A 72089-nucleotide genomic window follows, 5' to 3' on the forward strand; every position below is an offset into this window, starting at 1 on the left:
AAGAAGCAAAAGGTTGCGGCGCAAGATCCATGCTTTGAGTGTGGAGAGATAGGTCATTGGAAAAGGAATTGTCCGACCTATCTCAATGCGTTAAAAGATAAGAGGGATGCGGGGCATACCTCAGGTATTATCTTTACTATACATATTGAACTAAATGTTATTTCTTCAAATACATGGGTACTTGATACCGGATGTGGAACTCACATTTGCAATTTGTTGCAGGGGTTCAAAAGAAGTAAACAACTCAACAAAGGGGACATTAGTCTCTTTATGGGCAATGGAGCAAGAGTTGAAGTCCAAGCCCAAGGAGACTACTTGTTAAAGCTTCCAAGTGGTTTGGAAGTAATTTTGAAGAATGTTTTGTATGCTCCTAAGTTAAGGAGAAACATTATTTCCGTGTCCCTTTTAAAACAATGTGGCTTTGATCTTAAATTTATAAATTGTGATATTCATGTTTTGATGAATGGCATGTTTTATTTTAAAGCTATACCCATGAATGGTATATATGAAATAGATCAAAGTGGTATGTCACATAGTAGTTCAATGTACAATGTCAACACCAAGAAACTCAAGAAGGACTTGGGTGATTCCTATCTTTGGCATTGTCGCCTTGGACATATAAGTAAGAATCGCATGCAAACTCTTCGCAAGAGTGGTATTCTAGAAACAAATGAGTATGATTCATTTGATGTATGTGAATCTTGTTTACAAGGCAAAATGACAAAGCAACCCTTTAATAAAACTTTTGAAAGGTCAAAAGAATTATTGGGTATCATACATTCGGATGTATGTGGTCCTTTTAGACCAATGACTAGGAATGGTGAAAGATACTTCATTACCTTTATTGACGATTATAGTCGATATGGTTATGTGTACTTAATGAAACACAAAGATGAAGCTTTTGAAATGTTCAAAGACTTCAAAACTGAAGTAGAAAGACAACTCAAGACCACAATCAAAGTACTTCGTAGTGATAGAGGAGGTGAATACCTAAGTGGTGTTTTTCAAGATCATCTTAAGAGTTGTGGAATTATTTCACAACTTACTCCACCTGGAACACCACAACATAATGGTGTGTCTGAAAGGAGAAATCGTACCCTATTAGATATGGTTCGATCGATGATGGCTAGAAGCACTTTACCTCTATCATTTTGGGGCTATGCTTTACTTTCCGCTGTTCGCATATTGAATATGGCTCCAACCAAGAAAGTGGAGAAGACACCTTTTGAAGTATGGCATGGAAAGGCTCCATCGCTATCATTCTTAAGAGTTTGGGGTTGTGAAGCTTATGTAAAGCAATACACCCCAAACAAATTAGAAGTCCAATCCACTAAGTGTATCTTTATAGGTTATCCTAAAGATGATTTAGGATATTACTTTTACGATCCTAGTGAGCAAAATGTTATTATTGCTCGAAAGGGTAAGTTCTTGGAAACTAAGTTCCTTGAGGAAGGAACTAATAGTAGAACAGTGAAATTTGATGAGGATCAAGAATCACAAGATGATACACAATTGGTTGATACTAGCACTCAACAAGAGGTTGTTGAAAGTGATCAAGTGGTTGATCAAAACACACAAAACGTTCGCAGATCTGGTAGAATTAGCAATCCACCTGAAAAATATGGATTTTTTGTAGAAGGTTGCTACGTGGTAGATTCGGATGAACCGACCACATACCGTGATGCAATGTCCAAGAATGATTGTGACAAATGGCTTGAAGCCATGAACGTTGAGATGCAATCCATGTATGACAACCAAGTTTGGGAATTGGTTGAACCACCACTCAACTCCAAAGCTGTTGGAAGTAAGTGGGTTTTCAAAAGGAAAACTGATATGCATGGAAACTTGGATACTTATAAAGCAAGACTTGTAGCTAAGGGTTTCACTCAAACTCAAGGGGTTGATTATGATGAAACTTTTTCGCCTGTGGCAATGCTTAAGTCTATTAGGATATTATTTGCCATAGCTGCACATTATGATTATGAAATTTGGCAAATGGATGTCAAGACCGCTTTCCTAAATGGATATCTTGAGGAAGATGTCTATATGGTTCAGCCTGAAGGTTTTGTCGATCCAAAACATCCTAATAAAGTATGCAAGTTAAAGAAATCAATCTATGGATTGAAACAAGCATCTAGAACTTGGAATCATCGTTTTGATGAAGAAATCAAAAGTTTTGGATTCATCAAGAACGCTGATGAGGCTTGTGTGTATAAGAAAGCTAGTGGGAGTATAATTACCTTCTTAGTATTGTATGTCGATGACATTCTACTATTTGGAAATGACATTCCAACCATGGAAAGCGTTAAGGCTTGGCTTGGAAGTAGATTTTCCATCAAGGATCTTGGTGAAGCTGCCTATATTTTGGGAATAAAGATCTATAGGGATAGGTCAAGGCGCTTGATAGGTTTGAACCAAAGTACATACATTGATAAGATCTTGAAAAGGTTCAAGATGGAAAACTCCAAGAAAGGTTTTGTACCTATTCAAAGAGGGACCATATTGAGTTCAGCTCAATGTCCAAGCTCAAAGGGTGAGCAAGAGACGATGAAACAAATCCCATATGCTTCTGCTATAGGATCCATCATGTATGCGATGATATGTACTAGACCGGATGTGTCATGCGCTTTGAGCATGACAAGCAGATACCAACAGAATCCAGGAAACAGTCATTGGATGGCTGTTAAGAACATATTGAAATACCTTAGGAGAACTAAGGATATGTTTCTGATATATGGATCTGGTGAGGAGGAACTCGCTATAAAAGGTTACACGGATGCGAGCTTCCAAACTGATCGAGATGATTCTCGATCACAGTCTGGGTATGTGTTCACACTTAATGGAGGAGCTGTCTCTTGGAAGAGCTCAAAACAGGAAGTGGTAGCATTGTCCACTACAGAATCAGAATACATCGCCGCTTCATTGGCAGCTCAGGAAGCTGCATGGTTGAAGAAATTCATTACTGATCTAGGGGTGGTCTCTTCCATTCAAGACCCTCTAGAAATCTTTTGTGACAACGAGGGTGCGATTGCTCAAATCAAGGAACCTCGTTCGCACCAAAAGACAAGGCACATAGAGCGGAGATTCAACTACATAAGGGATGAAGTTGAAAAAGGAAAGATATGTATTCGCAAAGTTGGAACTGATCAAAATCTTGCGGATCCATTCACGAAGCTCCTAGAAAGACCGAAACATGAGCGTCATGCGAGTGGCTTAGGACTTCGATATTCTAGTAATTGGATTTGATCTATTTTGTATTAAAGTTTAAAAGGCTTTTGTAATGGAATCTTGAGTTAAATTCTAATTTTGCATGTTTAATCCATGAATAAGTTATCTTATTCTAAAAGTCCGTAGTCGATCACATTTGTGGGAACAAATATGAAGCAAGACTATTATGAACTAGGATTGGTGGATATTCATAAGGAATGAATATGGAGCATAGGTTTGCTGCCAAAGTTCATAGATATTTGTGGGATACAAATATTGGACTGACCCGCTCTCAATATTACTACATGGAGTCGATTGACTTGATCATTAGTAATCTTGAGTAAAGGAGAATTTCATATTATCCTTAGACCTGAGATGTATATTGGGTCTTGATTTTCACCGAGTATTACACTTTGACTCTCCCCTTCGCTATTCGTAAAAGATGGTACATAAGGATGAGCTCGGGTGGAGTATAAAGTGATAGTGAGAGGCGTATACAGTCAAGACGGAATTTGTTCCTCTTATGTGTTGAGAGTTTAGATGTCTAAGGCCTGATAAAGTTGAATTGTAAAGAGAATGATCACCTATGTCTCTTAGATCCAACATGACATCTAGTAACAAAGGGATATAATGATAGATTCACCTAAATCATATCAAGTAAGAGACTTGAAGGGATGATGTTATTGAATGGCACTTCGTCAAACACATTAGGGGTGGTGAACTGTTGTTAGGCGGTATTCACCACTTGCATTAATTTTCTATGTATCTCGTGCAAGTGGGAGATTGTTGGAATTACGTATGCCCGAGACACATACTTATACTAATGTGGCTAACTGTGTTTGATCCAAGTCGGGTCATACCCAATAACAAGCTAGACGACACCAAATGTATTCTTTTAGTGATTTGATCATTTAAACGAATACCGAACACTATGTGTTTAGAAAATTGGTTTTCTAAACAAACACACTTGAGGATTTAAATAAATTATCTGGATAATTTGTTTATATATATTAATTATTTAATTGGTTAAATAATTACATAAATGTATGTGCATTTTATAAAATGAGTTTTATAAAATGATTGGAGATATTTTTTTTAAATGGTTAAAATAAAACAAAAAAAAAAAAAAAAAAAAAAGGAGAAACCGGCCACCCCATGTGGGTGGTGGTTTTGGTTCAACTTTTGTTTGTCCTTTTGTGTTGACATCTTCCATAAAGCTCTCCAATCACAAGACATGCAAATGACACTCCTCTCTCTCCAATTTTGAATTTCAAGTGTTGAAAGGAAAAATAAAAATCCTCTCTCATTCTCTCTCAAGTTCACGGCCAACCTTGGCATTTTGGGAGAACTTGGTGAGCTTGTTTAAGTGTTCATAATTCCTATCAATCAAGTTGGTGTTGTTGCAAAAGCTTGGGGTATCACACTCTTGAGGTCTTCTTCCTTGGAGGCTTGCCATTCATCCACCATCATCTTCAACATCTTGCTTGTTCTTCTAAAGGTAGAAGAAGGTACACTTACCTTTTGTGAGCATTATGTTCTTGTAATTTTGATCCTTGTTAATTGGGTTTTAGTTTTAACATAATGGTATGTTCATAACAAGATTTATAATCTAAGCTTCCGTTGCGTTTTCTAGTTAAATATGGTTAACTTGACTTTGATAAACTTGTATAAAACCCAACAACTTCCTCATTAACAACGGTTTCATGATTAGACTTGGCAATTGCATCGACAGACCTAGCGTGGAATTGAGTAAGCATTGCTGTAGTGAAATCATCCCATGTTAGGAAGCCTAAACTCCGAAGCCAACCATTGAACCACTATAATGGTTCATCATCGAGTAATTCAATGGCATAGGGAAACCACTCATTGTCATAGATAGCATAAAAGAGAAAATATCATTCGGCTTGAGAGATCCATATGACGGGATTAGATCCAGTAAAAAGAGATAATCGTGGATGCTCCCACAACCGTGAATCTCCCAAGAGCACAAGAGGAGAAGAGAAAACAGACCCAAAATAATAATTCTTTCTTATTCTTTTTCTTAAACGAGATTACAACATATGGGAAAATAAAAACATAAAAATAGAAAAAATTACAAATTTTGTTCTTTTGAATTAGCAAAATTATGGAATGAGTCCTTTCTGAAAATGAATTTCACTCTTTATCATTTATATGCATTTTCGTCTCGCTTTTAGTCCTTTACACTAACGGTCATCCATCTTCTCCGTTAAATCTCCCCGTGTGTCATGCACAAGAGGGCATTTTGGTCAATTTATCTATATATTTACAAAAATATTAAACAAAAATAAAATTTTTAAATCTCTACCCACACACACTAGATCTCGCTGTACTTTCTACTCTCCCTCTTTTTCCTCAAACCCTAGCAGCCAATAAACTAAACCACCAAAATCTCATCTTCTCCCATACCTTATTAAACCATATAATAAGAACCTTAAGGGTATTCAAACCCATGAATTTAGTGTTCAAATTCCTAGTGATCATAGTCTCCCTTCAAGATCAATTACTTCAACCCCCAAATTTCATCAGGGATTTAACATTATTGTTCACACAGTTTCTCTTAATTCCGAATTTATACAACTAGAATTGATCTAATATAGTACAAGTAAAAGAACCCAAATTACCTCCACTTGTACTATTGAGACCCACGACCCACATGAAAACTCCGACCCACAAATAGGTATCTGAAGTGCTTTTGTTCCAGCTTGATAACACTCCGGACGAGCCAAAACCGAATGTTTTGAACTCCAGGAGCGCCGATTTGTCTAAATCATTGCTGGAAAATCACCAAACCATCGTCGCCCATCTCGATTACTTTCCTGATAAACACATCTGAACGAGATAAAAGAGGAGGATGACTTGCAAATTAACCTATTTCTAGGCAGATGATGCAGAATGTTGTGGTATCCTTGTTGTCGCCTCGTGGCGGTGGTGGCTCCATCTGGTATGAGTTATAGAAGCCTCTGCTGTGTTTTATATTAGATTTTTGTAAACAAAATTAATAATATATATTAGTTATAATATTTATTTATTTTTAATAATAAACACGTGAGGATGACCAAAATGCCCTCATGTGCATGGCACATATGAAGATTTAACGGAGAAGGTGGATGGCCGTTAGCGTAAAGGACTAAAAGCGAGACAAAAATGCATATAAAGGATAAAGAGTGAAACTCATTTTCAGAGAGAACCCATTCCATAATTTTGCTAATTCAAAAGGACAAAATTTGTAATTTTTTCTGTATTTTAAAAGATAAACAATAGGAAAACATAATTTGACTATAATAGGAAACTAAATTAAATATAAACTTAGATAATAATAATAATAATAATAAACTTATTAATATAATAGTATCGTATCATTATTTCGAGTCTTAGGATACACGAAGAAATCTTGAAAGTATTTGGTAATTGATTTTCGACGTGAAAACTAATCTGGACAAACGAATGGATTCGTGACACGATCTTTCGATAAGAACGCTGAGTTATATTATAGTATGATGTTAACTTATTTATATCTGGACATAATTATTCATTCGACATGCATATGTAAGTTAAATAAACCTAAAGGGATTCGGGTACCACTTTTGGGTACTTGTTCATTAGTTAGAGAAGCATATTCGTCTACTTAGGGTATCCAAATCGGGTTGTGTATCCGTCTACTTAAGGTATCCAAACGTACGTTTCTCTCTTATGTTTAATTAAATAATACTTATTTATTTTTTATCATTACGGTTTCTCTCTCAAGTCTCTGTTAACAAATTACAAACCGTTTCTCTTCATTTTTACTCGTGAATATGAAAGCCGATTAAAAATAGGGATTAAAATTCTGAATTTGAATAGTTAGATTTTTCGTTTTCACGTCTCAAGCCTTTGGTTTTACCCCAAACCGGGAACCATAAGGTAACACACTTTGGCGATTTTAATACATCGGTTTGATGCCGATTCCTGGATTCTAACAGTTTCAAACCGTTTCTTACTAATAAAGATGCTTGAAACTTAATATTGTCATGCACTATCTACTTTTATAGTTTTAGCACATGTGACTACTTTTGTACGTTTGTATTTTTCTATAACTAAGCACCTAATCACATTGCCAAATGAAGGTAGTTTATATTCATATCTCATTCCATGCAATCATTTACGAGTACGTATCATGTCCTCATTAATTCACATACCAAAGTACCCATTTTTGTATATATATATATATATTAATAAAATTTGACTAAGTTGTTGGGGTAGCGAAAATAATGAGAATATGCCGCTTAATTTTAGTTTCAATACTCTTTTCATAACTATATATACACATTCCCTTTAACATCATTTCATCACATCATCAAGAACAAACAAAGGTTAGTAAACACAACTTTTATTCATTTTATTCATATTATTATTATAACATGCATGCATGATCTAATTTCATATTGATTTGTTACATAGGAAAGATCTTGATGCCGATGGAAGCGTCGTCGGGGAATTTACAAGTGTTAAACGCCCTAGACAGAGCGAAAACACAATGGTACCACTTCACGGCGATTGTGATCGCAGGAATGGGGTTTTTTACGGACGCGTATGATTTGTTTTGTATATCGCTTGTCACGAAATTACTAGGGCGGATTTATTATTACTCGGAAGGGTCTCCGAAGCCAGGAAGTTTGCCTCCGCAAGTTTCTGCCGCGGTAAATGGGGTTGCGCTCGTTGGGACGCTAGCCGGGCAGTTGTTTTTCGGATGGCTTGGTGATAAATTAGGGCGGAAGAAAGTGTATGGGATTACCCTTATGTTGATGTGTCTTTGTTCGATTGCTTCGGGTTTGTCGTTCGGTAGCCAACCCAAGGGGGTGATGACTACTCTTTGCTTTTTTCGGTTTTGGTTAGGGTTCGGTAGTGGTGGTGATTACCCGCTCTCCGCCACCATCATGTCCGAATATTCGAATAAGAGAACACGTGGCGCATTTATAGCGGCTGTTTTTGCCATGCAAGGTATTACATAGAATATATTACTTACCGTTTCCACCAACCAAGCAGCTCGTGAGCTATTTAAGATCAGCTAACCTAGTCGAGTTTAAAGAAACTCAAGCTTAAAAAATAAATATTTAATAAATGAGTCAAGCTCGAGCCTGCTCGTGAGCTTAACGAGCCTATAATTTACGTAACTTTTGTTCAATATATATTTATATAATTCTCTTATTACATATGAAACTTTGTAAAAATAACTAAATAATATATATTAGCATATAAAAAGTTACAACTAAAAATATAATTAAAAAATCCAAGATTGAGCTTGGTAAATATAAAACTATATATTAATTAATAGCTAAAACAAGCTGTGCTTGAATACTGCTACTCAAAATTCAAGCTCAAGCTTTAAAAAAAAAGTTCAAACCGAGACGAGCTCGAGCTCAAGCCTAGTCGAGCTTGTGCTTAACTCATTTACATCCCTAAACGTTACCATAATCAGAAAATATAATTTGATAAGATACTTTTCTCGAGCCTAATCAAGCTTGTGCTCGAGCTCCAACAAGATATGACATGATTATATTTCATTTCTAATTATTTACTATTCTTATATAGTTGATTAATAATGCATATAACCTGATATATATTCTATCCAGGATTCGGGATCTTGGGAGGCGGAGTGTTCGCGATTATGATGGCAGCAATTTTCGACAACCATTTTAAAGCTCCACCATATGAGGTTGATCCAGTGGGGTCAACGGTGCCCGAAGCCGACTATGTATGGTGAATAGTCCTCATGGTCGGAGCTCTTCCGGCACTACTGACTTACTACTGGCGGATGAAAATGCCAGAAACCGCTCGGTTCACAGCCTTAGTCGCCAAAAACGCCAAGAAAGCCGCGTCGGACATGTCCAAAGTCCTCCAAATCGACATAGAAGCCGAACAAGAAAAACTAGATGAAGCCATGACCGATAATAAGTTTAGTTACGGCCTATTAAGCAAAGAATTCTCTAAACGCCACGGCTTGCATTTACTCGGAACAACGAGCACTTGGTTCTTACTCGACATCGCGTTTTATAGCCAAAACTTGTTCCAAAAAGACATTCACCGCAATCGGATGGATCCCACCCGCGAAAACCATGACCGCGATACAAGAAGTTTATAAAATTGCGCGAGCACAAACACTCATTGCGCTTTGTAGCACGGTGCCCGGGTATTGGTTCACCGTGTTCCTAATCGATAAAATCGGACGGTTCACAATCCAACTAATCGGATTCGCCATGATGACAATATTCATGTTTGTGTTAGCATTCCCTTATGATTATTGGACACAACCAAAACACAACTTAGGGTTTGTAGTAGTCTATTCATTAACTTTCTTCTTTGCAAATTTCGGTCCAAATGCGACAACTTTTGTGGTCCCCGCGGAGATTTTCCCCGCGAGGCTAAGAGCAACTTGTCATGGGATATCCGCGGCATCCGGGAAACTCGGAGCAATAGTCGGGGCTTTCGGGTTTTTATACTTGGCTCAAAGTAAAAACCCTGCGAAGACGGACCATGGGTACCCGCCGGGGATTGGTGTTAAGAACTCGTTGATCGTGCTCGGTGTGGTTAATTTGTTGGGTACATTGTGTACTTTTCTTGTGCCCGAATCGAAGGGGAAGTCGCTCGAGGAAATGTCCGGTGAGAATGAAGAAGAAACCGGTGAGACGCAGGCGTAAATGTCACCGGAGTGAAGCAAATTCATTGTCTCTTAAGCTTCTTAGTTAACTTATGTTTTAGTTGATAATATTGCAACATTTGTGTTCCGTTTTTGTAGAAGCCATGTTTTAGGTTTGAAATGAGAATTTTCTTATGATAAAGAGTTAAAAATATTAAATACCATTAATGTTAGCCGTCACTTTCACTCGAAATCCAACCTGAAAATACTCGTACCTGAACCCGAGAAAAGACTAACCCGAATCCGAATTGAAGTAATTCGGGTTTGTTCTCGGGTCAACCCGAATAAACTTTTAGTTTCGAAATTAAAAATATTTTTAGGTATAATAGGCTAAGTCTTAGCCACTAAAGTTACCAGAATCTGACCCTAATCGACTGTTATAATAGGCTAAGTCTTAGCCACTAAAGTTACCAGAATCTGACCCTAATCGACTGTTGTCATTACAACTATTATGGATCAATTGCTTATGTTAATTTATGTTTTCTGTTTATTACTAATAGCAACCGTAATCGAACAACCAAATCATGCCCGATTAAAGACGATTATGGTTCGAGCGAGTTTTACTCTTCTTTTGAGTTATGCTAGTTTATTATTTGTTTTTTTGCGTTACGAGCAAAGAAAAATATATTATTTTAATTTTAGCATTGTAGTTTTCTTTTTCTATGATACTTGAAACTTGATTAATCCAGCCCGAAAAAACCCGAGCCCGATTTACTCAAACCTGAAAAACTCGTGAGAGATTTGTGTTGGGTTTCGGTTCAAGGTTTAAAACTTTGAAACTTGAAAAACCCTGACTTGAAAAACCCAAAGTACACCCCTACGTGAGATGCATAGTTTCTTGAAGGTTTATTTTGTTATTATTGAAAATTAATTTACGATGAAAAATTTATGTATTTTTAGTTTATTACAAAGCAATTGATAATTGACAAACGATTATTTGAGAGTAAAAAACTCTCCTTTATGTTTGGAATCATGGTATTTTACATGTCAATGCCACCAAGAAACATATTCCAAAATACCATAAAACAAATTCATGAATCTTGACGTAGAAAACAATCCCAATACCTTAAAATCCAGACAAAAATCTTAACTGTCATCACTTGACAACCTCAAAAACATATTATTTTCAACCATTTCCCATGTTTTGTATATCATACAACTGTTAATTTCCATGTCAAAGGTATATGCTAGTACATATTGTTTCCAACGTCCATCTACATCATATATATACATATTGTTTATATACATATATAAGCACACACCATAAACCGTTACCGCACGAACCACATTTTTTCGGCTATGGCGGGTGATCAACTACAAGTGCTACACGCACTCGATCTTGCGAAAACACAATGGTACCACTTCACCGCGATAGTAATAGCCGGAATGGGCTTCTTTACCGACGCATACGATCTATTTTGCATCTCTCTAGTCACTAAATTACTCGGACGAATATACTACTTCAAAGATCACGAAAAACCTGGGACGTTACCTGCTAACGTGGCTGCCGCGGTCAATAGTGTGGCGTTTGTCGGGACCCTCTCGGGTCAACTCTTTTTCGGGTGGCTAGGGGACAAAATGGGAAGAAAGAGAGTGTATGGTATGACACTTATGGTCATGGTTATTTGTTCTATAGCCTCCGGGCTTTCGTTTAGTAATGACCCGAAGGCGGTTATGGTTACGCTTTGTTTTTTTCGGTTTTGGTTAGGGTTCGGGATTGGGGGCGATTACCCGCTTTCCGCGACAATAATGTCGGAATACGCGAATAAAAAGACGCGTGGAGCGTTTATCGCGGCGGTTTTCGCGATGCAAGGTTTCGGGATTTTAGTTGGGGGGGTTTTTGCAATTATGGTGTCGGTCGCGTTTAAAGCGAAGTATAATGTTCCTCCTTATTATATAAATCGGCTTGGTTCGACCCCGCATCAAGCCGATTACATTTGGAGGATTATTTTAATGTTTGGCGCGATACCCGCGGCTTTGACTTACTATTGGAGAATGAAGATGCCTGAAACCGCTCGGTATACGGCTTTAGTAGCTAAGAACGCGGAAAAGGCGGCTAAAGATATGGCTCGGGTTATGCAAGTTGATATTGAAGCCGAGCAAGGAAAGGTTGATACGATTACCGAAAAGGACACGAACTCGTTCGGTTTGTTTTCAAAAGAGTTTCTTAGGCGCCACGGGCTCCACTTGCTCGGGACCACAACGACTTGGTTCTTACTCGATATCGCGTTCTATAGTCAAAACCTATTCCAAAAAGACGTGTTTAGCGCGATCGGATGGATTCCTAAAGCGTTTGAAATGAGCGCGATCGAGGAGGTTTTCAGGATCGCGAGAGCTCAAACGTTAATCGCGCTTTGTAGTACGGTTCCCGGGTATTGGTTTACCGTTGCGCTAATCGATAGAGTCGGAAGATTTAAGATCCAGTTGATGGGTTTTACGATGATGACGATTTTTATGTTCGCGTTAGCAATCCCGTATGATCATTGGAAAGACTCCAAGAACAAAATGGGGTTTGTCGTGTTATACTCGTTAACTTTCTTCTTTGCGAATTTCGGTCCGAACGCCACCACGTTTATCGTGCCAGCCGAGATTTTCCCGGCAAGGTTGCGGTCCACGTGTCACGGGATATCAGCAGCATCCGGGAAGCTCGGGGCGATAGTTGGTGCTTTCGGGTTCTTGTATCTTGCCCAAAGCAAAACTGACCCAGAGGATGGGTATGGTAGAGGAATCGGTGTTAAAAATGCGCTTACTATTTTGGCGGTTGTTAACCTTTTGGGTGCTTTGTTTACGCTTTTGGTACCCGAAGCGAAAGGGAAATCGCTTGAGGAGATGTCGGGTGAGAACGATGATAATGATAATGACGATGATGATGTGGTAAGAAACGAAAGTGAAATAAAGTTAACCGTGATTGAACCTAATTCGACAGCTTAATCTCTCTTTGCATACCTATTTGTTTTGTGTTTAATGTTTGTTTTCAGTTTTAATAAAGTGTGTATTTTCTTTTAACTATTATATGTAAAGAACAATACAGGTTTCAAGGTAAAGTCTTAACTACATAAGTACATAACCATTAATTTCCTGAAGTAAAAACATGCTCTAGTAAAGTGTAACAGGTCAATATATGGTGCAGATGAAACCGAAAAAACTGAATTGTAACCGGAGTAAGCAATGCAACTAAACAGAAATAACATAAACCCAATATAACCGACGATTTGGTTTTTTGTTTCTTCAAAACCTGATTTTTGAATTTCGGTTTTGTTTTGTTATCAACCAAAGAAAAACCTGAACCAAAAACCGAACAACCGATTTTAAGAAATTTATATAAAATTAATAAATGGTGTATCCCAAAAATTTTAGCTCCAAATGTGTAATAATTAATCATTAATTTTAAAAGGATCAAAACACAACCCAAATCCACTGCAAAAACTAAAACCAAACATTCAAAATACCAGTTTTTGGTTCGGTTTTGAGTCCATAACCAACCCATGCACGTCCCTAGGCCAAAACGGGTCGTAAGTCAAATGAGTAAATTTATGTACACGCCAGGTAGGGGTGGCAAATGTGACCCATGGGTTAAATAGGTTGTATTAAAATGTATATAATGGGTCAGACTGGGTCAAACTAAAAAAAGAAAATGATTGAAACGAGTCAAAACGGGTTGACATTTCTCGAGTTTTTTTTTATGGAACGAGAAAAACGGAGAAAACTTTTTAGTATTTTTACTTTTTTTAGTTTTTGATTTATATTTCAAGTTATAACTTTTTAATTATTTTTTTTGAATTTTTTAATGGCGGGTTTTTGAAATTTCAACCCATTTTGACCCATTTCAAAAACCTCTCATTAAAAAATTCATAAAAAATAATTAAAAAATCATAAGTTGAAATGTAAATCAAAAACTAAAAAGGTAAAAATACTAAAAAACTTACTCTGTTTTCTCATTCCATAAAAAAAATGTCAACCCAGTTTTTGGATTTTAATTTATTAATGCATTAAAAGTACAACTTTGGCAACTTTTGAACTCATTTGACATGCTTTCTTTGAAAGCAAGTGTTTAGCTTTTTGGCCCGTTAGACCGACTAAAATAAAACATAACCCAAATCGACTTATTTCTAAGTAAATAGGCCGAAAACGACCCTAACAAAATAATAGCACAAGACGGAGATACGATTAGAAGCCAACTATAAAGGTATAATAACGGGTCGCTAAATACATAACGATTTGTAAGTTCAAATAATTGGACGCTTCTTACAATAACCAAGTGAAACGATCTTATTGTCATCCGAGTGCCATTTTTATGAAACGTAACGTTCTTTCGCTAGAAAGATGCAGAAACCGGTTTGCAACTTCAAGAAGAAAGCTAACCGATTAGTATACGCGTTCCTTCAGCACATCAAGCTCCATTTCTGTAGGGTCGGTAGCTTGAATCTCGTAGTGGACCCCATCGAGCTCGTGTCTGAGTCGGTCTTTCGATGTCGCATATAACATCTTGGCCCGAATCCTAGATGTTGCAGGAGACCTGCACAACACACAATATTTAATTAAAAAGTATAAAAAATATATAAAAATAAAACCATTACAAAATTATAACATTTTTAATGGTATGCGAAAATACCAAGCGATGAAGAAAATCTTGCTCTTTTGGCAGTTTTCGGAGGTGACAAAGTCAAAGTCAAAGATGGCGTATCGGCAATCGTTTTCGGGCAAAGCAGATGTGAAATCATCGTAACTTTCAGCAGGATTTCCAGTTTTCTCTACGACAACTTCGTTTTTCTTCTCGTCGATTTTGAAAATCACGTATCGGTGTGCTTTCTTTCGTTGCAGCTCCAAGAAGGTGCCTTTGCAGTGATCGGCAACGCCCATTCCGGATGACGCATTCTTCTGTTAATTAAATTAATAATAGTGTGTATGTATAAGTACTTATAACAAAAAAACTGTTTTAGAATATAATAATATTAATTTCAGATGATACCAAAATTTGAGGTTCAAAATTCAAGTTCCCCAAAACTTTACAAATCTAATACGCCGTGAACGTAACCAACGCCTGAACACGCTTAACAGGCACCGGAATATGTGTAACCAACTCTGCGCGCATAACCGACATCATATATGCGTAACCAACTCCGCACACATAACTGGCGTCTGATCGCGCGTAAGCGGTATTTTAACACGCATAACCGATGCCTGACCCGAAAACCAAAAGCAAAGCTGAAATGTCCAGTAATTACAAATAATAAACAGTTTTTTAACCAACATGTTCCGACCAAAACCCGTTCTGATCCAACCCTTTTCGACCCAGCCCGTCCCGACCTGAACCATAATAACCCTTTATGAGACGACATCATATACGCGCTACCAACTCCACACACGTAACTGGCGTCTAAACGTGCGTAAGCGACATTTGCACACATAAAACCAACGCCTAAACGCGCGCTCTCGGTGCCAAAAACCAGTAGCGAAGCTGTCAAGCTGAAATATACAGTAATTCCGAAAAAATAACAACTTTTTAGCCAACGCGTTCCGATCCAAACCCGTTCTGACCCGACCCATTTCGACCCGGACCAAATAGTACCCTTTTTAAAATAGACCTGCTCCAACCTAAACCCGTTCTGAGCCAACCCTTTTCGACCCAAACCCATCCTGACCCGAAAAAAGTACCCTTTTTGAATCAACCCGTTACAACCCAAACCCGTTCAGACCCGAACCCGGCTAGCCCGACCCGTTTGCCCGTCCTAATGAAAACCTAATCAATCAATCAATCAATCAATCAAACCATAACGAGATAATTACAATAAACCTTAAATAATATATATATATATACATCCTCTCTAACATTCATAAGATGAACCAAATTGAGAATTAATATTCAAGTAATTGCATACCACATTTAATTCAACAGATCAATAAGCAATTTGAGATTAAGCAACAAACCAATTGATAGTAATAATTAGTAATACCCTGCTGCTGCATATCGACTAAAACCCTAATGATAACCAATAAAGAAAGTAAACCATAGAAGAAGCATAATACCCCTGCTCGGAATCTGTACGACATGATCGATCTTCAATTGAAATTCACAATTCGATTGAATGAATGAAGAATGGAAGTGGGTATAATAATAATAATATTGGGTGGGTTATATAAACCACAAAATAATAATAATAATAATAATAATAATAATAATAATAATAATAATAATAATAATAATAATAATAAAAGATGATAAAGACTTTGATTCAATTACGTAAAGATTGAAAACATGATTGGGAATCGAGGGCGGTGCGTACATCTAACGCTGTGATGTCGGTGGATCAATTCGGACCCGAGCTATCGGTTAAATTCGTCAAATCGGAATACGTTTGTCTTTTAACAGGGTGCAAACGAGTCAAGCCGAGCCCGAGCTCGACCAGACTCGAGTTCGGCTCGTTTAACTTACACCGAGCTCGAGCTCAAGCTCGGCTCGTTTCGAGTTCAATTTTCAAAGCTCAAGCTCGGCTCGCGAATGAATTTTGAAGCTCGAGCTCGGCTCAGTTACTATTTATCAATTATTTTTTTATATAATTATAACTATTTTATATATTTTTTCTATTACAATTTTATGTATAAAATAATATATATTATTTAGTTATTTTTATTTATTTTTCTTAACATTATATATATATTAATTAATAATTACTAAAAATATATTTTAAAAAAATTATATAAATGGCATGCTCGTTTAGGCTCGCGAGCCGGCTCGAGCTCGATAAGTGAAGCTCGGACTCAGGCTCGTTTATTAAACGAGCTTATTATTAGGCTCGAGCTCGGGCTCGGGCTCGATAAAGCTCGGCTAGATCGAGCTTTTTAACGAGCCGATCTCGAGTAGCTCGCGAGTAGCTTGGCTCATTTGCACCCCTATGACTTTTAATATTAAAAGAGCTCTCACTTAAGGCCGAAACCCGTAAACACTCGCATGAAGGCACGACGGTAATGTAAGATAGAATCCGTTTAGTTTAAAGATTCAACTAATGAATGTCATCTATTCACTTCACCTAATTAATGTGTTGACAATAATAAATTAATAATGATAATAATAATAATAATAATATATAGCTTTTAACTAACTAATTAATGTTTTGACAATAATAACGTATCGCTTCTTGCGAAATATTATGAAAGATTTTGGTTAAAAACTTTATGATATGAGTTACAGCGAAAATAAATTATAAAGAATAACATCGAGGAGTGAAAACTGGAAAGGTTGACCATGGTGATTTTTATTTTTTAAACAAATTTTACGCCTCTACTTTAGAAATAATACGTTTGTCACGTAAGGTCGTATCGTTCAGTACTCAAACAAGCTACAAAAGGTTTTTCAAAATATTCATAGACTAGTGTTGAGCATTTGAGATTGGCCGTTGTTGCTACAACAAAGATAAAATCAATGATAGTGAATGGACTGGTTAGGCTAAGAGGCTTTAAGGGTTCAGGTTAGCCTAACGCAGGTCGTGGTGTCCCTCTACGTTTGCAAAACGTAGAAGGAGGTTCACTAGTTAGTTGTTCGTTGTTATAGCTCACCGAGGATCAAGAACCGCGATGTTTGGAATCGGTTTTAGGATGATGTTCTTGGTGAAGCTATGAAGTTATTGAAGTAAGAATGAAATAAGTTATAAGCATATTTCTCAAGGAAAAATAGGAGATTAGGGAGATGGTGTTATCTGTCCATATCTGTTCTGTTTATGTTTAAGGCTAAGTTATCTATTTATATGAAGAAGATCTAAGCCTTTTAGTCCAGTTAACTAAACTAGTTAGCCTCTTGTTTGCATAGAGAGTTGACCTTTATGGGCGGGAAGGCTTGGACCGCTGGTCCATAGCTTAAAATAATAATACTTTATCTAAGTATGTACTTTGGTCAGAGGAGAACAGTGATTTGACATCGAACTGTTGCACGTGGGTACTTGTTTACATAAGTTTGGGCGGGAAACGAAGTTTTTAACCTTTTAACCCTTTTAGCGTTAACGTGTTTCAGCCATTTTATTATTTCCTTGGGCTACCCCCGTCATCAGCCCCCCAAGTCAGAGGTTTTTGAGGAGTATGCTCAAGGGCTTCTGACTTTTGCACACGTTTTGTTTATTGCTTAAAGGCTTCAAGGCTTGAAGGCTACGAAGCTTTGTTCAGTTTTGGTTATTTTTTGAATTATTGATGTGACAGTTGATGTGATTTTAACTGTCAGATTGCGGTTTCCAATAACTGCTTTTCATTAATAGTTATTAACTAAATAACTATTCACTTTCTTCAGATTTGTTTAACACTTTCCACCATTAACACTTTCAAGTTTTCTTCGATCTATTACCAGGTTAGTCTCGATCCTTCATCTTTCTTTAGAAATTATGGTTGCCATAAAGGATCTTTCGATCAGTTTTTCCCGATTGACCCAAGAGGAGGTCGAATCGTTTTGTATTGAATGGGGGATAGGGTTAAAATACAAGCCGATTGCTCCGCCGGTCGACTCTTCCATTGATCGTTGTCCAGCGGGTTTTATCGCTTTATATTGCCGTCATTTCGAATGTTCTAACCTCCGACACCCTTTTTCGGTTTTTGTTCTTAATGTTTTGGAGTATTATCATATATAATTTGGCCAAATCCATCCGTTAGGGCTTGCTAGGGTTCTGCACTTTGAAGTTTTGTGTAGAGCCCTAGGTTATGACCCTTCGCTGTTAAACTTTTGTCGTTTCTTTCGCTTAGCGAAAAATGGTGATTGGTATACGTTCGAGCATACCAAGGTTGATGTATGTTTGGTTTCCTCGGCGGTTACGACCCTCGGTTCTTGGAAGGACCGGTTTTTCTTTGTTTCTGATTCTATCCTTCTGTTTTAACCCGTTTGGAGACAACCGGAAGCCGTTCTAAATGAACCGGAGCCGGCCGAATCTGAGTTAAACGAAGCCTTTTTGAAATCCATTAGAACATGTCCTTCGCGTCTTTGCCCTCTCCCCGAACATCTTCTTGTTTTGTTAGGAATTAGCAAACTCTGGGATAAGCCTAATCGGGATCCCGTGCTTATGAGGGATAATAAGGGTATGCATTTGTTCTTCCCACTTTTGCTTCATCTTGTTGATATATTTATTAACGGATTTCTTTTGTGTTTGCAGTCATGTCTGCTTTGGACTTCCTAAAGAGTGATGACACTTCCGACTTTGCTTTTACTGATGTTGCAGCCGTTGTTGGAGAGGATTCGGTTGTTCGAGGGAAAGAGGGTCGATTTGAGGATGCTGAGTATGCTGGGGTTGCCAATGTTAAAGGGTTCACCAAGACCGTTGTTCCAAAATCTTCCACTCGTCGTTCTACACGACGTTTGCTAAAGTCTGTTGCTACCTCATCCTCTCATGAACCAGTTGAGGTTAGTGATGACATTCAAGCCTCTGAAGACCAGGGTCCGACTATGGAGGTTGAGAAGGAACAGGGGTTGGTGGTTTCTAAGAAGAAGAAGCCGACTGGCAAGAAGGTTAAGATGCCAGTCGTTCAAGGGTTGGACGGGAATGCCGTTTATGTGCCAAAATGGAGTGTCAGGGTTGGGGATTCTTTCAAGGATCCTGAAGTTTGTGCCGATGCTTTAGCCCACATTGCTCCTCCGGGGGTTCGTGATACTATCTCCAAGATGGAAGGTGACTCCTTGTTGTCCAGGTTGATATTGAACTCCTGTAACGTTTCTGCCCTTTTGGCGGAAGGTGTCACTCGCTTTAGGAAAGGGATGGAGGAGTATGAGGAGTTCATGAAGACGAAGGAGAAGATGAAGGCCTCTATGGCGGCAATGAAGAAAGATGTTGAAGGTTTTTCTGAGAAGGAGAAGGTGTATGTCAAACGGATTGACGAGGTGTCTCGTGGTCATGAGATTGAGATGGCAGGGTTGAAGAAAGCCATGGAGGCTGATAGGGCCAAGTTGAATGCTGACCGTGAAGCTTTTGAGATGCAGAAGAGAGCCTTCGAGATGGAGAAGGAAGGCTTGAAAGCTTCGGTTACTCAGACTTCTGAAGATAACAAGTGGTTGATCGAGCATGGGTTTCAGCAGGTTGTATCCTATTTGCTTCATTCTAAGGAGTTTAACTCAGTGATGGGTGATGTTTACACGAAGCTGCTAGGTCATGGAAAGCATTTGGGTTTCATTGCAGGCTTCCGTCATCACGAAACCGGTCAGCCTATGGAGCAGTCTCCTTTGTTCAACCCTGAAGCCTACAAGCTTTTCACCAGTTCAGTTCACGCGATGGAGAGGCTTACTTACCCTTATGTGGGTGCAGTTTCATCTTGCTATGGTAAGCCACTTTTGGTTTTGCAGGGTTTGAAACCAGCCGGCCTTGATGAGAAGGTTGCCAAAGAGGTCATTGAGTCTTTGTCGAAGAAACGTTCCCGTTCTGGTGATAGTGAAGAGACCTTATCTGGGGGAAGCGACGGGTCTCATGTGGCAAGCCTCGAAGGCTCGGCTGTTGCTGATGTTGTCCCACAAGTCAAGAAGTCCAAGAAGGCTAAAGGTGGTAAGGCTAGTACCTCAAAGCCTATTTTTGATGTCTGAACACTTTTATTCGTAGCTTTCTTAGCACCTTAAAACAATGTTATGTAATGCTTAAACAATGTAGGTTTGGCATGGAACTCTTAAAGTTCCTGCCTTGTGGTTGTGTTTGGCCTTTACGGCCTTTGAACATTTTCTTTGGAATCCATGTGGTTTCCTTGTTTTACCCTTAATCGGCTTATTATGTATGGATGCTATTTAGTTTATGGCCTTAGAATGGCTTGTTTATGAACCTATGATGTTCTATGTATTTGTGTGTTGATTGCTTGTCTTGTTAGTTTGATGTGATTTTAGCTAACTTTTCCTTAAGAAGTTTTAGTGCTGTAGTCACTTTTAGCTTCAAGGCTTCGTTAGGTAAAAAGCACATGTTGGTTATCCTTTATATCACTACTTAGTGTATGTTTTTTTTTGTTTTCGTAAACTGTTTTGAAGTTTAAGGAACGAATTGGTGTAGGCTGTTCTGACCTGTCTATGAGACAAGTTTTGGTTGAAAAAATTTTCTAAGTCTCATGGAGTCGAATTGATATAGGTACTCACCCCTTATATAGGTCCATTTAACCCTTGAACCTATTGAGCGATGTGGCCTGGGAGCTCATCCCCTTACACGGCCCTTGCCATGGAGTTTCTTGCTAGGTTCTCAACCTGATTATAGGATAGTAAAGGCAAGTTATGACAAAAGTTTATCATTCATTCAAGAGGTTGTTGTTTCACAAAAAGGGGAAATATGCATCTCTTGAAATACATTTTTACATTTGACTAGGCATGGAATCTTCTAAGGGTTTTGCCGTTCCAGTGTCTTGGAAGGTTTTTTCCTTCTGTGTCTGCCATCTTGTAAGATCTGCCCTTGTGAGTTTCGAGGATTGTGTATGGTCCTTCCCACTTTGGGCCGAGCTTTCCTTGGTTTTCTTTCTTGCTGGCCTCGTTGTTTCGGAGTACAAGGTCTCCAGGCTTGAAGCGTTCTTGCTTTACTCTTGCATTGTAATAAGCTTCCATTTTTTTTGCTTGTACTTAGCCTTCTGTATTGCGGCTTGATCACGAATTTCTTCGAGGAGTTGCAAATTCAACATGGTCTCATTGTTGTTTGCTTCGAGATCCATGTTGAGTCTTCTTTGAGTCACAACTCCGACTTCGACCGGGATTACAGCTTCCGATCCGAACACTAGGCTGTAAGGTGTTCGTTTGTGGCTTGTTTTTTCGGTTGTTCTTATTGCCCATAGAACGTTTGGGAGTTCTTCAAGCCAGTTGTTGTCATGCCTTCCCAACCTTTTTTGATTCCTTCAACGATGGTTCTGTTTGTTCTTTCAACTTGGCCGTTGGATTGTGGGTATGCGACTGAGCTGAATATTTGAGTGATTCTGAATTCTTTGCACCATGTGCTGAAAGGCTTCTCAGCGAATTGTTTCCCATTATCCGTGACCAATACCCCTGGCAGCCCATAACGGCAAATGATGGTTTCCCACACGAATTCAATGACTTGTTTGCCTGTTATTTTTTCAAGTGGTTTGACTTTAGGCCACTTGGTAAAGTAGTTGACGGCTACTAGCAAGAATTTTACCCCACCTTTGGCCGGTGGGAATGGACCAACAATATCCATTCCCCATTTGTGAAATGGCCAAGCCGAGGAGATGGGGACTAGATCGTGTTTAGGGCTTTTGGGAACCGGTGCATGAATTTGACAGGCTTCACACTTCTTGAGTTGTTCCGTTGCATCTCGGTGCATGGTAGGCCAGAAGTATCCAAGGTTCATCAGTTTTGCAACCACCGTTCTTGGCCCAAAATGAGCTCCACATATACCCTCGTGAACCTCTTTGATCAGATATTGGCTTTGTTCGGGTCCTACACATCTCAGTAGTGGTGCAAGGTAAGCCTTTTTATAAAGTGTTTCTCCTTGTAACACATACTGCCTGGATTTGATTCGAACCCTTTCAGCCTCAGTCTGGTCCAAAGGTAACTCACCATTCTTGAGGAACCTTTCTATGGGAGTCATCCAATTGGGACCTTCTTCAGTGATTACATCTTGAACCTCCAGTTCTTGTATTGAAGGAGTCTTCAGCACCTCCACCAGTACTTTCTTGGTGAGGTGTGCAAAAGTGAGAGATGCTAGTTTGCTCAGGGCATCGGCTCTTTTGTTTTGTGATCTTGGGACTTGTTTGATGGTTCATTCTTGAAACGTGGTCATCAACCCTTTTGCCTTTTCACGGTATTTCTTCATGTTGGGCTCTTTGGCTACATAGTTGTCATTGACTTGACTTGAAACAAGCAACGAGTCTGTGAAGACTTGTAGCTTTTAGATCTTTATTTCTTTGGCAATCTTCAGACCAGCAATCAATGCCTCGTACTCAGCTTCATTGTTGGTGGTCTGAAATTAAGGTCGAAGAGCATATGTAAATTCTAACCCTTCAGGGTTGATTAAAACGAGCCCAGCTCCTGATCCTTCAATGCTGGAAGCTCCATCGGTAAAAAGCTTCCAGGCTTCAGGGTCAGAAGGTTCAGTGGCAGTTGTGTGTATTTAAGGAATGACTTGTTTTGGGATTTCTACAATGAAGTCCGCCAAGACTTGGGCTTTGATAGCTTTCCTTGGGACATAGGTGATGTTATGTTCACCTAGCTCCACAACCCATTTGGCCAATCGGCCTGAATTTTTCGGTTTTTCAAGCACACTTTTGATGGGTTGGTCAGTGACCACTTGTATAGGGTGTGCTTGAAAGTACCTTCGAAGCCTTCTGGCCATTTGAATTAAGGCCCAGAGCAAGTTTTTCCAGATGAGGATATTTGACATCTGCCAGTTTTAGTGTTTACTAAATAAATAAACGGGTACCTAAACTTTGTCTCGTTCGATGGTTAGAACCGCTCTTAATGCTTCTTCAGCAACAGAGAAATAGACAGAGATCAATTCTCCCGTTTCAGGGGCTGCAATAGCTGGAAGTGAAGCCAAGTTTGCTTCATTTGGTTGAAGGCTTCTTCTGCTTCTTCCGTCCACCTGAAATCTTTCTTGTCGGTGCAACCCTTTAGTGTTTTGAAAAAGGGCAGGGACTTCTCGGCAAGCTTACAGCACCTTGACCAACCGAGACAGCCATGTTGAATGCACATTGCCCAGGCCTCCCTATGATTATATCATAGCTGGAAGGTGTGTTGATAACTATAAAAGTAAGTGGTTTGGTTTTCTTCATCCTGCCTTCACTAAAACAGACATCAAGGGTTAGCTGGCCTAAAGGCTTTAAGGGTACGTCGGCAATACCTTTTATAGATGACTCTGAGGGTTGAAGCCTTGAACGCTCTTCCTTGCTCAGCCGGTTGAAGAATCTTTCATACATGATCTCTGTGGCCGCCCCTATGTCGATGTAGGCTTTGCTTGTTTGGAGTGTTCCCATGTTTGCTTCCACCGTTAGAGGGTTTGAGAGTAAGTTACCTTGAGGCGGTGGGAAGCAGATGCATTGAAGCTCCCCAGCTTCCAAGCGTTGTCGTTTGTGGGGAATACCTTGGTCTATATTCACAATATTTACTTCTTTGATTTTTCTTTCAGCCATCTTGTCTTTGACCCCTTTCACCAAATGAGCCAATTCTCCAGACTTAACGGCTTCCTCAATTCTTCTCTTGAGTTGAAAGCAATCGTTCGTGTGGTGACCTTTTTCATTGTGAAAATCACATAACTGAGTGGAGTTTTCGTTCTTTTTGCTCTTGGGCAAGGGTCGAGGAGGTCGGAAGTTGTGTTTTACTTCTTCAGTGGCAAAGATCTCCTGAGGGGTTTTGGTTAAGGCTGTGAAGTTCACAGTCTTTTCCCTGCTTGGAGGGTTTTAAGGCCTTCGTTGATCTGAGCTCCTTGGATATTTATCATAGGGATTGTAGTTCCCTCTCTTTCGGTTGGGGCTGTTGTCTCGCCAACTAGGAGCTCTTTTTCGTTGTTCTTTAAAATCAACGGCCTCCTCGCCTCGAATATGTGCCTCGGCTTGTTCAAGAGCTTCTTCAAGGGTTTTAGGCAGGCACTTGTTAAAGTCCCTTGTGAGGTGCTTGGAGGTGATGGCGTTCATGAAGCCTGCCACCCTCATTTTTTCGTCAGCCCCCACATATTGTAACCCTTCTTTCTTGTACCTTTCGATGAAGTCTCGAAGGTTTTCATCATCTTTTTGTTTTATCTGAAAAATGACAGTGGCGTCTTTGACGTACCTTCTTTGTTGTGAGAAGTGGGCCAAGAAGCCCTTGCTCAGATCGTCGAAGCTTCAAACGCTTTGAGCAGAAAGGTCGTTGAACCGTATTCTTGCCGATCCGACTAGCGTTTGCATGAACATCAAGCAACACTCAGCATGGGACCATTTTTCAATTCTGGCTGCCCCAGTGAAGATCTAGAGGTGGTCTTCGGGATCTTCAGTCCCATCATACGTTTTTATATTGGGTGGCATATTTATTTTTGTTTGGAAGTCATAATCGGCGATTTGTTGGGAGAAGCATGATAGGTTACCGGGCTTGTAAGGCTTTGCAAGATCTTCATCTAGCCTCACAGCAGGATTATGACTTGTTGTCCCTTGGTGAGTACCCAGCGCTTGGTTGATGAGCTGGGTCCACGGGAAGTGTGCCATCATTTGAGGCATCAGGTTAAAGCCTTGAAGGCTTTCAGGTGTTACTGCTGTTTGGTTTGCTCCCATGGAAGTACTCATCGCTGCACTTCGAGCCAACGGCAAGACCGACATGGCCTGCTCCCGCATAGTGGCTGTAGGAGGAGCATTTGAAGCTGGTGACCGCCATATTTGGTCGAGAGTGGTCTCGTGACCAAGGGGTCGTGAGGTGAATAAAAGGAAAGCCGTCTGGCTTGATCTCCCATAAGTGTAGGGAGAGGGGTTAAAGGGTTGACAGGTTACACTTGGACCAGCTTCAAAAAGAGAAGCAGCCGGTCGTGAGCTGGTTGGAGGGGAAGGTGGACGTTGCGTCGAGCGACAATGAGGGCTCCGATTCGTCATAATCCAGCCTGATTCTTATCCCTTTTTCTCTTTCTTGGCTCACGTGTTGGTTAAGGAGATGCCTTAGTTGCAAGAAATGTCGTGATACCCCTTCCATCGTCAAGTCGACACGTTCTAGGGTGTTTGTGACTCCTGCATGAGGAGAAGGAACTCCGGATCGCGAAGGGGTTGGAGTTCGAAAAGGTGAAAAATCGAGGAACAAAGGTCCCGTCGAAGTTCCTCCCGGAGTGGAAAAAATCGAGGTCGTCACCGGAGTTTCTTGACACGCTTGGTGTAGGTTCTGACATGGTGATGGAGCTACACTACTGGTCTTTATGATAAAGTAAGCGGCGTAGCCCCACGGTGGGCGCCAACTTGTTGCTACAACAAAGATAAGAGCAATGATAGTGAATGGACTGGTTAGGCTAAGAGGCTTCAAGGGTTCAGGTTAGCCTAACGCAGGTCGTGGTGTCCCTCTACGTTTGCAAAACGTAGAAGGAGGTTCACTAGTTAGTTGTTCGTTGTTATAGCTCACCGAGGATCAAGAACCGTGATGTTTGGAATCGGTTTTAGGATGATGTTCTTGGTGAAGCTATGAAGTTATTGAAGTAAGAAAGAAATAAGCTATAAGCATATTTCTCAAGGAAAAGTAGGAGATTAGGGAGATGGTGTTATCTGTCCATATCTGTTCTGTTTATGTTTAAGGCTAAGTTATCTATTTATATGAAGAAGATCTAAGCCTTTTAATCCAGTTAACTAAACTAGTTAGCCTCTTGTTTGCATAGAGAGTTGACCTTTATGGGCGGGAAGGCTTGGACCGCTGGTCCATATGAAGAACAGTTATTTGACATCGTACTGTAGCACGTGGGTACTTGTTTACATAAGTTTGGGCGGGAAACGAAGCTTTTAACCTTTTAACCCTTTTAGCGTTAACGTGTTTCAACCATTTTATTATTTCCTTGGGCTACCCCCGTCATCAGCCGTGAAAATATATGAGTGGGATTTGTGTTGAATGACTCAAAAGGTTAACTCAAAACCTGACAGTCTAATATGATATACCCCACTCCACCCTCTACGGGTATGAATATATTTAGATATACTATTTGATTTATTATGGTAAAACATGATACATAAACGATGCACCTAAATGAACCAAGAAAAATTATGCCTTGCATATAAGTAAAATAATTTATCATTTGAATATTTGATTCTAGAGTTACCTCCGTTTGAGCTTATATGTTGGACTTACGATATCTAGGCTAAAATGACCCAACAAAAATGTTTAGTATACATGTCTACTTCCCACGGGCCACAAGTGTGCTCAATAGTAGCCCAAATCCATTTGAATTAATTTTATTTTTGGCCCAATTTTGAACCTTCCAAACTCGGACTTCTCAGGCCTACTCAACTTAGGCCCATGATACGACGTACAAATAATGTGTTGAATTTTTTTTAAATGAATTAAGTGAGTTTGTTTCAATCACCCAGGTTCGGGTCAATAAGCAGTGACAGTTGAGAAAGCTTTCTTTACTCAAGCAAAGACGAAGCGAAACCTTTCTTTTCTTATGATTAAACATGTCGGGGACGACGGGATTTGTTTAGAAACATAACATGTTGGGGACGACATGTTTCTGGCACGAGGCGTGATATGACGGCATCACAAACGCGTCGATTGGAATTCCAAACATCGCGGTGTCGACAAGCTTGTGTTTAACAAAGGTAGAATTTGAAATTTGGAGGGACAAAAATGGAATCTCTTTCTAGAGACTACGGAGAGGACATTTTGAGAATGTTGCATTTCAATTTGTTGATTGATTAGGTATATACAACTTCAAAGCCAATTATCATTTGCTAGTATTTTTTGTTTTCAAAATTATGATTGGTTTAAACTAATTAAGATATCAGATGCTTTATGTGTATGTATCACTCCTATACACTAACGAATGTAAAAAAAACTTTTATGGGGTCGGACAGTTTTAGAGTCGTTTTATCGATAAAAATTAATTATTTTTTTTCAGTCTGTTTAAATGGACCTATTTTCGTGTTTTTTTTCTTTAGCTATGCTAATTAGGAGAGATTACTAGTTTAAAAGTAAAGTAAAGATAGAAAAAAGGGTTGGTTTCTTAAATCGCATACAATCTTCAATCTCGATCTTCAAAAATCTTTTCAAATTATTAAAGTACCATCTTCATTGGCGCTTAGCTAAGTATGTCGTGAAGATCAAAATCCAAGATTGTGTGAGATTCAAGAAACCAACCCTTCTTTGTTTTACTTATGATTGAACCTGAAAAATTAACGAAGTTACTGACAAATATTGAAGATTGAAACTAAAAGGAAACATAAAGAATGTCTATTGTGATTTCTTAAACGTTAAGAATGTTACATAAAAGTAGAGACAAACATAAATGATGAATTCTATAAAATTGTCTATTAATTATGCATCCAAGTGTTTTATTTACATCTTCTTCTTTTTAATCAGTTGTAGAGTATTTCATGGCTGGCCGGAAAATTCTTCAGCATTTCATCTTCTTCATTTTCTCTATAGTTTCAAAGCATTTTATGAGGCACGGTTTAAAAAATTTCCGGGATTCACTCAAGATAAAACCACACACACGCCAAACAAAATAATAATTAATATCGTACAGACGACCCTTTAAAACATATGATATTTATCATATGTGTGATCATTAGTTTAGTGCATATTATGTTATATATTTTGAATCAAGAAACTTAGACACCTCTAAAAATACTTACCAAAACGAATACATTAAACATTAAACTATTAAATGTTATAAATGATAACCTTTAAACAAAGAATCCTCAAGATTTGGATATGTACGACGATTATAGTATAGAAAGGATCTCAAAACAATGATGATCGAGTCCTAGTGCGTATATTACGAGCCCCACTTATGCAATAAAAATATGATTTGAGTGGATCAATTTTGCTTATATACATCGAATCACCGCATTTCCAATATTTTTTAACATAAATAAGCACATGTTTAAATTTGATAATATTTTAAACCGCTACTATTATCAAAGACATGGTTGCAGAAGCTGTTGGACGCTACTAGAGTGATCAACTGAGGAGTTGTAAGCACATAGCGTCATAGCCTTGTCGGGAAGTACTAGGGAATTACTTGTCAGGCACTCGGCTTTGACGCCCAGAACATGGGGATTACTCGTCGAATACTCAGCCATCTAGACCGATTTTTACAACACTAACTATAAAAGATTAGTTTTTTTTAGAAAAACGGCTTCTGTATATAAATATAAAGCCCAACAAGAAGGTGGCAAAACTTAGGCTACTAAAAGTTTACTTACTTTTAAACCCTAATAATCTTGAAATTTGACATATTCAAAATTCAATATTTCTACATTTTATTATTATTATCTTAAAAGTTATTTTAGTCCATGAACTTTTTCTTAAGAAAATTTAAATGAAGATCGACCAAGTTTTCAAACTTTAAGAAAGATATTTTTTGTCTTTTCTTTTTTAAATACGTTTGAAATTACACTCATTGCTTAAGTGAGTCTTTCTAAGATGGGATGTTGACTGTCAATGTTGATTTTCACGTTTCAGGTCGGACTCATCCAAGAATATCATCAAGAAAGAAACCTATCGCTAGAAGACAACTTATTTGAGTTAGATTTCAAATCTGATACCTTAAAAATCTTACGTTTTAACCATCACATATGCGATTAGGTAGCAATATTTTTTTGCTAGCTTTTAAAAGTTTATGGGTTATATTTATCACTCATTAAAGTCCTTTACTTTTCATTGTAGTAATTTTATACCATAAAGTTCTCTCTAATTCGAACATATGTTAAATGAATGATTTTCTAGATTAATTTATCACTTAAATCCACATAATCTAAATATTGGCAAAAAAAATACATAAAATACTATACATATTAGAGTGAGATTGTTAACTTTTATATAACAGGAGTGCTAACATTACATATACATGGTGAAACCAAACAAAATAGACTCATTATTTTAATGTAAAAGTATACATATATTATTATTATTATTATTATTATTATTATTATTATTATTATTATTATTATTATTATTATTATTATTATTATATTCAACAAAAAGGTTATAGTATAAACGCCACTTTAGTTGAAAATAATACAAAGACTATTGTTGTCTATGTTATAGTATCAACCTATAATGACCAAGTGTTTTATGTCGATGCTATCTATCTATACCATATACGACTATGAATCCATCATTTAGAAAATAGAAAAGAAAAGTAAAGGAAACACTATTGTTTTTATATTAAGTGTCGCTTAATTGATGTAACTCTTTAAACGCGTCACTTTAGTTAACACGTTGAATTTTCACTCATTTAGAAAACAAAAACAAAAAAGCATCTGTTTTATTTACGGTTTTACGTCACTTTTCAAAGTTTTTTAGTTCCACATGATATCATCACCTATTTTTTCACAATTTTTTTTGATAAACTACTCCTTTTAAATTCTTACAATTTAGAATAGGAGAATGCATTAGAACTTAGAAGTTACAAATATTAAAAGATTTAAACATTACATTAACTAAAAAAATCACATAAAATGAACATTAATACATTATGTAGAATGGTTCATGTTACGTTTAGCTCCAGTTTTCTAGCATCATTCTGGTTCATGTTTGATCTATCCTTTAAGGGTGCCATGTGTCTTGGTAACAAGAAATGTTCTATTTGGGTCTTGCGTGTGTCCATGATGGTTGTACTTTTATCAAACAACTCACTAACATTCGTAATCACCTTGGCATTACCTTTAGACAAGCCAACTCTTGCTTTTGCTTTGGTAATTTTCTTCCTTGTTAGACGAGGCAATTCTTCAGCCTCATTAGTTGTATGAGGACTGGATGTTACATGCACTTGGACCAGACATCATCAACGTTCGCTCCATCCATAATTACAATAAATGCTTGTCCATCCAAATCTGGATGACCCCTCAAATGGGTCGTACACCCCCTGTCACGTCGTTGTCTACTTCCCCCTCATATAATTCTAATAGGAAACCATAATTTGATGCTTATCAAATTAGAAAGTCTCATGTTACAAAATTCATTTGTTAAGTTGTATTAGCATATTGAATTTAAATAATCCAAACTCTTATTATATTAATCAAACACTTCCCTTCTACCAATCTATCATGATATTATTTAAATTAAAGTGCTGATTTGTGACTACAAAAGAAATGATTCAAATGAACCTAAAAGGTTTAAAAGTTTTTGATGAAGCTAATAAGTCCTTCACAAATATAATAAAATTCCCAATTACTATCCAAAAGAAAATAATATTCAATTTTATTTCTTATGCCTACCGTTATTATTTTGTTGTGTTGAAATAGATAAATTAACAAAATAGAAAAATGTGATAATGTGAATGTTAACCCAATATTTATCCATCATTGATAGTAAAGATTCATGAGATGAAAGTTTTGGACTTCTTTAAAGCTAGAATGTGAACAAAAAAAATTGGAGATGTGAAGATGATCAAGTGATTGTTTACACATTTCGTAACATGCATTAATTATGCATAACTTTAGTTGTATTAATATCTAGATCATTCCGTGTATTACACGTGTTCTAAAGCTAGTAGCTATATATATACACACATATGTACATGGAACAAAAAAAAACAAAATAAATCACTCATTTTCTCAATTTTAAAATTTTGAAAATATAAGAAGATGGTTAAATGTAATAGTTATGCATTTAGCATAAAAGTTAAATAACAAAACAAACCAATTTGGAGGTCGTATTACCGGCAATTAACCATGTATAAGATAAGCATTTGAAAAACTAAATGTGCGTACTGTATATATATTAATAATTTATTTATTAGTCTTAGAAAAGTACAAAGAAAAATACGACTGGGAAGTGATGGGGTGTTTCATGGAAGGTGAGCAATAGCGACACATCCATTGTTTTTGAAAACCGCTTTTGGTGCACGTACATGTAGTTTTAAAAAGTTTTTGTTTGACATATGAAACCGTATAATTTATTATAAAATATAATTTATTACCATCATTTATGCATTAAGTAAAGGTGCATAAATCGAGTTTTTCAAATACCTGAGTTCGGGTATAGAATTGGATTTTGGTATGATTGGGTATTGACAATATCCATGTCGGGGTTCGGGTCAGGTATTGTTTCTAAAATCCATACCCTAAGTATCGAGTTTGGGTTGGGTATAAAACTGGGTATTCTAAAACCGGCTATTTGAATACCCTATTTTCGGGTATTGAAAAAACCCTATTTTCAGGTTTTTTTCTGGCTTTTTTTTTGCGAGTATTTACGAATATATATTGGATTTTTTAAGAAGTTTCACATTTTAGAATTATTTTTCCGGGTAATATCGGGTATTTGAAAAACTCGGTTCCAGGTATTCGTAAAACCCGGTTCGAGTATGGAACCGGTTAGGGTTTTTGGGTATTACCGGGTACAAATCAGGTCCGGTTCCGGGTACGGGTTTTGATACTTAAATGCATACCCTATCCGCGCCCTACGTGTAGGGTCGGGTACGGGTATTAATAACCCTGGTTAAAAAAACCGGTTCAGGATATTTTTATCGGGTCCAGTTTTGGGTTCGGGTTTTTTGTGCACCTCTAACATTAAGTGCAAGTATTTTATACGGATCTTATAATTATTAATATTTTTTCTGGTTTTGAACAAAATACGTCTACATAGAACATTATTTAGTAACGGTATTGGTTGTTGGACGTAATTTCCATCTTATAGGCCCGTTACGTGTAGGTGACCAGAATGGACCTATGGAATTCATTAATATGTAATGGGTTTATGGGGTTACAATTAGGATTTTATTATATTTGATAATGTCTTGATCAGCAAATTATGTTAGCCTATATAAACCAAGTTATTGTTAGACATTATAGAGGGTGAACATGATGTAACCGAGTTGGGGTTCGTTAAGAATCAAACCGAGTTAGGTTTGAGATTTGTAATCAGTTTTTTTAGTGAGATTTTATGATAAATATAAACAAGAGTTATTCGTTTAATTTGTGCTTGATTATCGATCCGGGACTTGAATGGCGAGCTAGATTATTGGTTTTAATGATCACTTAATTTGAATCAATATTTTAATTTTCTTCATACGTATTCTTGGTCCCCCTTAACAATGCCAGCCGTTCAGGAATATATTTATACAATGACTTGTTTATATAGTGACGTTTTTGTTACAAGTAGTAGAAATTATCTAGCCGCACACATACTAAAATGGTCATACTTTTTGGTGAATGATTGCATTTTGTTCATATGCATATATATGTTGTCTTGTTAATATGAACATTTATTTATTTATTATTATGTATTATTTTTTCTTTGTTAAATAATTTTAGAAGGGGAACGTTATTTGTGAGATTTTGGCGAGCTGGGTTATTGGTTTTAACTTTTAATGACTACTTTGATGGTTTTATTGAGTGATCAGTATGTACGGTTAATATTTCCTTTTAGGAATGCCTCCTGATCAGGCATTAGAAGTAGTTTCGAACTTTGTTAAAAAAATAAGGAAAAAAACGATATTATATCTTTTGTTGATCAATATATTAGCGTATTACATATGACCTAGTGGTCTAGTGGTATGGTGTACACCTTCTAAAACAAAAGTAGTGTGTTCAAATCCTTACAAGCGTAATATTATGATGATTTTAATCATTTTATAATTTGCTGTTTATATATTTAGTTGAACAAAAATATGTTTCAAAACCATTGTGGGTGAGTGTGAACATTGGATATTGACATTGTAACTCAACGCCAAAAAAGTTGTGACATGTGTGCATGATATTAAGGAAAACATGCACGTGGACACGATGCATGTCATGCCGTCCCATGTAGGACCAAGTATATAATCAAATGAACAATAAAATTTGATTTATAACACTAAAATGAAAAATATATCAACGTTTTTCTTCATGGTGATTAATCGTTCCTAAATTGGAGAATATATATATATAGGGAAGGGTTATCCTAAAAATAAGTTGTTTCCTAGGAAGACTAGGAATAAATCATAGTCATTGGATCATGCTAATCAATGGTTGAGATTTAAAATTACCAATAACCGACATAGTTTCCTAGAACTACTCTTTCATCATTATAACCGACATAGTTTCCTAGAATTGTTCTTTCATCACCATTTGTAATGTCAAATGTCAAAATTTCGTTGGTTCTTACCATTCCTAGGAAACTCCTTATTCTTATTTGAACCATTATATGTCCTTATTCTTATTTAAACCATATAATGGTTCAAATAAGAATAAGGAGTTTCCTAGGAATGGTAAGAACCAACGAAATTTTGACATTTGACATTACAAATGGTGATGAAAGAACAATTCTAGGAAACTATGTCGGTTATAATGATGAAAGAGTAGTTCTAGGAAACTATGTATTCTTATTTGAACCATATACTCCTTATTCTTATTTAAACCATATAATGGTTCAAATAAGAATAAGGAGTTTCCTAGGAATGGTAAGAACCAACGAAATTTTGACATTTGGCATTACAAATGATGATGAAAGAACAATTCTAGGAAACTATGTCGGTTATAATGATGAAAGAGTAGTTCTAGGAAACTATATTGGTTATATATATATATATATAATGGTTCAAATAAGAATAAGGAGTTTCTTAGGAATGGTAAGAACCAACGAAATTTTGACATTTGGCATTACAAATGGTGATGAAAGAACAATTCTAGGAAATTATGTCGGTTATAATGATGAAAGGGTAGTTCTAGGAAACTATGTCGGTTATATATATATATATATATATATATATATATATATATATATATATATATATATATGGTTCAAATAAGAATAAGGAGTTTCCTAGGAATGGTAAGAACCAACGAAATTTTGACATTTGGCATTAAAAATGGTGATGAAAGAACAATTTTAGGAAACTATGTCGGTTATAATGATGAAAGGGTAGTTCTAGGAAACTATGTCGGTTATTGGTAATTTTAAATCTCAACCATTGATTAGCATGATCCAATGGCTATGATTTATTCCTAGTCTTCCTAGGAAACTACTTATTTTTATGATAACCCTCCCATATATATATATATATGGGAAGGATCAAGAGAGAACTAGGGAACTCCTAACTTCAGGGTTAAATTTGTAAAAATGGTTTTCCAAAACACGAAGCGCTTCCATTGTGTTCATCATCCCCTGTGAATGACTGAACCTTAATTGAATCCACTCAATCTTACGACTGTGATGATTGAACTGTAATTGTCTCCACTAGATATTCTGGATCATAGCCATCTCCACTCGATCTTCATGTGAGCGTCGATTACGAGGTTCGTCTGATACACCCTTCTTTGATTCTCAAAATTGACATTATGTATGTAATTGATGAAATTGAGTCGATTGTTAACCTAATATATGAGCAATTGCTTACAATTTTGTAAAAAATTGTGTTCAGATTGCTTAGTTTTGTGAATAGCAGAGCATTCTAAATTAGGGCTTTTTTTATTGTGTTTAGGTTCAAAATTGTAAGGTGTTTAATGGATAAATATTGAAAAGTGATTCACCGTTGAGCACATTACATCCTAAATTGAAGATCATTGCAAATTGATTTCAGTTGTTTGACATGGTAATTTAGGGTAATTTTTTTATCCAAATGCTATCTTCCGTTTTCATTTATTTTTTAACTGATTGCAGTTGAAGCTTGATTACAGTAGTTTTATGGTAAACTGTTTATGTATTGCTTATCCTGATAAATCAAAAAATCCTATTATGTTTGATCGCTGTTCCAAACGAATATGGATCAGAAACCTTACTACTCGAGTAAAAAGGTCTAACTTGTTTGATGGAGTGCCCAAACGAGTCCATATGCTGATATAAAATTAAATTTTGGTAATTGTTTTGGAATTTGCTAGTGTTGATAACAAGATACCATCTTATTCATCTACTGCGTATATGTAGTATAGTGTTATGTACTACATACATGTAGTATAATGCACTATACATGAAATTACCACATGTTTTATTCACGATCAATGCAACAACGTTCATACATATGCGTGATGTTATTTGTGTGTCCTGCTAAGTTTCTACTTTTAACATTTTGCTCCATGTATTAAATATGTGTGTTGCACTGTTACGTGTTGTTAATGTATATAAAATCAGCAAGTGTGTTCATGACTATAACACAAACGTTTATACATGACATTATTACTTTGTACTGTTACATGTATTTTATTGTAAGGTTTCTCATTATCATCTAACTATATACATATAATTTTTTGGTACTTATTTCCATTATTTACTAATTGCAGGTGGTACATTGAGCATCATTTATCTAACAACAAACTAAACAAATATATTAGATGTTGATGTACCCGAAGAGTATGTAAGTGAAGTGGACACGAGTGGGAAAATGTTGTCAATGAGTATGAGATGTATGGTGATGAAACAGGTTTTCTGCCCCTTTAGGCACAACTAAACGGATACATGGGTCATGACTCATAGATAAATCTTAGTATTAATCAGACCGCATCACTCATTCAATCTTTCATGTTTGACTTACGCACGTATATTGGTTGCTTTACTTGAAATTTGAACATTGTATACATGCACTCCATAATATAAGGCATTTTTCTATATTATATGCGTGTATTACATATATGTAATGTATGCTTGTATTACATATTTGTATTCTATGTTTGTACTACATATGTGTATTGGTCGTTTTACTTTCATTTTAAACAATATATACGTGGACTTCATAATATACAACACTCGCTCAACATTATATGTTTGTAACACATATATGTAATGTATGTTTGCATTGCATATATGTATTACAAGCCTTATGCACATACGAATATGAGTTATAACTGTAAGAGGCAGCTAAAAACTTCATACATCAATTAACACTACCAAGTAAATATACCATAAGATTAATATTCAAGTTCAATCTCATGTTTTAACAACTGATGCATAATGTAATCATATACAACAATATAAAACTACTAAAAGATACCCTGTTAACTAGTCATGTTGTTGGGTTTTTCCTATTTTTTTTTCTGTTTACTTCATCTTCTATCACTCGTTGCTTGCATGCGTTGATATCTGAAAGCAAAATACTCGCGCAATAGAATATTTTAAGAGTTAACTGCTCAATAAACCAAAATCAATATGCGAGCTATAAAACTCATCTAAAAAATCTTGATCTGTTCATCCTTCATAACATCGTCTGTGCTAAAATCACAACAAACCCAATCAACTTGTTCGTAGCATTCCTTATGCTGTATTGTGAATATCACACGGTACGTGACATTATATGTTGTTGCCCATGGGAACTCCATTCTTCTTGGCCTTGCTAACATCATATCTTCTTTGGGTGTCCAACCGATATTAGGTTATTGCTGAATATGTCAACCTGTGTAAAAAACCCAATCATTATAACAAACATGTATCACGACATTATGTATTACTAATTTGTTTCATGTAAGCATTGTCAATATAATACACATACGTAACACTAACGACTTACATATATGCATCAGTACCGTATTAAAATTACGCTCGACTTACCACTTTGTATGGCGTGGTTTTATGCGTGTAAATATATGTAGTATAACATAACATTATTAATACATATACGTAATACACTAGTAATGCATATACGTAGTATACATGTATTTCATATATATAATACACCATGCTCGCCTAGACATGTAATAAACCATTGCAGCGTATGTGCAATACACCAGGTCCGCATAAACGTGTAATACACCACTTATGCGTATGTGCAATGCATCCTATAATGCATATATGTATCTCATCAATAATGAAAATATTACCTCTGCATCTCATATATGTAATACACAAAATCCGCGTAAACGTTTATTCTACCAGTAATGCGTATATATGATACACCACATCCGCATAAGTGTTTAATACACCATTAATGCATATGTGCAACACATACATATAATGCATATACCAAATCAAGACTATTGTTTTTATAAGGGTCGTACCGTCTATGGTGGTGTATCCTCTTCATTTTTCTCTCTTTCACTTGTATCCTCTATGTTGTCCTCACCTTTTCCTTCATTTTTTTCTCGTTTTCACCCTCTGATACATCATCATACAACGTTGCACGTTTCGATATACATGCACGTTTTGACGCCCTTGTTGTTGTCTTTTTGGCTGCAAAATATAGGTAATGTTATATATGTAGGCACACATATTTAAAAAAAAAACTTTCCTTTTGTCATGCTTACCTGAATCTGTCTATTCGACGTCTGATATACTTCCCTGCTTCAAACTACATTGTCTGATTTTGAAAAAATGGTATAATTCAACATCTGCAATTCTAAATAAAGAAAAACAAATAAACAGTATAACTTACTGGACTTGTTGATATCTAATAACTCTTTTTTTATTACTTATTTCTCTGTTTAATACAATGTTTATCTTCTTTTTCACGTGTTGTGGCTGCACGTCATTATCCATTATCGATACTTTGATTGGTTTTTCCTGAGTTTTAACAATATAGTCTTGTTACAATAAATTAGTGCGTAAGCGTGAACTATTTGTGTAAGCAAGCTTTTAACAAAGCAGATTTCTAGATTTCATATAATTTTTTTATTACCAGTATGCATTATAAGTAAATGCTAATAAACACGCTGAACATGATATATATTGCATGTTGTGTACCTAAGCAAACGTCACAGCATTCTTGTCAAGTATACGATACATATATACAATAAACAGGAGTACACATGTTGTGTCGACCTAACTATCTTATAATGCGATGTGCATATGCGTGGTAAACGAATATTATCAATAACATAAACATTTATGTGCTCGACAAACATAAATTGGAAAGGTATTTAATCAAACATATGATTCGTGTACTACGCTTGTGCGTTATTCAGCAGGACATTCAAGATACAATCTGCTATCAGTATACTATTATTCAATTAAAAAAACTACATTACATACATGAAATAAACACAAATAGATTCGGTTGCATCAAAATAATCAAATTATAATGTAATACACCTATGCATTGTATACGAATATACTCATATAGTGTAACATTACTATGTTTTGACAAACATATCTAATTCATGTACCACATATATGCAATCAAACAAATATTAAATGATATTAATGTATTATTGTTCAATTTACAACAGAGTATGTTGCAAATATGAACATATATCAACACAAAAACAGAGTATATTGCATTGTTGCTGTGTAATACACCTATAATTCATGTACTACATATGTGCAGTCAAACAAATATGAGTTGGTATCAACATACTGTTACTCGATTTACAAAAAGAAAACACAAAAAAACATAGAATCGGAGACTATTTGTGTCGATTCAGTGTAATACGAATGATATTAACATGAATTAGGTGAGAATAACTAATATGAACGATTACCTGATGGTGTTCTTTGGTATAATTGATTGACTCGGGGATGGATTAGACAATTTTACAGGCAAATCGGATGAAACCCTAGGTTAGGGGCAGAGTGTACGAGTGAGAGAGATGAAGCGATATGGTGAGTGGGAATGTGTAAAGATATTATGTATGCCTATTTTACCCTTTTCTTTCAAAACCCCTATTTTTTTGTTTTTTTATTCCCCTCCTCTATTTTTACCCATTAATTAAGTAAAACCAAAGGTTATGATGCAGTTCTCTAGTTCTCTCTTTAAAAGGAGTTCTCTCTAGATCTCACCCCTATATATATATATATATCACCTCGACTTATAGAATCTAAAGGTAATCTAAGCGATCTTTTCTCAAGCAACCTACTGAGCGAACTGGCTTGTAGCATACATGAAAAAAAGCTAGGATATGTAACAATGTTAAAAATACAATAATGGATTTTTACATCATTCGGTCTTTGTAATGCAAGCTTATCATGTCGAATGTAATTGTGAACTATATCATTCCTGAATCTCTATAAAATCAACAAAGCTAATGACAAATATAATTAACCCGGTCAAGGTTTTATTTATTTATTTATTTTTAAACTAGTGTTTATATCGATACAGAAGAAGGTAAATATGCAACAAGTTGCATCGTTAGCCTTTTTTGGACACCAAAACTAAGTCGTTTGCAAATGACATTACTATAATATGAGTTCGTAGCATTACTATTCATGGCTCGTTGGACACGGCTAATTAAGTAGCTCTACAACTTTAGGTGATAGAAAACCAAAGTATTAATGTAATGGGAATAAACACGTGTTGGTTGTTAAGATACGATTCCTCATTTGTCACTTTGCATGAACAACTTTTAATGCAATCTGACCAACTATGAAAACACTACTACCCATGCGTATTTTCCTCTTAACCATACAATGACCAAAATGTTAGCTGGTCAAAGAGTTGACCTGAATGGCGATCTAAAATAAAAAAGAATTTACCAATAAGGAGTGGATGTTCTTAACTATTTATAATAAACACAGTAAGTTACAAAATTAAGGTTGACTTAACATATGTTTTTAAGTTTGCTCGTAAATCTTTATTTTTATACTTAAAAAACAAGTAAATGACGTGACTTGGCATGGCATATATCTTCCACTTCACTATCTACGAAGATGGTTTATAAACATATAATAAAAAGGTTAAGTTCAAATTCAAGTAAGTGACAAATTTCGTATGTGTTTGACTCAAAATGGTCAACGTTGCTTTTGCCGCTATTGTCAAATTTCGTATCTCCCCGATGTACCTTTGTTCACACTAATTATCAGCAAAACTACCCAAAAAAAAAAGAAAAAAAACTAAATACAAAACACATAAATACAAAACAATTTTACGTGTTGACCTGAAGCCAGCATTATTCAAATCTATCATATTTAAAATGCATTAAAATAATATTTGTGGTGTTCTAATATTTAAACGTGCCCGTTTCTGCGATATTGAATTCTGTGGTTTGGAGAAAAATAATATTTTCATCAAAATAGAAATAAAAGACTGAAAAAGTTATCATACAAATGTTATCTGTGTGAATTAAATAGTGTAATTAAATATACAAGTAGTATAATTATACAATGTTATAATTACACTACACTATAATTACATTATATTTTATATACTAGGTTAGTTACCCGTGTAACACACGGGTTAGAATAAGTAATTTTTTTTAAATAATAACGTAATGTGAAATATAAAAAAAATGTATCATATATATAAAGATATATTATACGGTTAAAAAATTACACATTACGCAATTTGGAAATAAAAAGTTGTTAAAAAAATTCATAAATCATAAATTTTCTTTGTTATTTTCTATATCAAAGTTTAGTTGTAAATGACTACCTTTTTAAACCAACTCGTGAACCAAAAATCATTCTAATCTTAAACTGTTTTGACATAAACAATGTTTGATACTTTAACCGGTTAAATAAACACACCCGTTTCGTATTGGTTACTTGTAAATCTAAAGTAACTAATACAATATATTTTGTATTAAACAAATTACCATATTTATGATGGTATTAATTCTATTAAATTAGAATGAAATTATTAAAAATTAAAGATGAAATATTAAAAAGAGAAATGTATTTAATATGAGAGAGATGAGGGAAAATTTTATAAGAATGAATATAGTGATGACAAGTGGCATAAAGAAACATTTATTTATTAATTAGTATAGATACGTACACTACTTGATTCGTACAGTTAACATGTTAATTTAATTTATATTTGATCTAAACTCATAAAAGATAAGCGCAAATGGTTTATAGGAAAGAGATTTTTTATTTTGGTTTTTAAATGATCTGCCATTTGAAATGGGCGGACTCTAGAAATCGTACAAATGTTGTCATTTTTTGTCTGTTTGACATGGAAATTTTGAAGGTGTGCCGCCATTCGTAATGAGGGAACTATATTGATTTTTTTAGGATCCATCATTTCAAATGACATAACCCATGAAAAAAAAGCTATTCAAAGTTGTATTCGCCTGACAAGAACTATTCAAGATCTGCCATCTGAAATGACGGATCCTAGAAAATTCAAACTAGTTCCGTCCTTTTATATGATAAAACACTTCGAAACTTCCATGTCACCAAACACTAGCTGACACCATATGTAAAATTTTTAGAATTCGTCTTTTCAAATGACAGATCACTAACTCTTTCCTAGAGACCATTTGCTCTCTTATTTTCTTCCTATTTAAGGAATTTTGTGCGGATTTATTTATAATAATTTACGTAAAAGAAAATATAAAGACTAAATATCTTAAGGAAATTAAAATTACAAGAAACATTTTGAAATTTAAATATAGATCATACTTCGTGTAATTGGTCTTGTGGTTCAATAACATAAGGTAATGATTAAGGTTTGTGATCTTAAGATTTTAAGTTTCAAACCTGACTCAATAGAGTTTTTTACAGTGATAGGCTACTCCTTGATGGTATTCTTGAGTGAATAAGATATTAAACGTCAAAATCAGTATGAATGATTTACATCTCATCCATGTTTTAGAGATAGTTTCAAGCGTTATTAAAATAAACGAGAAAACATATCCACTTATAGCCGTCAAAAGTGATTTGTTTAAACTATCAACAACTTGATTCGTAGAGAAATTAATAAGTGATTTGGACATGTAATCAGAGTAATGTGATTGTCTGATAGGAGCAACTTAATTTGAAAAGGAAATTAGATTGAGAAACAACTTGATGGTTGTATATAAATATGAGTTGTATTTTATAGTAACTTGATTTGACGTTAGGAGAGAAGAACAAATGTAACATCGATGAAAATTATGTTGAAAGACCATATCAATGTATTGTGAGTTGTGACTTCTCAAATATATTTTTTTAACGATAAATTTCTCTTTAATTCGGGACGTGAATGTCACGAGCTCTCATTGCTAGGAAGATGTGAGCGTATCAAAAACATTGAGAGTTTGTATGTATGTAATCCTGAATTATATAGTGAGTTTGTCAAGCATGTTGAAGAATCCAAAATAAGCTAGTCGTTATGTGATGTTTTTTTCCTTTGTTCACGCTAATATTAGGGCATCTGGTGCCAACACCTGGTTGAGTTGATCGATTCCAATAATTTGTGGATTGCCGACTCATGGATGCCTTCCCATCGTTTAGTTAGATACTTCGTAGCTTCGAATAGACAAGAGTTGTAAATGTTTAGGTTTATCTCAATCTAATGTTCAATCCTTTTTATACAATTAGGGGTGTTAATATCCATAACCAAGAAAACTAAAAACTAAAAACCAAAGTCTAGGGTGTATGCTTTAATGTAGTAAATTTAATATAGAGAAACGGAAATAGAAAACATTTTATATGTAAAAGACGACATTTAAGTTGCTCAAAGCTTATAAGGTACACATATTCAACTTTAGAAAATACCAACTCATGAGATTCAACTAGTAGACCAAAACACCACACATGGGTGGGGATCTCTCAATCCTTTTGACAATCTAAAACATATAATAAAACTGGAACCTTTTTCATATGAAAAAATGATTTCTATCACATGACTTTTTTCTATACAAAAATCTCAAAACTAAAATTTCTTACAAATATTTGAGAGCCTTCTTCACCAATAAAGATAGTGAATCCCATGATGTTACTTGCATTGACAAACATTCAATATATTTTAAATATATTATATTCACATGTGAATGTAACATATTAGTTAGGTCATTTATTAATACATAGTTACCGATTTAGAAGTTTGTAAATACTCCAAGTAAAATTTATAGAAGCTTTATATATTTTTTAATATTTAATTATTTTATTTAAAGAAAAAATGTATGTCGGTTTGTAATTTCAATTTTAAAATAGTAATACTAACTTTTCTTTTCACGAAAACGGCAATAATTTGGTTTAGCAAGAATTCCAATGGTATACTATATAGACGTGAAAATACTATTGAAAAACCAAATATTACGTTAAGAATTACAAAACTTTGTATAATTATATGACCGTTACATCGTTACATTTTCTCTCTTTCAATCTTATATCTTTTATGCCTAAGATATAAGCACATTATGTCGTTCTTGTAGTTTTTAAAATGTTTGCAATAAACATATCCTCAAATTTTCATATAAAAACTTAGTCAAAATTTATATATTAAACAATATCTAAACTATTAATAAAATAACCAGTGGCGGATCCAGGATTTTTTGCCAATGGGGTCCCATATTTTCGGTGTTCAAATTTTTCGGGTCGGTCGTTGTTCAGGTCGGGTCGAGGCGAAGAACATAATAAAAAACAATATCATAATAAAACTTTCTTTTCAATCATCACTACCTGAACGGGTCAAAATGGGTCGGGTTGACACATAAACACTTTGTTTTCCCTTTCTTAAACATTTTTGAGATAGAACCTAGATCCACCCTTTCATAAGCATGTGTTGAAAACCATTAACTAAAACTAGTGAAAAATAAAACTGATATTTTAAAGTGTTTGAATGTTTCTAAAGAAAACCATGCATAAAGTTGAAAACAATGATATGTATTTTAGAGGTGTTTGAATGTTTCCAAAGTTATCATTGCAACATTAGCAATCAAATGATTGATTAACACTAAAAATTAACACAAAAAACCAAAAACTGAGCCTTGTAAGACTTGAACCCATGACCTTTCAAAGATAAAACAAGGGACTTTCCACCAGACCACATCAACATTAATAGTATGAGTTCCAAGTATTAAATCTTATGGGGTCCTCAAAAAATTTAATATACCGCTTCTAATAAATTTTTAAAAAACATTGGTGTCCCGGGACCCCGATCCACACTATGTGGGTCCGCCCCTGAAAATAACTGTTTAATATTCTAAATCCCTATGCGCCTATCAGTTTCCATTAATAAATCAAATATAAACTTTAAATATCTTGCAAATTACTTTTTCAAAATAAATAACTCTCACGTAGATACCGAATGTGACAAAAAATGACACAAAGAGCCCACATGATACTATTACATTACATACTAATATTATTATATTAATATAAGACCATGGTCAACCTGGCTGGCTTAATATGGCTGCCTATGGACCCTCACTCCACTTGAGTTGCTAGTCATCTTCCTGGACCCTTCCTACACCCCCTATTTAACCCTCAACTCTATTCTCATTCAACTCACCATTTCTAACATCCAAGAACTCTATCAAGTGTCAACAAACAAAAACTTTTAACAAAAATGGTGAGAGCTCCATGTTGTGAAAAGATGGGTTTGAAGAAAGGCCCTTGGAGTAGGGAAGAAGATCAAATTCTTTTGAATTATATTAATAAAAACGGTCACCCGAATTGGCGCGCTCTTCCTAAACATGCCGGTAATGATTAAAGCCCGAATAAGAAGTTTGCGAACGATGTTGTTTGATAACTTTCATGGTGTAATGTTGTTTTTATTTGTGTTGGTGTTATCAGGTTTGTTGAGGTGCGGAAAAAGTTGTCGGTTGAGATGGACTAATTATTTACGACCAGATATTAAGAGGGGTAACTTTAGTAAAGAGGAAGAAGATAACATCATTAAGTTACATGCCCTTATGGGAAATAGGTGCGTACTTTTTTATTGTTACATGTTGCTGTACGCCTCTAACTCGTCACATTAGCAATATTTTTCTTTAAATATTAAAAAACCTTTTATATTATGTTTTCAAGAAAGTACAACAAAAATTTACTGGTGGGGTACGTTTAACCTGCTCCTAACTAAAATGAGGTTGGCTAAACGTACCCTAGAAAACATCAAATAAAAGTATGCAATGTAATATGTACGTTTAGAAAAACCCTAATTATGAATTGTGAAAATTTATTGATCTTGTGATGTGAATTGCAGATGGTCGGCTATTGCTGCAAGGTTACCTGGAAGAACAGATAATGAGATAAAAAATGTCTGGCACACACATTTAAAAAAGCGAGTGAAACCTAACCCTAATAATGACATCACCAACACCTCTGAAAATCAACAAACAACCGAAGAATCCGAAACAAACGGTACCCCATTATCGCAACTAGAGACTAATTCGAGCTCTCAAACGAGTTATAATCAAATCGATTCGCCGCAACCTTCATGTACCGACATATCTTCAGTGACTACAAGTACAAATGATTATAACTTGTGCATGGAAGACATGGTTTTTGAAAACTTCCCGGAAATGGATGATGAGTTTTGGTCGGAGGTGTTTTCAGGTGACAACTCCGGTGAAGTGCCGGTAGTGCATGAAAACATTGGTCAAAATAATATAAGTGGATGTGGGTATGAGTCAAATATGCATGATGATATGGACTTTTGGTTCAATGTGTTCACAAGAGGAGAAGAATAGATGACATGTGTTTCTTTTTTTCTAGTTAGATATTTTTTTCACACTAGCCCTGCTTGCGGTGCGCACATATGATGTATATATGTGTGAACCCTCGGGTGGGCAAAAGTGAAATTGCACTAATTTTGACGTTATTTTACTAATCTCGTGAAAATAACGTTAAAAGTGACGGACGGTTAATCAGGCATCATGTAGTGGCTTTGATAGCCGAAAGACAAGGGTACATGCACCGATCAGCCGGTCCCGATGATTGAGTGCTATGTGCCTTATGTCCAAGGCTTGATGCAAAACTACTATCGAGCCGGGGGTCTCACCGGAAGCAGCCTCTCTATCCTTATGGGGTAGAGGTAAGGCTGTCTACATCTTACCCTCCTCAGACCCTACCATAGCTTTGCTATTGGTGGGATATACTGAGTACGATGATGAAGATATTTTTTCACACTCTTCTAACAAATAACAATTGTATTTGTATTCTTTTAAAGTCAATACATTAGCTATATATTTATATATACTAGACGGGTGTCCGCGCGATGCAGCGGGTGTTTGAACTTGTTAATCACGTAATAAATATAAGTGTTTATAGTTCGGTTAAAACCTTGAAATCGTTTAAACTGGTCATTGGTTTAACTTCTTTTTTCTTTTTCTTTTTCTTTTTTTACTTTCGGTTTGTTGGTCGGTTTTAAAATTTTCAAAACGTAGTGAACGGTTGGTTCGCGGTTTATAGTGGCAACCGGCCATATGAAACCAGACCAGACTGTAAATGTTGACCGCATTTTAATGTTTTTTATTATTAATTATTAGATATGTTTTGTAATATATATTAAATATAGTTAAAATTTAATTGAACATAATCTTTTTATTACAAATAACTTGGCTATACAACTTCAAATTAACATAATTGCATTATGATTCATTTTGTGATATTTGTTGTTATTATTTCACGTCCTTAATCTTCCATTAATATTTACCATTTATGTGGCTAAAATTATCATTTTTTATTTTTGATCCTCTCAAGTAGGTGTTTAGTTAAAATTGATGGTACATTTATATTAATAATTATTTTAAACTAAATTTATTATTAAAGTTTAAACTGTGAAACCAAACTGGAACCAGGCCGTTAGTAACGATTCAGTTTCAACTTTCAATGGTTGAGTTTGGTTTTGGACGACAAAAAAATTAGTATTAACAGTTGGACTCACAAGTTTAACTTAAAAACCATCAAACCGACACTGAACACCCATACGTAACATATTAATTTATTTAAAATGAAAAAATTATAACAATATCATATCCAAATTAAAGAGAATAAAATGCTCGTTTTTATGGTGTAATTTTTTTATAAAAATATTAACGTTTGGAAAGGCTATAGTCGTTTAAAAATCATGGGTGGGAAGTTAGTTTACAACTTAAATTAAAAACATAATATGGTTTAAGATGAGGGACCAAACTTGTAAGTTGAATAAATTGTGTTTAAAAGACAAGTTTACCCATACTAACACATGTATCTCATGCTTTAAGTGTTGTAAATTACTTAAAAATGGGTGTCTTAATTTGCCTTGTTTGGTGTATTATATATAGTATAGATATTTTATAAATCATTTTTTTTTGTATTTTAGATATTTATTTTAAACTAGAATTTAGTAAATATAAATGTGTTTACTGATTTGAAATATGAAAAGTTAAACTTATATAGGTTTTAAAATAGAGTATTAGATTTTTATCACTCCGTATTTATTATTTCTAGTTTTAAGAAACTTCTAAAAAATATATACCAATTCATATTTGTTAAAAAATAAATAAAGATACATAGAATAAAATATGTAAACAATCCTATATTTTCCCAAAATATTGACTAAATAAGTGAAACTGAATGACTATAATAAACTTGTACTCGGATCTTTGCCGAATATTATGAAAACTATATTATATAACAAATGAGGAAAATGAATATGGGTGGTTACGCATTTAAGTTAGATACGAAACCACACAATACTGCGTCGTTTTGATTAAAAACTAATTAAAATTTATTTTTGACTAACTTTCCTAAATTATCCCGCACACACGAAAATTCACGCAAATGAAGTACACTCGTCTGTTAATTGGAACTCGTCTGCAGTGAAGTAAACTTTGTCACTTTTTAAGATTTGAAAAACAAAAACATACATGATACATATGTTCGTTCCCGCTAATTAGTAAAACTAATAATTTTAGCATTTAAGTATTTGAAATGAACATTCATAGAAAGAATTAGTTATTCTTACCCCTGCTTGAAAACAAATAACGATGAAGATGGATGAGATTGTAGGGCAATGATTTTTGTGTAACAGTACGGATATGGAAATGAATTGAATTATGGATTTTTATCAAAACGACATAATTTTGACTGGTTTTATATATAACTTAGATGTATAACGGCCTCATATTCACTTTCTACGTAACATATATAATTTTTATCATAATTGAACCAACTTTTAATATTTACGCATTCTAAATAAACTAATGCATGTTGTCAAATATCATCGACTTATGTAAGCGTATATTTTAAGATTACTTTAACAACTAGATAAGACACTAATCTTATTAATAATTTTAACGCTCAAATTTTCCAAAAGAATTTTATACTTTAACTTTTAACTAGTTTAATTACTGACCAAAAGCATGTAGTCAAAGTTGATCGACGGAAATGATCAAAAGAAAAGTGAAGTCCATAAACTTAATTTTATAGTGTCAATTTTTTATAATTGTTGATGGTCATGTTTTACAATTGCAATTAATTAAGTTTTACTAATACAATATTATATTTGCAATTAATCAAAGACTGTAAGATTAGTTAAATCAAAATTGTTTCTCAATTTTTGTTTCCTTAATATGCATGGTGTGTTAAGTTTGTTTATCAATTTTTACTTCGTTAATATGGAGTGTATATAATTATCAACTAGATGTATGCTTGTTGTGTTTTACGCACAAGTCACAACTCAGTCAATCGATAAAAAATGTTTTAAAATAATCATGTTTCATATTATTACGTTCAACATGTTAGATTCATAAATGCAACACTTGTAAAGTTACAGGCTGACCTAGTCTTTAAGTCCATGTCATTAGCCGATAGATCCGCCTGAGCTTTCAGGCTAATTTAGCCTCAAAATACAGGCTTAGTTGACTGCCTTATATTTTTCCTTTTATGGCTTAGCCGAATAATCTATCGGCTTACCTGGTTCCCTCTAATGTTTGCTTAGCTGGTTGGTTTGTTAAGCTTGGCGGATCGAAAGTGCCATCAATTAGTATAAATAAATAATTTGATAAAAAAAGACTAATTTATAAACTTATTTTAACTACATATAATATATCGAGTCATTGACAATTTACGTAATGTTAAATTGCAAGACTTTTAATCAAAGTTGGTAGACTGGAATTGATAAAACTAAATATTATAATGGCAAAAACAATGTTAGTGTTTTTTTTATTTGCAATTTGCATCCAAATTTATTTATATCAAGTTTTTATACATTATACATTAATTGAAGCGGTTTTAATAAACCGCTCCTATAAAAGTTGAGTTGTAAAAACAAAATTTACACTTTATACATGGTAGCAAGATTTTAGTGTCATGAACATAGAATCTCATATTATTAATCCCAAAACCACAAATTTTATACAAACAAACAATACAAGAGCGAAAGAGCAATAAAATCAAGATCGTTGACACAACGATCTGACTAACAAACAATTACATCCCGAAACTCAAAGAACAAAAGAACTAAATCCAAATCATCAACAACATGAAACTTCAACTATCGTGATGATAATGAAGGCAAGACTTGTGGATGATTATATAAACTAAAGAGAGAGTGAGGGTGCCTAGATACTTGTTATAGCTTCCTTGAACCAAAGTTACAGCCCACCATCAACCCCATGCCAGCTCTCCAAGTGACCAGCCCAAACACATGTGAGAAACACGTTAAACATCAAACTAGGGTTATAAATGAACCGAACGAACACAAACAAGATCTTGTTCATGTTCTGTAAGGCCCCGTTACCGGTAGCCCTACTTTCGTGTTGGATTTACTCATAAACGCAGTTCTAAATATCAGAATTAATTAAAACATTCGCGGAATATAAAAGCTTTCATAAAACATTTCATAACAAAACACGTCTTGTCTTAAAACATCATTTTGTCTTTCAAAATAAACGAAACACTAAACTTAAACGTCTTGAGTCTTCCGATGCCAGCCTCTTATTCAGTGCCACGTGTCTCCTCAAGCGAGCTGCCTCATCCTACTCACCTGCGTGCATACTAAAAGTCAGCTACGCTGAGTGAGTTCTAGTTAATCATACACTATACAATACACATAAACTTATATTCTTTCATTCATACTTTCATACTTTCATACTTTCTTTACATACATAATCATACGTTTTAAAGAGCCTTTCGCCCTATAACCTCACAGATATTATAAGGGTCTGGTCCCTAACATCACAGATATTATAAGGGTCTGGTCCCTAACATCACAGATATTATAAGGGCTCTGGTCCCTAACATCACAGATATTATAAGGGTCTGGTCCCTAACATCACAGATATTATAAGGGTCTGGTCCCTCTTTCCTCGAATATTAGTAGGGTTCGGTTCCCTAGTTCTCGAATATTAGTAGGGTTCGATTCCCTCTTCGTTACCATACAACCATACATCATGTCTCGAGTATTATTAGGGCCCGGTACCCTCTTCGTAACCATACAACCATCCTTTCATTCTTTTATTAACTTTATCACATTCATACACATAAGCATACATATATACTTACCTTATACTTAACGTTACAACCTGACAGTACGTGCAATATCCGAAGATCGTTCACGTACCGTCAAGCCATCATTCATACATATCACATTATTCACATAAGGCATACGCTTATCTCTTAGGATAAGCGTATTAACAAACATATCAAGTATACACACAGCCCCGAAAACATAACACATAAATGGGGCTAGAAACTCACCTGAACTCTGCTTCTTCCTCCGATAGTTGTAAATCCCTTCTTTAACTGAGCTCGGCTGACTGTATAAGTTACACGTATCAATACTCGCCTGATCTAATCTGGCGGCCTAGTATTAGATTACTTTTACTTATCGTTTTAATTTATTTTCTAATCGAACTTGACTTTAGGCGAAGTTAAACCTTAGGCGAACTTAGCTTTAGGCGAAGTTAAACCGTAGGCGAACTTAGCTTTAGGCGAAGTTAACCTTAGGCGAACTTAGCTCTAGGCGAAGTTGTCATCAGGCGCACTTAGCTTTAGGCGAAGTTAACCTTAGGCGAACTTAGCTTTAGGCGAAGTTGTCATCAGGCGAACATAGCTTTGCAGCGAAGTTGTCATCAGGCGAACTTAGATTTGCAGCGAAGTTGTCATCAGGCGAACTTAGCTTTGCAGGCGAAGTTCATCAGGCGAACTTAGCTTGCAGGCGAAGTTGTCGGCTGCAGCTACTGTTCGTCCTTAATCATCTTCGTTTCTTAACCAAATAACTCGATTTAGGTATCCACGGAATCGTCTGACCAGCGCCTACAAACCCCAACCATCAAATCGACCTAACATCGATGTTTAAGGGGTGCGATTTAGGCATATAGGTTACGGTTTCTTTTATCAATCGATTAACCCATCAAATCTTAACCATTTTCAGTAAGTTTAGCTTTGTAGGATTCATTTTTACCATACAAACACAGATCTATCATTTCTATACTAATCCAAACCTAAACAAACATGTTCTCGATATAAACGTACCGTAAATGAGTCGAACTACGAACACGAGCTGGTCTTGTTGCTTTGGTTCGTCACGACGATCTAGCACCAACGAGCTCGGGTCCTTGCCTTTGGATCTTGGTTCGGGTTGTGTGTTTTGGGGTGTGTATAGATTAGGATGGATAAATGGATGGAATGGAAATGATTGGGGTTTAAGGGGGTATTTATACTCCCTTAAGCCCATGGACCGAAGGCCCATATTTCCTTTTGGTCCATATCTAATCCCATCTAATTATCCTACTAAGTCTTCATATTTTGCTATTATTATTATCGTTCCACTAACTCGTTTATTTCACCCGACAAATAATATATTAAATATTACTTTAGAAATTTCGGGATGTTACAAGTCTTCCCTCCTTAAAGAGGTTTCGTCCCCGAAACCTAGCTTATTTCTTTAAAAGGAATACCTTTGTAAAATGAATACCTTTTTTCTTTATAATCGCACACTTTATTGAATCACCTTTGCTTTCTGAGTTATCCTTCTTACTCCTGACTTGTAGTCATCGAGCGGCGATCATGTGTTTTAGCTATTAAGGTAGCTTGTCCATGAGGCCCTCAATGTGCCAAGTCTCATCTGACCTTCCCGAGGAACCTTGTTTTATATAATAACGCTAACTCCTAAGGCGACGCTTTACCCTCACACAACTATTTATCATAACCAACACGCATTCAAGATAAATTCATAGGTCGTTCATACAAAATCACAAGAAATCACAAGTACTTCATAACATAAAAGGAAGTCATTGAAGCTTGCTAAACAAACATAGGTTCAACTGTAACATAAAACACTCTTTAACTACTAAACATAAAACAACTGTGACATGCCACTTATTCTCCTGCAACCTCCTCAGCAGCTAATAGACCATCCTTTCACGCGTCTCCTCTTCCTTTCCCCACTGCCACGGCTTCTCCACACTCCCTAGCTATGTGACCTGACTTACCACACTTGTAACACTTCTGGTCCTCGGTGCATTCACTGGAGATGTGCCCCTTCCTCCCACATCGGTAGCACTGATTTGGACCAGCCTTGCATTCCCCCAAGTGCATCTTCCCGCACACCTTACATGCTTCCTTTCCTGCCATCTTCTGTGTCTTTCTCCCTGCACGCTCCACGACATCCCTAGCTCTTTTAGTTCCTTTCCCTTCTTCCTCATCTTCCACTTCCACATCATCCGCCGCCAGATTAACATAGACCATTTCCGCCAACTCGACCGCGGACTCAAAGGTAACAGGTTTGTTGGCCCTGACTAACATGCGGACCTTCTGGGGAAGTCCTCTAACGTAGCACTTGATCCGTTTCGCCTCGGTGTTCACCATGTCAGGAACCAGCCTAGACATGCGGTTGAATTCAGTGGTGTACTCACGATGTGTCATCATACCGGCCTTTAAATTCAGGAACTTCATCTCCGTCCTTTCAACCTAGGCATCTGCACACAACTTCTTCATCACCAACTCTTTCAGATCGTCCCATCTCAACGCCTTGATCTCATCCCTAGTCTTTCTCTGCTCCACACTTTCCCACCAATGCATAGCTTCTTCCTCAAATGACTGAGTAACATAACCCACAGCTTGGTCGGGACGGCATTCGCTAATGCGGATAATCTTGTCCATAGTGGTTATCCATTGGAGAGTAGCGATTGCGTCTCCCAAACCAGTCAGCTTTGGCGGGTCGCATCCTTTGAAGGACTTATAGTTGCACCCATCTTGGCTTCTTTTCCTGTCATCGACCTTCACAGACTTATCCTCACTCGAAGCCTCTCTTTCTCCTTCCCCATCCTTCCTACCATCACCACCCGCCCCTTCAGCAGTTCGTTCACGGCTTCCAGCAGATCTTTCGGGATTCAGGTTCTTCACAGCAACAACTACAGCTTGAACAATGGCTGCTTGAACTGCAGGGCTAAGTTGAACCTCTTCGTTGTTGTTCTGGTCTCCTCCAGCTGCGCTTCCTTCATCTTCGGTGTTAGAAGCTGTCTCAACCGAAGGTTGCTGGACACGACGAGGCCTGTCGCGTCGTCCAGTGCGACCTCCAGCTCCAACAATGTCTCCAGTTCCAGCCATCGTATTCTAAAAGGGAAAACACAAACATCATCACTCAAGGAACTATTTAGTACAAGGATAGCAAGGCTAACAGGTAATAACAGTGGCCAGCTGTGACTAGCTGATCACGTTGCTTTCCGTGTCCTATACACTTCCCTTTATGAGTCTCTTTGTGCTGGTTCTACTTAAGCAGTTAGTCAAATCAAACAATCAATTATTCCTATCCCTGCCGATCACATATCTTTTCTTTCTCATTAACATATATCATTTAATCATACACTTTACCTTTACTGATCTTGCTTGAGCGACACATGGCATTCTTGAACTGGCATCTTCTTTCCTTTCTTACTTAAATCCCATTCTCTGTTCGAGTCTAAGCATGTAGGATACTTAAATCTCTCGAACTTTGCTCTGATACCAACTTGTAAGGCCCCGTTACCGGTAGCCCTACTTTCGTGTTGGATTTACTCATAAACGCAGTTCTAAATATCAGAGTTAATTAAAACATTCGCGGAATATAAAAGCTTTCATAAAACATTTCATAACAAAACACGTCTTGTCTTAAAACATCATTTTGTCTTTCAAAATAAACGAAACACTAAACTTAAACGTCTTGAGTCTTCCGATGCCAGCCTCTTATTCAGTGCCACGTGTCTCCTCAAGCGAGCTGCCTCATCCTACTCACCTGCGTGCATACTAAAAGTCAGCTACGCTGAGTGAGTTCTAGTTAATCATACACTATACAATACACATAAACTTATATTCTTTCATTCATACTTTCATACTTTCATACTTTCTTTACATACATAATCATACGTTTTAAAGAGCCTTTCGCCCTATAACCTCACAGATATTATAAGGGTCTGGTCCCTAACATCACAGATATTATAAGGGTCTGGTCCCTAACATCACAGATATTATAAGGGCTCTGGTCCCTAACATCACAGATATTATAAGGGTCTGGTCCCTAACATCACAGATATTATAAGGGTCTGGTCCCTCTTTCCTCGAATATTAGTAGGGTTCGGTTCCCTAGTTCTCGAATATTAGTAGGGTTCGATTCCCTCTTCGTTACCATACAACCATACATCATGCCTCGAGTATTATTAGGGCCCGGTACCCTCTTCGTAACCATACAACCATCCTTTCATTCTTTTATTAACTTTATCACATTCATACACATAAGCATACATATCATACTTACCTTATACTTAACGTTACAACCTGACAGTACGTGCAATATCCGAAGATCGTTCACGTACCGTCAAGCCATCATTCATACATATCACATTATTCACATAAGGCATACGCTTATCTCTTAGGATAAGCGTACTAACAAACATATCGAGTATGCACACAGCCCCGAAAACATAACACATAAATGGGGCTAGAAACTCACCTGAACTCTGCTTCTTCCTCCGATAGTTGTAAATCCCTTCTTTAACTGATCTCGGCTGACTGTATAAGTTACACGTATCAATACTCGCCTGATCTAATCTGGCGGCCTAGTATTAGATTACTTTTACTTATCGTTTTAATTTATTTTCTAATCGAACTTGACTTTAGGCGAAGTTAAACCTTAGGCGAACTTAGCTTTAGGCGAAGTTAAACCTTAGGCGAACTTAGCTTTAGGCGAAGTTAACCTTAGGCGAACTTAGCTTTAGGCGAAGTTGTCATCAGGCGCACTTAGCTTTAGGCGAAGTTAACCTTAGGCGAACTTAGCTTTAGGCGAAGTTGTCATCAGGCGAACTTAGCTTTGCAGCGAAGTTGTCATCAGGCGAACTTAGCTTTGCAGCGAAGTTGTCATCAGGCGAACTTAGCTTGCAGGCGAAGTTGTCGGCTGCAGCTATTGTTCGTCCTTAATCATCTTCGTTTCTTAACCAAATAACTCGATTTAGGTATCCACGGAATCGTCTGACCCGCGCCTACAAACCCCAACCATCAAATCGATCTAACATCGATGTTTAAGGGGTGCGATTTAGGCATATAGGTTACGGGTTCTTTTATCAATCGATTAACCCATCAAATCTTAACCATTTTCAGTAAGTTTAGCTTTGTAGGATTCGTTTTTACCATACAAACACAGATCTATCATTTCTATACTAATCCAAACCTAAACGAACATGTTCTCGATATAAACGTACCGTAAATGAGTTGAACTACGAACACGAGCTGGTCTTGTTGCTTTGGTTCGTCACGACGATCTAGCACCAACGAGCTCGGGTCCTTACCTTTGGATCTTGGTTCGGGTTGTGTGTTTTGGGGTGTGTATAGATTAGGATGGATAAATGGATGGAATGGAAATGATTGGGGTTTAAGGGGGTATTTATACTCCCTTAAGCCCATGGAACGAAGGCCCATATTTCCTTTTGGTCCATATCTAATCCCATCTAATTATCCTACTAAGTATTCATATTTTGCTATTATTATTATCGTTCCACTAACTCGTTTATTTCACCCGACAAATAATATATTAAATATTACTTTAGAAATTTCGGGATGTTACATGTTCGTTTGTTAATGAAATAACGTGTTCACGAACACTTATCGGACCAGCATTTACGTTCGTGCTCGTTTTTTAAGGAAATGAATTTGTTCACGTACACATATGAACACAAATAAAATCAGCGGAGCCTAGAGATTGAGATCTGTGTATTTATCGTTGTGAATAATGAGAAAGGAAATATGAACAATGCAAAAGCAATGTGAGAATACGGTTTCCTATTTTATGTTAGGGGTAATAAATTAAAGAATATAGAATTTTATAAAAAAAAATTTAATGTCCAAAGATTATCATCAACATATACAAACAAACATGAACCAACGTTCACGAACAAAATTGAACAAACGTGGGCTCTGTTTTGTTTGTTTAACTAATCGAACGAAATTTCTTATTCATGTTCGTTCATTTATTAAATGAACGAACATAAACGAAGTTCCCGTCAAACTGTTCAGGAACTGCTCACTGAACGTTTGGTATGCTTACAGCCCTACATCAAACCAACCTAGCTATTCAGATATAAAATTGATAGATACATCTTATATTTTCTACACTTAGTCAAACCTTCAAAATCTCATGGATTTAAAGGAAAGAAGCCCGAAACAAATCAAAATGATATTTTCTAGATTTTGTTGAACTAAAATGATATTGTATTACTAGTTGTTAATGTTAACTGTAACGTCTTTAGTAAAACTTGGAAAGTGGTATCAACAATCAGAATAGAAAGAAAACAATATAACATAAGATTCACTTACAAATATAACTCTTTTATGGTGTGATATATATCGTCTATTATATATATCAACACTAACACATCCAACCTCTTGACACAAACCAATTATGAAGAAGGCACTTTGGGGATCCAAGTCCAAAACAAATGAATACCCTGCATTCACGGTTATACAAAAATATTAACATAAATTATGTACCTATATTTAAGTGCTATTTATGTTCTAAGATGTTTTGTTCTTGTTAAAGAATTTCACCATCAAGGTGGAGCTTAAAAATGCATGGCAAGATACAGTCAAAATGGTGATAGGAAGTGTTGAAGGTATATATTTAAAGAAACATGATCAAATACTTTTATTCTTAACATGAAAACGGTGATAACCAATTTGCTGTTACTATTAGGTTTATTTTTATAAGTGTTTGCTGTTATTTTTTTGTTCGTATTTGCTAATTTTCGATTATGAGACGTTAATAGTATTTGCTGATTTATATTTTATTGTTATTATTAGATTTTTTCTTTTGTTGTTATAAGTATTTGCTGGTATTATTTTGTTCTTAATTTTGATTCTTTTGTTGTAATTTTTATGTTTTTTTCTTTGTTATTACAAATAATTGTTTATATAGATTGCTATTGTAGTTGGTATTGTTTCTTATGCTCTCATTTTTTAAAATCGGTATTGGTTCTTATGTTAATATTAAAATGTACATGTGTGTGTATATATATATATGTTTGCATATAAAGTTGTATATAATCATTTTTTTTCTAAAGATTTGATGAATTTGTTGGTTGTGTGGGAATTAACAGGAGTAACATCATTTAAAATGGATAAAGATGGGAAGGTTCATATTTCCGGTTACGTCGATCCGACCAAGTTTCTAAACTGTTTGAAGAAAGCCGGAAGAAAGGCGGAGATGGTGCATTGGCGATATGGAGAATGTTCAAACAACTTGTTTGAAGTCACTGAAAAACCCTCATATCCAGATGTCAGCAATGAGTACAGGTATGGATACAACAACGGGTATAATTATGGTTATGAATATGGTTATCCGAGATATGAAAGGAACTATGCGTATGGGCATATTGAATGTTCCGGGAATGCAGAAGACTGTGATGGCCGTCATATAGATGGATCCTCTTCTAGTATTCCCAAAAGGATTACTGCTTATGGTGAAGACTCAAAATATGAAAATGGTTCACAAAGTTGCAATATAATGTGATTGGACTTATAGGACATGCTAGTATCTTCAGTTTAATGTTTTCGTTTACTACTGATTGTACTTGGAACTTGTTGATCTAGGTTCTTGTGAGTTGCGGGTTGTTTTTAGTAAAATCCGTCGCTCAAAAAATAATAACAGTAATAATAATGTCTTATTTGTTAAACTTTAGGCGAGTGAATCAAGAACGTGAACACGGGATTTGATCAACACACGATCGACTCTTTTATTAAGAAAACGACTAACGAGAAAAACTTAATAATTATGATACAATGTATGGCTTATATAGAGCCCATACATGACTAATCCTATACTAACTCAAATGCACAATTTGAATCTAAAACAAATAGGATTAAATAAAATAAGACTAACTTATTCTATAATAATAAACTAATTTTTATATTAAATATTTTCCAAGATTCTAGGAGTCTTCAATCTGGTTTGGTGTTGGACACGCTTAACACTCCCTCTCAACACCAAACTTCTTTTAACCATGACACACATGAAGAACCTCAACTCGAAGCACCTTGCGACTCAACACAACCGGCTTCGACTTAGGTGTTAAATTCCTACATTCCCTATAGATCCAAACTTGTTCCTTTAAGGTCTTTCACAACCCGCAACACCCGTATCTATTTGGACTTGATTCGTGGACTCGTCACACGCATCTATTTGGACTTGATTCGTGGACTCGTCACACGCCTTCACACGAACTTGCGTCTCATTAGGTTACTCCTTAATTCACACAAGATTCTAGACATATCCAACTCTCCTCTGAAAAGCAGCCTTGTAGCATGCCTTGATCATCTTCGTCGCTATCCTATGAACACACCGTTCGTACATGCCAATTAATCCCCGATATCACACTCGGTCTTACCGAAAGTGATATCCCATTTATGGTTATAATTGGCAGCCCAAAACCACTACTATTTGGTACCGTTTAACCACTGGTTTCAGCCTAGTAATACCTCCCATGCAGCTTCCAAACACCTCAATTTGCTGCAACTCCGTACGCCATGATCTAGTCCCGAAACCGGACCCGAACTTATGATGTTGTTGTCCCGTTTGGACAGCCCGATAATGTTATCACTCGGGACTTTTGGGTCATCAATCCAGCCCACTTAACTACCCCGACACACGGAATTTAACCATACTGACACACGATCATGGCACAACATCACTGCTCGACACACAAAGATTTAATTATACCGACACACGGTGATGGCTCGTTATCGCTGCCCCGACACACGGAGATCTAACCATCCCGACACACCGTGATGGCACATGCATAACCACTGAAACCTTCAACGTGACGAACACCAAAACAAAGCTGACACGCAACCCCGTTGTACTCCGTTATATCGGTGGGCCCGAACCACCTTGTAACCGCTGGTAACAACCCTCACTGTCATTGACTTGTTCTCAAATTTGAACCCAAACTGTCACGCATGCTGTCCCTATATGACAGCCTGTTTCCGTTGTTACTCGAAACCTTTTTCTTTTTTTATTGGCAGCCCCGAAACAACCTCCGATCTGTTATCAACTACTACCGGATGTTGGATGTGTTTGATCAGAAACCACCGAAGTCAGAACCTGGACACACCTTCCATCTATTGGTTTCTCTTTTTTAAACGTACTAAAATATCTTTACCTTGTTTCCTTCGACTTCGAGCGGTTCAATCACTAACCCGACAAACAGGTCACAACTTCTTCACGATCGGAACCCCGGACACACCTTAAATCGGAAACTTACTCACCTCGATCAGAACCGGGACACGCCTTTGTTCGATCGGAAACTTACCACAATCTAAACACGGACACACCTTCGCTTGGAAACTTTCTGTGGTCGGTTCAGTTCCGAAAAATCGAACTAGAAACGAGTACACAAAGTTGAAAGTATTCTATTTTTCTTTCAATCGAACAAAAAGAAAATCAAATAATGCTTTGGCTGCAAACCATGTGATATCACAGAGAGGTTCGGGTTGACAAACAATAAAAAAAAACCAACTACTTCTTTTGATAACTGTAACACTTGAAAGGAAATCTTTTACTATTCAAGTTGCATGTCTCACCAGTATCTCTCTCTTCTTCCTTAGATGACCAAACTTTCTTGTTTCGTGTAGGTTGTCTTGGTTTCGTATATCGGATTTTGCTTGGACATCGGTTCCTTTTGGAAAACAAATTTTCAAGAATATCCCACAATTGCTTGGGCGTCTCAACATCTTGAAACTGTTCAAGCACATCCTCTTCGATCATGGCCTTCAATATGGACATGGCTTCGTTCGCTTTGATCTTCCACTTTCGTAACACTCCAGTTGCATCTTCTCTCGGTGGTTGTACCGTCTCAACACCGTTAACAACTTCCCATAAATCTTGGCCCTGCATATACGAACTTATGCACGTCGAAGATCTATCATCATCGGAGGTTTGCTCGTTCCCAGCCCTGGATCTTCGGATCGATACACGGACCACACAATCTGAACCTGACACACAGGTTCGTAGTCTTCAACCTTTGATCAGATTCTGGTCTTCCTTCTTCCGCCGGGTTCTCTGTTAACTGTCGGCCTTTTCTTCCTTCGACTTCGATCGGTTCAATCACTAACCCGACAACCAGGTGACGACTCATTCACGATCGATCAAACAAATTAAATTCAGCAACTACTGTTCCCGCTACACCACGGACTGTTGATTCCTTCTTGATGCACAACAAACTTTTCTTATAACCTATTCTGCGGTTCAGCAGCCCCCTCGATCTACTTCTCCGATTCTGATCTAGCGATACTAGCGGAGGCGGCTTAACGGAACATATTAAATGTATTCTTCGTCTGATCCGGATCGAGAGCCAAAGCTCTGATACCACTTGTTAAACTTTAGGCGAGTGAATCAAGAACGTGAACACGGGATTTGATCAACACACGATCGACTCTTTTATTAAGAAAACGACTAACGAGAAAAACTTAATAATTATGATACAATGTATGGCTTATATAGAGCCCATACATGACTAATCCTATACTAACTCAAATACACAATTTAAATCTAAAACAAATAGGATTAAATAAATAAGACTAACTTATTCTATAATAATAAACTAACTTTAATATTAAATATTCTTCAAGATTCTAGGAGCCTTCAATCTGGTTTGGTGTTGGACACGCTTAACATTATTTACTTGTTGACATATATAATTATCTATTTTTATTTACCTTCTAAAAGGGATGAAATGAAAGAAACCAAAGGGATAATTTTTTGGATCTTGTAGACACATATATATTTAATATATTTAGAGTTAATAGCCATTTTCGTCCCTGTGGTTTGCTACTTTCGCCACTTCAGTCCAAAATTTGTATTTTTGTCAATTTAGTCCTCATAGTTTTAAATATTAGCCAATTACGTCCTATCCGTCTAACGGCATCCAGCTATGCCGTTAGTTCAAGGGTATTTTTGTCTTTCTCCTTTTTATTTTGAGTTATTGGTCATTTTCGTCCCTGTGGTTTGATACTTTTGCCAATTCAGTCCAAAGTTTGAAATTTTTCAATTTAAGTCAGTTTTTTTTCTATAACCCTAGAGAGCATTATCCAAGCCCAAAACAAGTCTGCATTTACTCTGTCGACAACAGTAATCATGCCCCCTCCTCTCGTATTTAGTTTCTAGACGGTTCCTAAACTCTCCCCCATGGTGGAATTCAATGGTAAAGTGGTCAAAGCAATTATGTGAAACCGAATTGTACGGAAAAACTAAAAATCGTTTCTTTGATGAATGCATAATATTTAGGGTTTAGAGATTAACATATCATAACGAAAATCAGGGTCGTAATCAACTATTATACATTAATCAACAAAACAATTTTTAGTTTTTTCTGTATAATTCGGTTTCAGGGAATTACCTTAACCACTTTACCATTGAATTCCACCATGTAGAAGATTTTAGGAAATGTCTAGAAACTAAATATAAGGGGGGGGTATGATTACTGTTGTCAACAGAGTAAATACATACCATTATTTGAGGTTGCTCGATAGTTTTGGGCTTGAATTATGCTCTTCAGGGTTATAAACAAAAAACATAAAAAATAAAAAAAACTGAATTAAACTGAACATTAAATTGACAAATTTTTAAACTTTGGACTGAATTGGCAAAGATATCAAACCACATGGACTAAAATGACCATTAACTCAAAATTAAAAGGAGAAAGACAAAAATACCCTTAAACTAACGGCATAGCTGGATGCCGTTAGACGGATGGGACGTAATTGGCTAATATTTAAAACTATGAGGACTAAATTGACAAAATTAAAAATTTTGGACTGAAGTGACGAAAGTAGTAAACCACAGGGACGAAAATGGCCATTAACTCATATATTTATGTCTTTAAGAGGTAAATCATAATATATAGTTAGAATCAGGTACCAAAATAAGCCCAATAACTAGCATGCATGCACTAATTCAAATCCTCTCCTTATTTACTTTCCTCTATATTCAAATCAGGCTCTAAATCATTAATTTCCAAATTGAAAATAATAATATCAAATGATATTCTTAATCATATGTAATGATGACAAATTGAAAATTGTTTCATAAATTAGATTGTCACAAGTATATATTCTTTAATATGAATTAGATTGTTTTCTACAACAATTGTATAAAAGTTTTATAAATTTATAAAATATTGTATATAATTCTATTTGTTGAACTACAATGATATTGCATTACTAGTTTTCATTTTTAACATTAGTAAAATTTGGAAGGTGGTATCAACCACAGAATAGAAACCAAATAAGAAAAGCCTAAGATTCACTTGCAAATATAATTAAAAGTTTTAACTAAAAATTGTATTACAAATATAATTCTTTTAGATTATGTGTAGTAGTTTAACTAAAAAGTTAGAAGGACGTGATCGCGTAAGCATGCATGCTCTCATTAACTTTTTTCATAAAATGCATCTATGTATAATGGTTTAACTAACAACAAAAATACCATTTATTTTTGTATATGAAAATTGTGAAAAAGTGGTTTAATTGGTTACAAAATGTTGATCTAACCGCAAGAGTTAAGACACTTATAACCAATTACCAATATATATGACGTTTTAAGAAGGGTTGTGATGGTTCATTGCGTCTATTGAACTTCTATATAACAAAATAAGGGGCGATTCTAACTATTTTGTTAAAACATATATGATATTTTAACTATTTTTTAAGAACATATATGATATTTATAATGTTTGTAAGAGTATATATGAAATTAATCAAAAAACAATTTGGTCCAATTTCAATTATCGAATTTCACCCATTCGAATTTCTTACATGCCAAATCTAAAGTAATCCATGATACATATTCTAAATCATTATCTTTAATGATGCAAGTTTATATACTCAAACCAAACATAACAACCAACTATAATACATTCATTAAAACAGATAGATAAGTGCATATATCAGACAAATCACAAAATAAGGCCACAACTGCACTAACTAGAACACAACAAATATGACCAAAATGCAACTTCAACACACTTTTACAATAAGTAGCAAACACAATAACTAACTACAAGCCTGATTGGCATCGTAAAACCGTCGCGCTTGCACTTCCGCTTCTTCATCAGAAACTAAACCCTGAATCACAGCGGTCTTCACCTCCCACGCGCTGTACGGGTAACCTTTCCTAGTGTAGGAGTTGATCAACGCCGCCGTTGATTCCTTTACGAGCCGAGCAAACACGTTTTCTACATCGTCGTTTCGTGTCGTCGCCTCTAGTAATGTGAGATCGTAACGGTAGCGTTCGTAAGCCCGGGATCCGAACACTTTTGACACTGTTGATCCCTGTGTTATCATCCTCGGCCAGGCTTCTCGCCTACTGCTCCAATACCTGCATAGTCCATCACCATCATGATACTTATACAGATGTGCATGTTTCGGTTTGGGTCGGTTTTAGACTACAACCTAACCAAAAACAGAAACTTTGTTCGGTTTCGGTTATGTCATTTTGCCTTAAATATTTTGGGCTGAAAAAAAAGGCCCAAAAGTATGGATTAGGGCCTAATTCATTTTAATTAATATAACCGAGCCTTTTGTATGTTTTAATTTCACACTACACAACTAGATGTGAAAAAAAAACCGAACCCGGAACCGGACCCGATAAAGAATCCGGAACCAGTTTTTTGTTATACCCGGGTTTTTAATACCCGAACCCGTACCCGACCCTACCCGTAGGTACGGATAGGGTATGCATTTTAGTACTAAAACCCGTACCCGAACCGGACCCGATTTGCACCCGATAATACCCGAAAACCCAAACCAGTTCCATACCTGGAACCGGGTTTTACCGATACCTGAATCCGGGTTTTTCAAATACCCGATCTATACCCGAAATTACCCGAAAACTAACTAGAAAATACCCGAAAAATACCCTTAAAAAGTGCAACCTCTAAAAAATTTCAATCTATACCCGAAAAAATATCCGGAAAAACACCCGAAAAGACCCGAAAATATGGTTTTTTCAATACCCGAAATTACCCGAAAAATAACAAGAAAATACCCGAAAAATACCCTTAAAATGTACAATCTCTAAAAAATTTCAATCTATACCCGAGAAATACCCGTAAAGATACCCGAAAAAACCCGAAAATATGTTTTTTTCAATACCCGGATTTAGGATATTCAAATACCCGGTTCTATACCGGACCCGAACCCGATACATAGGGTATAGTTTTTAGAGGCAATACCCGGACCCGACCCAGGTATTGCTAATACCCGATTTTCGAATACTCGATCATACCCGAACCCGGGTTTTTCTAATACCCGATTTGTGCACCTCTATACACAACTAAGCTCGAGCCAATTTTTGGCTCGTTTAAGGTAATGCACGCCAGCTCCACTCAAGCATAAACTCGTTTAAAGTTTCTCAAAATATATAAAAATAATTAAAAATACTTGTAATTTAATAAATAATACACGAACCGAGCGTGAGCTTTAGAAAGAAAGCTCAAAACGAGCCGAGCTCGAGCTCTCGTAAGTCAAAATGAGGCAAGTTCGAGCCACTTCAATTTGTAATCTATAGGTTTTCAACATTGATAATGCTCGATTAGATGTCAACCTTAAAAATTACTGGTCAGGACGACTGTTTAGCCAATACCACACTCTGAATAATATTGGTCAGAACAACCGTTTAGCCAATATCCAGACAGACGTTTTTAGTCTTTGACCGAAGTAAAGCTTTAAAAATTTACTAGTGAGAACGGCCATTTGGACAATACTCTTCAAAAATTATTGATGAGAACGACCGTCTAGACAATATCCTAACAGCCATTCTAACCAGAGTAACTTTGAAAATTATTGGTCGGAATGACTATCTGGCCATTCTGACTAGAGTAAAACTTTTAAAATGATTAGTGAGAACAGCCGTTTGGACAATATCCAGACTGCCGTTCTGACCAAAGTCGTACTTTAAAAACTATTGGTGAGAACGGCCGTTTGGACAATATCAACCTCTATCGGACAACCGTTTGTAATGGATTAGATATCATATAGTTTGTGTACACCTCATAAATTTATAATATGTCACACATTTCATGTTTTCAACATAGATAATACTCCATTTGTACTCATTATCTATGGATAAAATATGCAAAGAGAGAATAAAACATAAGATAAGATAACATACTGTGGAGTGCATCTTCCTCTGTTTCTAGTGTAAACAAATCCCATCCGTCCAGTAGATTCAGTACCAGTAGGAAGCATAACAAGTATCATAACAACAACCACAAGAACTAGACTTATTAATGTACGATGGTTATTGTTGTTCATTTTGTTTGTCGGATTTGGTGTTGATTGCTAACGAAAGGTTAACTGGAGTTGTTGTAACAGGATAAGTGAGATTTGGGATCTGAGTTTGGGCAATGGTTAATAATAATAATAATATTAACATGGTCTCGTGACTTGTGCTTTTTAATTTTTATTCTTTTGTGTGTTTGAATTTAGCTTCTGTTTGTGGGTCCTCTTGTCCTTTAGTTTCAAAAAGAATCTTACCCCTTTTTGGACGATATTGCCCTTGCATTTTATGGATATTTACCTTTAGGCCTAGAGCTCGACTAGGTTTGAGTTCGACTTGCTTATCGTATGTTATTGTTATATAACTATTATTTTACCCAGGTCGGTAAAAACCCAGGCAATGTGAAACTCAAGCGTTGTAGGTCACAAGGTGTTGAGACGGTAAGTCGATGCGAATTCGATTGGTTTTAGTTATGTGTTTTATTGTACTAGAACTATAACCAGAATAAAAACAAAAATAAAATTTTTGGTGGACCAGTGAGGTGGCGTCGGTTGGTAAAACTCGGTGTTGGTAAAACCCGACCGTTTTTTATTCCGGTGTTAAGCTGTGAGTCTACGCAAATTCGGTTGGTTTCTGTCACGTTGGTTACGGTACCGTAACTAAAAAAACAAATCGGCATTCGGTCGGTTTTGCTACGTTTGTTACGGTACCGGAACTAAAACAACGCGTTGAGTTTAATCGAATTTGATCGGTTTCCGTCACGTTTGTTACGGTACCGGAACTACATTCGGTCGGTTTTCATTACGTTTGTTATAGACCAAAACTAAAACAAACCAATAAAGTTCCGCAAAGTGGCTCAATCGAGACCTTGCATCACCAAACTTCTTAATCGTATTATATAATAATTTATTACATTTTGAATTATTATTATTTATTTTGATAAAAGCTTTAACAAGTCTAAGCACACTCAAAACTCATGTAATGTGTCAAAGCACGGCTCTATAACTAAACGAGCTTTATGTTGATCTGATCTCAATAAGGCTCATGTTTCTTTGTGTATACTATTAAAGAACAAACATGAATACATTCATTTTATTAAAGAACAAACACAAATAAAAAAAAAATCTTGTTCATGTTTGAATGATGGGTGGTTAAGGTAAAACAAACAAACAAAAACACGCACCACCTAATACCATATCCACTGAAATTAGAAACGTCTTTTTAGTATTTAAGTCGAGGTCTATAACTTGTCTATTGCCGGTCTAATAGTTTTGGATTTCAACTTTTCCTCTAGTGTTTGAATATTCCTAAGATCCAATTCTAGTCATCATCAATTGTCCACAATTGCACCCATATTTGAAAAAAAATACAAGTTTTTGGTATAAAGTGGTACTTGTTATACCTTTTTCATATATAAGTGATGGAATTCGATTATTGAAAAAAGTTGCATGCCCATTTAATATGTTAGGTCAAGGATATCTAAGTGGATTTAAAGCTTTTCGTACTCTTTTGATGTCATCATTTCAATCTTCAAACTCTAAAGTTTAAACGAAAATTTAAAAATTTTAAGTTTTCATTGGTTTAGAGTAAGATTTAAAGGACGTTTTTTTAAGGATATTTTTACAATTTTTTATATAAGTTCGAGATATTATAGATCTCTACGTTTTTACATTGATATAAGTTGTAGTAAGAATATCAGTAAACCGCAATGAAAGTTTGACCCACAACATCAAACCCCGACTGGCAATGTATTGTATTTTAATAATTCTAATTGTAAACAAGAAAAAAAACATCTCGTTTTTCTGATATGAACTTTTTGTTTTATCCGTGTGGTGTTTTCGAGTATATTTGAAAATTAAGAAATCTATGAACCATCTACTTATTTTTTCTATTTGTATTATATTATTATTTCCTAATATGAACATTTTGTTCTATCGGGCTAGTGTTTTCGAATATAAGCAAAATACTTAATATGAAAATTAAGAAAGCTAAGACCGTACGTAATGGTGGGGGAAATGTCCCCACCTTCTTCTCCATTGGTTCTTCAAAGCTCTGGTCACACCATCGTGCAAAACGAGCGTTGTCTACACAACAAGTAGCACCAAAACAAAGAGGAAAATGAAGGGCCAGTCGATGTTTTGCTCGTTGTGGAGAGTTCTAAACGAGCCACTACGCATGGTCTAAGAAATTGATGAACCTAGTCACCCACCATTTGATTTTTCTATTTGTATTATGTTATTTTTTATTTGTTTGTATTTTAATAATAAAATTAAGAACACTATTTCGACACCACACGTTATTGTGATATCTGTAACAATCAATCCATGTAAATGTGTAATCATATGCACTATTACATCGTGTATGAACCAAAGTGAAATATAGACACGTATCAAGTCATAACTTTTATATGTAGCAATCAGTTCATGTAACAATCGGCACTATATTACATCGTGTATGAATCAATCTGAAACATAGACACATATCATTGTATCAAGTCATACTTATTTATTGTCACATGATGACGTGGGTGTACGATCACACTTCTGCTCGTGCAAAGAAGCCTACGGTCCATCCGTCCATGTCATCACAAAATAGATTATAGCACCTAGGAATAAGTAAAGTGTAGACAATTGGCATTGTTGTGTGTATTGCGATCTAAAACCCAAAATCAATCAATTGAATAAACGAACAAACAAATAAATCTGGTAATTTTGTAATTGCAAATGGGATTATTCTCATGTAATCACTGTAAGATAAATCTATACGTAGGTTACACACAATGATTTATCGCATAAGACAAAGAATTTGAACACGAAATAAATCTTGATTATTTCTATATATGGATGAATAACCTGAGAGAACTTGTAACCGTCTATTCTCTATGTATGTGACCGATCGATTGATAGGGAGCATGGCCCCTTTTCTTCTTGTTAAAACAATAAGGCCTCCAATAAAGCTCAATTAACATAACACTTAAGCCCAAGTGCTAAACTAATAAATCCAGTGATATTATAAAGCTTAAATAACATTTGGTTTAACTAGAGCTCACAGTCCCACGTAACCTAACTCGTTTAATCTCTAACGTTATTTCCTCGATCGACAAGTTAATCCAATAGCACTAAAATAACCAACATGCTTACTCACACCAAAAGGGTAAAGACAGACCTTGCACGAGCAAAAAAGACGAGTAGCATGCAGCCATGCACCCTTGAACTCTCATACTCGCCACTCACACTTAAATCACTTTACATGTCCAATCGATCCATAACAGTTGAATTATTCTCGGCCTTATTATTCTCAGTCTAAAGGTTGATCACAAGAGTCCCCTCGGCTAAATTATTCTCACGTCAGAGGCTGATTACAACCCTCTTGCGGCTGGACTAACGGTTGTTTGTTCTTAGCAGCTCTTCACAAGACACTCCACGAAGTTAGCGACGTCGAACCCTTCTCAAGTCACTTATTTGTAGTAATTTCAAAGTCACACATTGAGCATATTGTAGTTAAGCATTATAACAAAATTGTTTAGCTTGATTTCTAGTTTCATCAATTTGATCTTAATTAAAATTTGTTCATTTCATTTTTATTAAAGCCTCTTATTTCCTTCAACATAGATGGTTTAAAACTGTTATGTCACACACAACTTAAAACATCTTATTCCATTACATAGATTGCCAAAATCTAACTCCTAGCTCACCTAGTAATTAAAACTTGGCTTAAACAGACTCCTTTCTATTATTCTTCAAGCTCCATGCATCCTCGGGCGACATCCGATAAGCATTCATGATCACGCCAACAGGCAACGCCTTAATAGCCGATGAACTACCCGACAAGGTGTTGATCATCGCGTTGTCATTAGTCCTGAACGATATCCAATTACACCCTTGTTCTCCGGCATGTTTCACCACCACAAAATTCTGTGGCACCACCACTACCTGCCCCTCCTGGATCACGTTGTCGAATACCGCTTCTCCCTCGTTGCTTACGATCTGCATCCTCATGTTTCCGTGTGTAATGTAGATGATATCGTGCGCGTTTGTAATCCAGTATGGTGACACCATAGCATTCTGTTATTCAAAAGGATAAAAACATTTTGAGTCGATTGTGTCAGAACTAAACAAATAAGTATCACTGAACCCAAACGGAAACTGACGAATATTTGGTTTTAGTTTTTCGTAAAAGTTGAATTTCAGTTCGGTTTCACATGCAATTAAAACTGAAAAACATGACCTAAACCGAATTTATAGATTTTATTTTCATTTTTATTTTGAATGCTACTTAATTTATAACATGTTGATAGTGTAGCCTACATACTTGAGCTCGAATGTATAACAGTTAATTATTAATTAAGTACAATTAATAATTTATAGATTTTAACTTCAATATATTAGCACAAGTTAAATTTTTTTGCACAAACTGAGAAAACCAAAACTGAACGGTTTTTAAATACTAAAAAACTGAATTTTCGGTTTCACATGTAATTAAAACTGAAAAGACTCGAATATTTGGTTTTAGTTTTTCGTAAAAATTGAATTACAATTCGGTTTCACGTGTAATTGAAACTGAAAAAACTGACCTGGACCCAATTTCATCATCATCATCATCGTACTCAGTATATCCCACCAATAGCAATGCTATGGTAGGGTCTGAGGAGGGTAAGATGTAGACAGCCTTACCTATGGATAGAGAGGCTGCTTCCGTTGAGACCCCCGGTTCGATAGTAGTTTTGCATCAAGCCTTGGACATAAGGCACATAGCACTCAATCATCGGGACACCGGCTGATTGGTGCATGTGCCCTTGTCTTTCGGCTATCAACGCCACCACATGATGCCTGATTAACCTTCCGCCACTTTTAACGTTATTTTCATGAGATTAGTAAAATAATGTCAAAATTAGTACAATTTTACTTTTGCCTATCCGAGGGTTGACCTGGACCGAATTTATAGATTATATTTTCATTTTTAATTTTAAATGCTACATAATTTATAAAAATGTTAATAGTGTAGCCTATATATTTTAGCTCAAATGTATAAAAGTTAATTAATAATTAAGCAGTTAATCAATAGTTAAAAATTAAATAAACAGATTTAGGATCAAAGTTTAAGAGGCACAAGTTAATTTTTTTAGCACAAACTAAAACTGAGAAAACCAAAACTAAACGGTTTTTATATACTAAAAAACTGAATTTATGGTGTGAGTTATCTGTCTCTAAAAGAGAAGACTTGTCGGTTATTGTCGTTAAATACATCGTCGGTAATGTCCCTCGATAATCAAATTACCGACAGTGCATTACCGACGAATTGTTGTCGGTAACTCATTTCACTGACGGTTTTCTTTTTTTTACGGAATGGAAAGCCGATAATCACTACTTACATTATGCAGAACTCCTATTTCGGCACTAAGTTGAAGCGTTTGAAGAATAGGCGAAGTGGTCCAACCAGCTTCCGGGTTGAAGTAATCCGGACGCGAAGCATCGTTGATGTGGAACGTTAGCTTAGGTGAGCAAAGGGTTTCTTCTAAACCATTGTCTTGTTGAATTTGGACCGGTGTTCGGATAACTTGAAGACCGTTTTCCACAATCACAATGTGACCCCTTGTGTCATCTGGGCTTCGAAGCTTTGAAGCGGTTTCTTCGTCCACGTTGAACGCTTCAGTGAGCATTTTAAGATCGAATGCTCGTAAAATGCTGGCGGAACCCTCTTCTGGTGACTCTTGTCCGCCTTGTTGTCCCTTTATTACTTCTCCGTCTTTCGGGTTTCCAGCGAGAAAGAATCTCTGTAATCATCAAAATATATGTTTTGAACATTTGGTGATATTTTAGGTTAATTGCGACCAAAATTTGTGAAAGAAAAATGGTCGCAAAGTTATCAGCTGACACCGTATTTGCGACTAAAAAATAATGGTCGCAAAGTAGCATTCAAATTGCTACTAATGATAACTTGCAACCAAAATGCCAATCATCAAAAATCAAAATTAGAACCAACTGAAATCGCAAAATTAGCGACCAAAAAGATAACAATGGCATATATAGCGACCAGTTTGCTAGCGATATGATAATTGTAACAAAATTAGTGACCTATACGCGACATAAATGATATCGGTAACAAAATTAGGACGGCTAGAAATAGCAAAATTATGACCGAAAGGATGATTAGCAAAATTAGACCAAAGGGATATTTTGTAAAATTAGTGAACCAAAGATGATAAAGAATGACATTAGTAACATTAGCGACCAAAAATTTAACATTTGCATGTTAGAAAATAGCAATCGATTTGTAGTAACATTAGCGACCGGAAATTTAGCTGTAACAAATAGCAACCGATTTTGTTACCGAAATGATAACGGTAACAAATTAGGAATGATTTGTGATGGTATTCATAA

The 72089-nt window shown here is 35.9% G+C and overlaps 2 protein-coding genes and 3 pseudogenes across 3 annotated transcripts in view; 3 read left to right on the plus strand and 2 right to left on the minus strand.

Moving 5' to 3' along the window:
• Nucleotides 1-7365: 7365 nt before the first annotated feature.
• Nucleotides 7366-10048, plus strand: LOC143596263 (putative inorganic phosphate transporter 1-7; annotated as a pseudogene).
• A 1134-nt stretch (nt 10049-11182) lies between these two features.
• On the plus strand, nt 11183-12920 carry LOC143596268 (putative inorganic phosphate transporter 1-7 pseudogene; annotated as a pseudogene).
• A 1152-nt stretch (nt 12921-14072) lies between these two features.
• LOC143596269 (actin-depolymerizing factor-like) lies at nt 14073-16039 on the minus strand. The gene is made up of 3 exons (XM_077075088.1): nt 15929-16039; nt 14514-14779; nt 14073-14417 (listed from the first exon to the last, which is right to left on the minus strand). Exons 1-3 carry the CDS (start codon nt 15950-15952, stop codon nt 14267-14269), a joined length of 441 nt encoding a protein of 146 aa, XP_076931203.1. The 5' UTR covers nt 15953-16039; the 3' UTR covers nt 14073-14266.
• A 28175-nt stretch (nt 16040-44214) lies between these two features.
• Nucleotides 44215-45687, plus strand: LOC143596264 (transcription factor MYB14-like). Its single transcript, XM_077075086.1, has 3 exons — nt 44215-44683; nt 44778-44907; nt 45187-45687. The coding sequence occupies exons 1-3, from the start codon at nt 44551-44553 to the stop codon at nt 45671-45673; spliced, it is 750 nt and encodes a 249-aa protein (XP_076931201.1). The 5' UTR covers nt 44215-44550; the 3' UTR covers nt 45674-45687.
• Nucleotides 45688-69407: 23720 nt separating this feature from the next.
• The window catches only part of LOC143596265 (cocosin 1-like), a 4428-nt pseudogene continuing 1746 nt past the window's right edge, over nt 69408-72089 (minus strand). Inside the window, exons 3-4 of the transcript XR_013146674.1 lie at nt 71081-71482; nt 69408-69773 (exon numbers count right to left, since the gene is read on the minus strand). The product of XR_013146674.1 is annotated as a cocosin 1-like (transcript). The remainder of the gene's footprint in view (nt 69774-71080; nt 71483-72089) is intronic.

Source organism: Bidens hawaiensis, unplaced genomic scaffold, assembly GCF_021521415.1.
Source record: "Bidens hawaiensis isolate Kalapana, Puna unplaced genomic scaffold, B.hawaiensis_p1.1 tig00046194_1, whole genome shotgun sequence".
In the NCBI taxonomy this organism is placed as follows: Eukaryota; Viridiplantae; Streptophyta; class Magnoliopsida; order Asterales; family Asteraceae; genus Bidens; species Bidens hawaiensis.

Coding starts and splice junctions, on each gene's coding strand:
- LOC143596269 (XM_077075088.1), bottom strand. CDS start 15,952: ATGTCGTACAGATTCCGAGCAGGG. Junction 14,780..15,928: donor CGTACAGATTCCGAGCAGGG/GTATTATGCTTC, acceptor TTTAATTAACAG/AAGAATGCGTCATCCGGAAT. Junction 14,418..14,513: donor AAGATTTTCTTCATCGCTTG/GTATTTTCGCAT, acceptor TGTGTTGTGCAG/GTCTCCTGCAACATCTAGGA.
- LOC143596264 (XM_077075086.1), top strand. CDS start 44,551: ATGGTGAGAGCTCCATGTTGTGAAAAGATGGGTTTGAAGAAAGGCCCT. Junction 44,684..44,777: donor CGCTCTTCCTAAACATGCCG/GTAATGATTAAA, acceptor TGGTGTTATCAG/GTTTGTTGAGGTGCGGAAAA. Junction 44,908..45,186: donor CATGCCCTTATGGGAAATAG/GTGCGTACTTTT, acceptor TGTGAATTGCAG/ATGGTCGGCTATTGCTGCAA.